General features: G+C 37.2%; 1 protein-coding gene and 1 long non-coding RNA gene across 4 annotated transcripts; both read right to left on the bottom strand.

Annotated features, from left to right (window-relative positions):
• Positions 1–12,287: 12,287 nt before the first annotated feature.
• Positions 12,288–15,096, bottom strand: LOC145428603 (uncharacterized). The gene is made up of 2 exons (XR_013908902.1): positions 14,155–15,096; positions 12,288–14,038 (listed from the first exon to the last, which is right to left on the bottom strand). It is a non-coding gene; the product is annotated as an uncharacterized LOC145428603 (long non-coding RNA).
• Positions 15,097–38,302: 23,206 nt separating this feature from the next.
• LOC113025178 (uncharacterized) lies at positions 38,303–56,598 on the bottom strand. Of its 3 annotated transcripts, XR_013908904.1 has the most exons (6): positions 56,014–56,598; positions 55,039–55,070; positions 53,952–53,978; positions 50,397–51,370; positions 43,092–43,190; positions 42,897–42,931 (listed from the first exon to the last, which is right to left on the bottom strand). XR_013908904.1 is itself a non-coding variant. In XM_080301026.1 (2 exons), the coding sequence occupies exons 1-2, from the start codon at positions 46,998–47,000 to the stop codon at positions 42,821–42,823; spliced, it is 4,020 nt and encodes a 1,339-aa protein (XP_080157152.1). In that variant the 5' UTR covers positions 47,001–47,046; the 3' UTR covers positions 42,671–42,820. The 3 variants fall into 3 exon arrangements, 1 of the variants encoding a protein (XP_080157152.1); XR_013908903.1 differs by lacking the exons at positions 50,397–51,370; positions 53,952–53,978; positions 55,039–55,070; positions 56,014–56,598 and adding exons at positions 38,303–40,736; positions 40,823–40,959 and having other exon boundaries at positions 41,144–47,046; XM_080301026.1 differs by lacking the exons at positions 50,397–51,370; positions 53,952–53,978; positions 55,039–55,070; positions 56,014–56,598 and having other exon boundaries at positions 42,671–42,931; positions 43,092–47,046.
• Between the last annotated feature and the right edge of the window lie 15,491 nt (positions 56,599–72,089).

Consider the following 72,089-nt stretch of genomic DNA (forward strand, 5'->3'; position numbering starts at 1 on the left):
AATCTTGGTACAGTGGCAGGCAGAGCTCGTTAAGCAGGCAGGTGTGAGCCTGGTTGCTATAGTGACCGCACCCAATGGCTCCATACACACGGACACAGACATGCACCTCACTTTTGCTGCTTAAAATGAACAGAAAAATCAGGCCGAAACAAATCGTTCCCAAATGAAAAGTAAAAGTCGTATTGACGAAATTCTTTCACCGTGAGTGACAGCAGCTTCTAGTCTACTGAATTCTCAGTTTTCATGCCTGTGGAGTTTATTATATGGACGTGGTGACAGTGGAAAGACACCATGCTCTTCTGATTTTCAAACGAACCTTCTGAGCCATTTTAACATTAGAGTCTATGGAAGAGTTGGAGGGAGGAGGCTGTGCATTGGTGACTTTCATGAAAGAACCATAACACCTAGTACAATAGTAAACACATTGGATGAAAGAGGACAGCCATGGCTACGTTTTGAGGGTAAAATCATACCTGTAGAGCAAACGCTGCGGACACAGCAGCAGTTTTAAAAAAGATTTTAAGATTATTTTTTTTTGCTCCTCTCACTCTAGCAGTTGAGCTGCCTCACTCTAGCCCCAACATTCCGTCCCATACACACCCATTATAAACTCTGAAACGGGTGAAAAAACATCATGAAACTTAAACTGGAACTGAAGAAAAAGTATAATAGATATTGAAAAGATAAATACAAGTTGAATAGTTGAATGTCTTGTCTTCGTTTTAAAGTTTGAATGGTGGCTCTATGTGAACGTATGTTGAAGTAGTAAGAGTTTAAAAATGAGTAAGTTGAATGAGAATTTGAAGGGTCTCCCCATTGAAATACATGGGAAATTTTTGTTGAATAAAGTTGAATAAAATTAAAAATATAAATGTTAAAAATGAGAAAAATACAAGCAATCATGTCCAAAAGAATAGGAATCTAATGGTGTTTGAATGGTTTTTCTAAGTTGAACGGTTTTGAAGGAGTAGGCTTTCAAAAAACGTACGGAATAGATAATAATAAAATAGAAGAATAAAGATTAGAAGAACAATACTGTGAATGCTTTTCAAGCATTCACACTAATAAAGATTAGAAGAACAATACTGTGAATGCTTTTCAAGCATTCACACTAATAACTAGAAAGTGCATTTTCTGAATAAACTGCAGTGTGAATGCTTGAATCTGAATGAATGCATTGAAATGAAATAATTACTGAATTTAAGTTAAAAATTTTGAATGAGATAAAAAAAAAAAAACCCGAATTTAACCTGAAAACAAAAGTGCTGAACTGCTAAAAGCTGAAGGTTACACAGAAGAAGAAGTTGGAAAAAAGCTGAAAATGTTTTAATTGTAAATTAGAAAAACCTAAGAAATGAGAAAAGAACATTTAGAGTCAGAAAACATCTGAAAGAATATTAAAAGGTCATATTCTTTGAATCACTGAATGACTCAAATGTGATCCCTCCACTTTGATCCACACAGTTTAAAAAGTTTAAATGCCTGAGCTTTGAAAGATACGGTGTTGGAAAGAGAACAATAATGGCGACAATTTGAGGGTAAAATGATGGCTGTGACACTGTGGACACAGCAGCAGTTGAAAGAGAAGTGCTTAAGATGAATCTTGGTACAGTGGCAGGCAGAGCTCGTTAAGCAGGCAGGTGTGAGCCTGGTTGCTATAGTGACTGCACCCAATGGTTCCATACACACGTACACAGACATGCGCCTCACTTTTGCTGCTTAAAATGAACAGAAAAGTCAGGCCGAAACAAATCGCTCCCAAATGAAAAGTATAGGTCGTATTGACGAAATTCTTTCACCGTGAGCGGCAGCAATGTCCACTCTACCTAATTCTCAGTTTTCATGCCTGTGGAGTTTATTATATGGACGTGGTGACAGTGTAAAAACACCATGCTCTTCTGATTTTCAAACCAACCTTCTGAGCCGTTTTAACATTAGAGTCTATGGAAGAGTTGGAGGGAGGAGGCTGTGCATTGGTGACATTTATGAAAGAACCGTAACACCTAGGACAATAGTAAACACATTGGATGAAAGAGGACAGCCATGGCTACGTTTTGAGGGTAAAATCATACCTGTAGAGCAAACGCTGTGGACACAGCAGCAGTTTTAAAAAAGATTTTAAGATTAATTTTTTTGCTCCTCTCACTCTAGCAGTTGAGCTGCCTCACTCTAGCCCCAACATTCCGTCCCATACACACCCATTATAAACTCTGAAACGGGTGAAAAAACATCATGAAACTTAAACTGGAACTGAAGAAAAAGTATAATAGATATTGAAAAGATAAATACAAGTTGAATAGTTGAATGTCTTGTCTTCGTTTTAAAGTTTGAATGGTGGCTCTATGTCAATGTATGTGGAAGTAGATACAGTTTAAAGAGGAGGAAGTTGAATGAGAATTTGAAGGGTCTCCCCATTGAAATACATTATAAATTTTTGTTGAAAAAAGTTGAATAAAATTAAAAATATAAATGTTAAAAATGAGAAAAAATAGAAGCAATGTTGTCCAAAAGAATAGGAATCTAATGGTGTTTGAATGGTTTTTCTAAGTTGAACGGTTTTGAAGGAGTAGGCTTTCAAAAAACGTACGGAATAGATAATAATAATAATAAAATATAACTAGAAAGTGCATTTTCTGAAGAAACTGCAGTGTGAATGCTTGAATCTGAATGTATGCACTGAAATGAATTAATTGCTGAATTTTGAGTTAAAAATATTGAATGAGATTAAAAAAAAAACAAAAAAAAACGAATTTAACCTGAAAACAAAGGTGCTGAACTGCTAAAAGCTGAAGGTTACACAGAAGAAGGAGTTGGAAAAAAACTGAAAATGTTTTAAATGTAAATTAGAAAACCCTAAGAAATGAGAAAAGAACATTTAGAGTCAGAAAACATCTGAATGAATATTAAAAGTTCATATTCTTTGAATCACTGAATGAGTCAAATGTGATCCCTCCACTTTGATCCACACAGTTTAAAAAGTTTAAATGCCTGAGCTTTGAAAGATACGGTGTTGGAAAGAGAATAATAATGGCGACAATTTGAGGGTAAAATGATGGCTGTAACACTGTGGACACAGCAGCAGTTGAAAGAGAAGTGCTTAAGATGAATCTTGGTACAGTGGCAGGCAGAGCTCGTTAAGCAGGCAGGTGTGAGCCTGGTTGCTATAGTGACCGCACCCAATGGCTCCATACACACGCACACAGACATGCACCTCACTTTTGCTGCTTAAAATGAACAGAAAAGTCAGGCCGAAACAAATCGCTCCCAAATGAAAAGTATAGGTCGTATTGACAAAATTCTTTCACCGTGAGCGACAGCAATGTCTAGTCTACCTAATTCTCAGTTTTCATGCCTGTGGAGCTTATTATATGGACGTGGTGACAGTGGAAAGACACCATGCTCTTCTGATTTTCAAACGAACCTTCTGAGCCATTTTAACATTAGAGTCTATGGAAGAGTTGGAGGGAGGAGGCTGTGCATTGTTGACATTTACGAAAGAACCATAACACCTAGGACAATAGTAAACACATTGGATGAAAGAGGACAGCGATGGCTACGTTTTGAGGGTAAAATCATACCTGTAGAGCAAACGCTGCGGACACAGCAGCAGTTTTAAAAAAGATTTTAAGATTAATTTTTTTGCTCCTCTCACTCTAGCAGTTGAGCTGCCTCACTCTAGCCCCAACATTCCGTCCCATACACACCCATTATAAACTCTGAAACGGGTGAAAAAACATCATGAAACTTAAACTGGAACTGAAGAAAAAGTATAATAGATATTGAAAAGATAAATACAAGTTGAATAGTTGAATGTCTTGTCTTCGTTTTAAAGTTTGAATGGTGGCTCTATGTCAATGTATGTGGAAGTAGTAAGAGTTTAAAAATGAGTAAGTTGAATGAGAATTTGAAGGGTCTCCCCATTGAAATACATGGGAAATTTTTGTTGAATAAAGTTGAATAAAATTAAAAATATAAATGTTAAAAATGAGAAAAATAGAAGCAGTCATGTCCAAAATAATAGGAATCTAACGATGTTTGAATGGTTTTTCTAAGTTGAACGGTTTTGAAGGAGTTAGATGCCAAAAAACGTACGGAATATGGAATAATAATAAAGATTTGAAGAACAATACTGTGAATGCTTTTCAAGCATTCACACTAATAATAAAGATTACAACAACAATACTGTGAATGCTTTTCAAGCATTCACACTAATAACTAGAAAGTGCATTTTCTGAAGAAACTGCAGTGTGAATGCTTGAATCTGAATGTATGCACTGAAATGAATTAATTGCTGAATTTTGAGTTAAAAATATTGAATGAGATTAAAAAAAAAAAAAAAACAAAAAACGAATTTAACCTGAAAACAAAGGTGCTGAACTGCTAAAAGCTGAAGGTTACACAGAAGAAGGAGTTGGAAAAAAACTGAAAGTTTTAAATGTAAATTAGAAAACCCTAAGAAATGAGAAAAGAACATTTAGAGTCAGAAAACATCTGAATGAATATTAAAAGGTCATATTCTTTGAATCACTGAATGACTCAAATGTGATCCCTCCACTTTGATCCACACAGTTTAAAAAGTTTAAATGCCTGAGCTTTGAAAGATACGGTGTTGGAAAGAGAACAATAATGGCGACAATTTGAGGGTAAAATGATGGCTGTAACACTGTGGACACAGCAGCAGTTGAAAGAGAAGTGCTTAAGATGAATCTTGGCACAGTGGCAGGCAGAGCTCGTTAAGCAGGCAGGTGTGAGCCTGGTTGCTATAGTGACCGCACCCAATGGCTCCATACACACGTACACAGACATGCGCCTCACTTTTGCTGCTTAAAATGAACAGAAAAGTCAGGCCGAAACAAATCGTTCCCAAATGAAAAGTAAAAGTCGTATTGACAAAATTCTTTCACCGTGAGCGACAGCAGCTTCTAGTCTACTGAATTCTCAGTTTTCATGCCTGTGGAGTTTATTATATGGACGTGGTGACAGTGGAAAGACACCATGCTCTTCTGATTTTCAAACGAACCTTCTGAGCCAATTTAACATTAGAGTCTATGGAAGAGTTGGAGGGAGGAGGCTGTGCATTGGTGACATTTATGAAAGAACCATAACACCTAGGACAATAGTAAACACATTGGATGAAAGAGGACAGCCATGGCTACGTTTTGAGGGTAAAATCATACCTGTAGAGCAAACGCTGTGGACACAGCAGCAGTTTTAAAAAAGATTTTAAGATTAATTTTTTTGCTCCTCTCACTCTAGCAGTTGAGCTGCCTCACTCTAGCCCCAACATTCCGTCCCATACACACCCATTATAAACTCTGAAACGGGTGAAAAAACATCATGAAACTTAAACTGGAACTGAAGAAAAAGTATAATAGATATTGAAAAGATAAATACAAGTTGAATAGTTGAATGTCTTGTCTTCGTTTTAAAGTTTGAATGGTGGCTCTATGTCAATGTATGTGGAAGTAGTAAGAGTTTAAAAATGAGTAAGTTGAATGAGGATTTGAAGGGTCTCCCCATTGAAATACATTATAAATTTTTGTTGAATAAAGTTGAATAAAATTAAAAATATAAATGTTAAAAATATGAAAAATAGAAGCAGTGTTGTCCAAAAGAATAGGAATCTAACGGTGTTTGAATGGTTTTTCTAAGTTGAACGGTTTTGAAGTTATAGGATTACAAAAAACGTACGGAATACAGAATAAAATATAATAACTAGAAAGTGCATTTTCTGAAGAAACTGCAGTGTGAATGCTTGAATCTGAATGTATGGACTGAAATGAATTAATTGCTGAATTTTGAGTTAAAAATATTGAATGAGATTTAAAAAAAACAACAACAAAAAAACGAATTTAACCTGAAAACAAAGGTGCTGAACTGCTAAAAGCTGAAGGTTACACAGAAGAAGAAGTTGGAAAAAAGCTGAAAATGTTTTAAATGTAAATTAGAAAAACCTAAGAAATGAGAAAAGAACATTTAGAGTCAGAAAACATCTGAAAGAATATTAAAAGGTCATATTCTTTGAATCACTGAATGACTAAAATGTGATCCCTCCACTTGGATCCACACAGTTTAAAAAGTTTACATCTCTGAGCTTTGAAAGACAAGATGTTGGAAAGAGAACAACGATGGCGACGTTTTGAGGGTAAAATGATGGCTGTAACACTGTGGAGACAGCAGCAGTTGAAAGAGAAGTGTTTCAGATGAATCTTGGCAGAGTGAGAGAGAGAGCTCGTTAAGCAGGCAGGTGTGAGCCTGGTTGCTATAGTGACCGCACCCAATGGCTCCATACACACGGACACAGACATGCACCTCACTTTTGCTGCTTAAAATGAACAGAAAAGTCAGGCCGAAACAAATCGTTCCCATATGAAAAGTACAAGTCGTATTGACGAAATTCTTTCACCGTGAGCGACAGCAATGTCTAGTCTACTGAATTCTCAGTTTTCATGCCTGTGGAGTTTATTATATGGACGTGGTGACAGTGGAAAGACACCATGCTCTTCTGATTTTCAAACGAACCTTCTGAGACATTTTAACATTGGAGTCTATGGAAGAGTTGGAGGGAGGAGGCTGTGCATTGGTGACATTTATGAAAGAACCATAACACCTAGGACAATAGTAAACACATTGGATGAAAGAGGACAGCCATGGCTACGTTTTGAGGGTAAAATCATACCTGTAGAGCAAACGCTGCGGACACAGCAGCAGTTTTAAAAAAGATTTTAAGATTAATTTTTTTGCTCCTCTCACTCTAGCAGTTGAGCTGCCTCACTCTAGCCCCAACATTCCGTCCCATACACACCCATTATAAACTCTGAAACGGGTGAAAAAACATCATGAAACTTAAACTGGAACTGAAGAAAAAGTATAATAGATATTGAAAAGATAAATACAAGTTGAATAGTTGAATGTCTTGTCTTCGTTTTAAAGTTTGAATGGTGGCTCTATGTCAATGTATGTGGAAGTAGATACAGTTTAAAAATGAGTAAGTTGAATGAGGATTTGAAGGGTCTCCCCATTGAAATACATGGGAAATTTTGGGAAATTTTTGTTGAATAAAGTTGAATAAAATTAAAAATATAAATGTTAAAAATGAGAAAAATAGAAGCAGTCATGTCCAAAAGAAGAGGAATCTAATGGTGTTTGAATGGTTTTTCTAAGTTGAACGGTTTTGAAGGAGTAGGAGTACAAAAAACGTACGGAATACAGAATAAAATAGAATAAAGATTAGAAGAACAATACTGTGAATGCTTTTCAAGCATTCACACTAATAATAAAGATTAGAATAACAATACTGTGAATGCTTTTCAAGCATTCACACTAATAACTAGAAAGTGCATTTTCTGAAGAAACTGCAGTGTGAATGCTTGAATCTGAATGTATGCACTGAAATGAAATAATTACTGAATTTAAGTTAAAAATTTTGAATGAGATTTAAAAAAAAAAACCCCGAATTTAACCTGAAAACAAAAGTGCTGAACTGCTAAAAGCTGAAGGTTACACAGAAGAAGAAGTTGGAAAAAAGCTGAAAATGTTTTAATTGTAAATTAGAAAACCCTAAGAAATGAGAAAAGAACATTTAGAGTCAGAAAACATCTGAATGAATATTAAAAGGTCATATTCTTTGAATCACTGAATGACTCAAATGTGATCCCTCCACTTTGATCCACACAGTTTAAAAAGTTTAAATGCCTGAGCTTTGAAAGATACGGTGTTGGAAAGAGAACAATAATGGCGACAATTTGAGGGTAAAATGATGGCTGTAACACTGTGGACACAGCAGCAGTTGAAAGAGAAGTGTTTAAGATGAATCTTGGTACAGTGGCAGGCAGAGCTCGTTAAGCAGGCAGGTGTGAGCCTGGTTGCTATAGTGACCGCACCCAATGGCTCCATACACACGTACACAGACATGCGCCTCACTTTTGCTGCTTAAAATGAACAGAAAAGTCAGGCCGAAACAAATCGTTCCCAAATGAAAAGTAAAAGTCGTATTGACAAAATTCTTTCACCGTGAGCGACAGCAGCTTCTAGTCTACTGAATTCTCAGTTTTCATGCCTGTGGAGTTTATTATATGGACGTGGTGACAGTGGAAAGACACCATGCTCTTCTGATTTTCAAACGAACCTTCTGAGCCATTTTAACATTAGAGTCTATGGAAGAGTTGGAGGGAGGAGGCTGTGCATTGTTGACATTTATGAAAGAACCATAACACCTAGTACAATAGTAAACACATTGGATGAAAGAGGACAGCCATGGCTACGTTTTGAGGGTAAAATCATACCTGTAGAGCAAACGCTGCGGACACAGCAGCAGTTTTAAAAAAGATTTTAAGATTAATTTTTTTGCTCCTCTCACTCTAGCAGTTGAGCTGTCTCACTCTAGCCCCAACATTCCGTCCCATACACACCCATTATAAACTCTGAAACGGCTGAAAAAACATCATGAAACTTAAACTGGAACTGAAGAAAAAGTATAATAGATATTGAAAAGATAAATACAAGTTGAATAGTTGAATGTCTTGTCTTCGTTTTAAAGTTTGAATGGTGGCTCTATGTCAATGTATGTGGAAGTAGTAAGAGTTTAAAAATGAGTAAGTTGAATGAGGATTTGAAGGGTCTCCCCATTGGAATACATTATAAATTTTTGTTAAATAAAGTTGAATAAAATTAAAAATATAAATGTTAAAAATATGAAAAATAGAAGCAGTGTTGTCCAAAAGAATAGGAATCTAACGGTGTTTGAATGGTTTTTCTAAGTTGAACGGTTTTGAAGTTATAGGATTACAAAAAACGTACGGAATACAGAATAAAATATAACTAGAAAGTGCATTTTCTGAAGAAACTGCAGTGTGAATGCTTGAATCTGAATGTATGCACTGAAATGAATTAATTGCTGAATTTTGAGTTAAAAATATTGAATGAGATAAAAAAAAAAACAAAAAAAAAAACGAATTTAACCTGAAAACAAAGGTGCTGAACTGCTAAAAGCTGAAGGTTACACAGAAGAAGGAGTTGGAAAAAAACTGAAAATGTTTTAAATGTAAATTAGAAAACCCTAAGAAATGAGAAAAGAACATTTAGAGTCAGAAAACATCTGAATGAATATTAAAAGGTCATATTCTTTGAATCACTGAATGACTCAAATGTGATCCCTCCACTTTGATCCACACAGTTTAAAAAGTTTAAATGCCTGAGCTTTGAAAGATACGGTGTTGGAAAGAGAACAATAATGGCGACAATTTGAGGGTAAAATGATGGCTGTAACACTGTGGACACAGCAGCAGTTGAAAGAGAAGTGCTTAAGATGAATCTTGGTACAGTGGCAGGCAGAGCTCGTTAAGCAGGCAGGTGTGAGCCTGGTTGCTATAGTGACTGCACCCAATGGCTCCATACACACGTACACAGACATGCGCCTCACTTTTGCTGCTTAAAATGAACAGAAAAGTCAGGCCGAAACAAATCGCTCCCAAATGAAAAGTAAAAGTCGTATTGACGAAATTCTTTCACCGTGAGCGGCAGCAATGTCTAGTCTACCTAATTCTCAGTTTTCATGCCTGTGGAGTTTAGTATATAGACGTGGTGACAGTGTAAAAACACCATGCTCTTCTGATTTTCAAACCAACCTTCTGAGCCGTTTTAACATTAGAGTCTATGGAAGAGTTGGAGGGAGGAGGCTGTGCATTGGTGACATTTATGAAAGAACCATAACACCTAGTACAATAGTAAACACATTGGATGAAAGAGGACAGCGATGGCTACGTTTTGAGGGTAAAATCATACCTGTAGAGCAAACGCTGTGGACACAGCAGCAGTTTTAAAAAAGATTTTAAGATTAATTTTTTTGCTCCTCTCACTCTAGCAGTTGAGCTGCCTCACTCTAGCCCCAACATTCCGTCCCATACACACCCATTATAAACTCTGAAACGGGTGAAAAAACATCATGAAACTTAAACTGGAACTGAAGAAAAAGTATAATAGATATTGAAAAGATAAATACAAGTTGAATAGTTGAATGTCTTGTCTTCGTTTTAAAGTTTGAATGGTGGCTCTATCTCAATGTATGTGGAAGTAGTAAGAGTTTAAAAATGAGTAAGTTGAATGAGGATTTGAAGGGTCTCCCCATTGAAATACATTATAAATTTTTGTTGAATAAAGTTGAATAAAATTAAAAATATAAATGTTAAAAATATGAAAAATAGAAGCAGTGTTGTCCAAAAGAATAGGAATCTAACGGTGTTTGAATGGTTTTTCTAAGTTGAACGGTTTTGAAGGAGTGAGATGCCAAAAAACGTACGGAATATATAATAATAATAATAATAAAGATTCGAATAACAATACTGTGAATGCTTTTCAAGCATTCACACTAATAATAAAGATTAGAAGAACAATACTGTGAATGCTTTTCAAGCATTCACACTAATAACTAGAAAGTGCATTTTCTGAAGAAACTGCAGTGTGAATGCTTGAATCTGAATGTATGCACTGAAATGAATTAATTACTGAATTTTGAGTTAAAAATATTGAATGAGATAAAAAAAAAAACCCGAATTTAACCTGAAAACAAAAGTGCTGAACTGCTAAAAGCTGAAGGTTACACAGAAGAAGAAGTTGGAAAAAAGCTGAAATGTTTTAATTGTAAATTAGAAAACCCTAAGAAATGAGAAAAGAACATTTAGAGTCAGAAAACATCTGAATGAATATTAAAAGGTCATATTCTTTGAATCACTGAATGACTCAAATGTGATCCCTCCACTTTGATCCACACAGTTTAAAAAGTTTAAATGCCTGAGCTTTGAAAGATACGGTGTTGGAAAGAGAACAATAATGGCGACAATTTGAGGGTAAAATGATGGCTGTAACACTGTGGACACAGCAGCAGTTGAAAGAGAAGTGCTTAAGATGAATCTTGGTACAGTGGCAGGCAGAGCTCGTTAAGCAGGCAGGTGTGAGCCTGGTTGCTATAGTGACCGCACCCAATGGCTCCATACACACGTACACAGACATGCGCCTCACTTTTGCTGCTTAAAATGAACAGAAAAGTCAGGCCGAAACAAATCGTTCCCAAATGAAAAGTAAAAGTCGTATTGACAAAATTCTTTCACCGTGAGTGACAGCAATGTCTAGTCTACCTAATTCTCAGTTTTCATGCCTGTGGAGCTTATTATATGGACGTGGTGACAGTGGAAAGACACCATGCTCTTCTGATTTTCAAACGAACCTTCTGAGCCATTTTAACATTAGAGTCTATGGAAGAGTTGGAGGGAGGAGGCTGTGCATTGGTGACATTTATGAAAGAACCATAACACCTAGGACAATAGTAAACACATTGGATGAAAGAGGACAGCCATGGCTACGTTTTGAGGGTAAAATCATACCTGTAGAGCAAACGCTGCGGACACAGCAGCAGTTTTAAAAAAGATTTTAAGATTAATTTTTTTGCTCCTCTCACTCTAGCAGTTGAGCTGCCTCACTCTAGCCCCAACATTCCGTCCCATACACACCCATTATAAACTCTGAAACGGGTGAAAAAACATCATGAAACTTAAACTGGAACTGAAGAAAAAGTATAATAGATATTGAAAAGATAAATACAAGTTGAATAGTTGAATGTCTTGTCTTCGTTTTAAAGTTTGAATGGTGGCTCTATGTCAATGTATGTGGAAGTAGTAAGAGTTTAAAAATGAGTAAATTGAATGAGAATTTGAAGGATCTCCCCATTGAAATACATGGGAAATTTTTGTTGAATAAAGTTGAATAAAATTAAAAATATAAATGTTAAAAATGAGAAAAATAGAAGCAGTCATGTCCAAAAGAATAGGAATCTAATGGTGTTTGAATGGTTTTTCTAAGTTGAACGGTTTTGAAGGAGTAGGAGTACAAAAAACGTACGGAATAGATAAAATAGAATAATAAAGATTAGAAGAACAATACTGTGAATGCTTTTCAAGCATTCACACTAACTAGAAAGTGCATTTTCTGAAGAAACTGCAGTGTGAATGCTTGAATCTGAATGTATGCACTGAAATGAATTAATTGCTGAATGTTAAGTTAAAAATTCCGAATGAGCTGGAAAATACAGAAATTTTCACCTGAAAACAAAAGTGCAGAACTTTTGAAAGCTGATGTTCACACAGAAGAAGTTGGAAAAAAGCTAAACATGTTTAAAATGTAAATAATAAAAAGATGAGTAATGACAAAAGAAAATTTAGAGTCAGAAAACCTCTGAATGAATATTAAAAGTTCAAATTCTTCTAATTGAAATGAACTTAAAAGATGAACAAAAATTCTGGAGAAAATACAAACTTTAATATACAGCATAATGTTTTTCAGACATATACACATGTGTATATCATGTTTAATAGTATTACATACATCAATTTGTTTTGTATGTCATAGAAAATAACATAAAAATCTTAAGTCATATTTTACAGCTTCTTTCTGAAAAGGACTAGTAGAATAAATAAAAATAACTAAATTAAATAACTAAATAAAAAATAATAAGCAAGATATGAAATACATGAAAATTCAACTTTTAAAACCACAATCCTGAACCTTTAAATTGTGTTGGTTTCTTAGAACATGGCTGAACAGCTGTTTCTATCGTCCTACTTAATCTGTCTACACATCTTTTTATTACTCATTCTTCTTTATGTTTTAATGTAAACAGAGTCCACACAGTGGTAAAAGAGAACTGTATAGAGATTTTTGAGTAAAGTCAAATGAAAGCGTAAGGTGGTGACACAGTTTAACACATGCAAACAGTCAAATAAACACATTAGTCCTTTTTGTGAACATGGATAAATAAGTATCAATACAGCATTGTTCAGCCATGCCACTAAATGCTTTTTTACACATTGTTTTAACCTGGGCTCAGACACAAAGTCCCAAAATTAGTTAGTCCCTGACTTTGAGTTGTGGTTATGACTAATTATTATACACAAGGCTTTATCTATCTGAACTCTAAGGACACAAATATGAAAAAAAAAAACTATACTTACCAGCTGATACCCCACACTACACACTAGGTGTGCCATGTGACCTGAAACTTTGGTACAAAATCATCATAATCATTCTGTTAACACTGTTTTTTAACGCTGTTTGTGTTGCTGTTCAGCAGTTTAAAATGTTTTAGATTGGATTACATGGAATGAATTTGAATTTTCTTGGGGGTTTTTGTATGTGTTTCGTTCTCAGCAGATTTTTTCTTCCATACTGTTGAATTCCAGTTACCACATTTCTGGTCATATGACATCCCGAGTGCCCACTTAAAAAAAATCCCCACAGTTAATTCAACATTAGAACAAAATAAAAATATCCATCCATCCATCCATTCGCTTCCGCTTATCCTTTCCAGGGTCGCGGGGGGCGCTGGAGCCTATCCCAGCTGTCATAGGGCGAAAGGCGGGGTACACCCTGGACAGGTCGCCAGTCTGTCACAGGGCCAACACACAGGGACAGACAACCATTCACACTCACATTCACTCGCACATTCACACCTAGTGACAATTTGGATTAATCAATTAACCTATCCCCACAAATAAAAAAATAAAAATATGTTAAAGAAAAAAAGGTTTGCTCTGTGATGAAATACTAAATAAGCATACATTGTACAGAGCACTAACAATGACAACAATCCTTTAGCCTGTTGATCAGAGAGAGGCAGTCATTATGTCCATTTAAAACCTGTAATCACAGAGCACAATGTTTCTGTGAAACTATGAAGTCCCATATGATCCTCATCATGTCCAGTGACTTCAGAGTGGATCCTCCCTGTCATCCGGCCAGTGTTTGATGTGTGGCAAGCAGCACAGAAGCAGGATAGCTGAGGACTTTAAAAGAAGAGCAGAAAACAGGAATATGTAGTTGTAAATGTAAATATCAGTGATACTTGTCTTGTCAAAGGGAATAAAATAATGAAAATGTTAACTTACACACTCATTTAGGGAGGATCTTGACACTGCACAGAGGAGGCACAGTCAGTCTGACAATGATGGTGATCTCCAGGGATGTTTTCCTGCAGCAACATTCCTGCCAACTGGCCGTATGATCCAGAGTAGTTGGTTTGTAATAAACAGAAAGGTGTATATGTTAGGTAGTGTGCACTCAGAGCTGGTCCTAGGAAACAAACACATCCTGTAATAAACTGAATACCTGTAGTAGTGCTGCTGCAAATATGAAGCCCTTCTATCGTGAGTGGTTTCAAAGAAGGTGTTTTGGAGGCTCAGTCACAGAAACTGTGCAGTCTGTTCAGTCCTGAGTGTCTCGGCCCTGAAGGGGATGGATCACAGAGGGAAACACCTGAGTACAGACATTACAATACACTCTAACACTCCTAAGGTCAAGTGAAAACACAATTTAAACACTTCACAAGGAATGAATACATGTTTTCATGGAAATAATGTCATTAACCCTTTTTGTTGTTAGTAAATCTCACCGACTGCTTGTGGGACAAGCTAGAAGGAAGACTTATCACAGAATCTCTCCTGTGCTCCAGATGTGAAGTCTCACGCTCTGATCGTATGGCGATGAAGATGGTGATGATGAAGTTTCTCTGATCTGTGGCATTACAGTTTCTGGCTGCTATGTGCTTCACATTGTTGGATTTTACATGTGAAGCTTGGAGAAGACACAGGAGGACTGTGTCTCTCTTAAAAAGAAAAAAAAAGAAAAACAAAGGAAACCTAACAGGAAAGGAAACCCCCCCCCCTCGACTCCCACCGTACCCCCCCCCCCCCCCCCTCCCACTCAACTCCCCAACCTCACACCATCAAATGTCTATACAAATGTAGGGTATCAGCTGGTAACAGAAAGCAAGTGTAACATATGCACTACATATGTAACACTGCTGAAACATTTCTGGCCAGAAATGTGCAGTTATCAACCCAGACCCACCCTGATGATTGCACTGGCCAGAAACATGATAAAAGCTCATAAAAATTTATGTTTCATAGAAAAATTTGTCCAAAAATATAATTGTGTACTTTTGAAAAAGTTTAAAGTTTATAACAAACCAAAATAATAATATTTTTGTAAATATTATTTCAAAATAGAGGCACACATAAAGTGGCTTAACTGTCATTATTGCTGTAATTAGGTTTGTTTGTTTGTTTGTTTGTTTGTTTGTTTGTTTGTTTGTTTGTTTGTTTGTTTGTTTGTTTGTTTGTTTTTTTAAAAAGCAACCTTTAGTCATTATTGTTCTCTCAGAAACAATGAAGAAGCTGTTGAACATTTATGTGTTGTGTAGGCAATCCTCTGGTCCACCCTCCCTCCCTCCCAGCCACAGTGAGACTGGGGCAGCCTGGCAGGATGTTGAAGCCTGGCTGCAGAGAGGATATGCCTACACTATTCATTTTAAACTGCTATATTTGATTTTTCTGACATTTATAGGTTACTGTTAGTGAATTTTAGATTTTCTGTGATAAATAAAATTGTCATCTTTTACTGATATCATTACTTAATTCATGTAATTGTATTTTATGTAAACAATTCAACCATTATACTGCAATGCAGAGCGTCAACTTTTAAATATCGCTCTACTTTCTTAAGTCATTCAAAAATATAGATATTACTTACTGTATTCAAAGATCTAGATCATGAATCATCACAGGACAATACACAGTATACTGGGTCATGGTAACTATGGTATGTCTTCATGACTCCAGAATGGAGACATCGATCTGACTGAGAAATGAAAATTAGGTCAAGCAGTGTGTTCTTCTCTGTGGTAGGGGCAGTGATGACCTGTGCGTATCCCCTAGACTCAAACAGCTCCAGGATTAGTTTGTTTGCACTGGATAAAACATTCTCATTAAAATCACCACAAACTATGATGGGATGACAGTCCATGATCTCCAATGAGTCTAATAGGCTTACCAGGTTTTTCAGGAATGGCCTCAGAGTGTAGTCTGGAGGTCTGTATACAACTGCAATCAGAGCACTGACTGGTGCTTCAACCTTTAAAGCCAGAAATTCAAGGTCAGTTACATTATGGATGTACTGTTTTTCATGCACTTGAATGTCACTTTTCACATAAACAGCAACTCCACCACCACTTCTGTTTGCCATCTGGGGAAAGTTTGTGTAGGACAGGTGTCTGTTGCGTTTGAACAAATTGTAATTTTCCAAGTGGAGACTCTCTGCGACAAAAGAGCCCCGCAGGTGTGTTTCTGTTAGGCACAAAACATCTGCTAGACACAATTCATGGTGACTTTTGATGTCATTAATGTGAGCTGGCAGTCCCTCTGTATTATGATGAACAATGGTGAAAACCTCTGACCTGCTCAGTGTTTGCCTCACGTGTAGAAGAGGCATCATGTCATCAAGGTTGGCTTGTCTCATGTTCTCAAGCGCTGCAGTGATTTCTGGGTTGGTGAATATTTTTTTCTCCTCCATATCAAGAAGATACAGTCCACTGAGAGACGTCACTCTACTGACAGCTACGTAGGCCATGCCGGGCTCAAAAATGCTCTTAAGAGAGACAACAGCTGATGTAGTTGTCATACCCTGTACCTTATGTATTGTACATGCAAAGGCCAGCTTCACTGGGAACTGTCTTCGTACCACTCCTTTCTGCTTCAGATTCTCCTCTGCTCTCTCAATGTACACCATATCGTCTGCTGGTGTGCGGTTATTCTTTCCAGATGTCTCATTATCCATTTTAAGTCCAAGCTTGATGATGTGTTGGTCGTTTTCAGAGTGAACTACTCTAAGTAGTATTCCAAAAGCTCCATTAACCAAACCATTTTGTATGTCAATGTTTCTGGTGAGCATGACACGAGCTCCTTCTGCAACTTTCAGTGTGTCTGGTAACTCGTTTTTACCTCCTTTTAATGGTCTGTCTTGAAGTGCCATTCTGCCAGTTCTAGGATCTTTTCTATAATCATCTGCATGGATGTCAATGATATGAGTGTGGAGCAGAGCCAGTGTTGAAGAGTTGTGTGCATCCACTTCTTTATTAGTTGCAAAAATGTGCAATGCATCAGTCGGACAATGGGCTGGTTCAGTTATGGCCTGTAACAACAAATTTCTATCTGCTTCGCAAAGCTCATCCAACTTTCCTTTTACACGAATTCTGTTCAGCATCTCAGCAAAGACAACATCATCTTTCTGACGCATAATCTCAGTCAGAGTGATCATCTGAAAATGCTCCCGCCACAGGTCGATCTCAGACGGGTCGTGCACACAGAGAGGTTTAGACTGTCGCACTGGGGGTAGCTGATAGAAGTCTCCGACAGCAATGACTGACATGCCTCCAAAGGGTCTCCGAGTCCCTTTGATCTGTTTGAGTCTTGCATCTACATATGCAAACAGATGTCTTGACACCATAGACACTTCGTCAATGACGATTATTTCAGCATTCAAAAGTTCTGATCTGACTTCATCCAGCTGATTGCCAAGTCCCTGAATGGGAGGTTTTAAGCTTCTAGGCAGCTTGAGAAGAGAATGCAGTGTTGTTCCAGAAATGTTAAAAGCTGCAGTCCCAGTGAAAGCAGTTAACAGGACGGTGGGTTTTGATATGTCAACGTCGTCTGCATATCTGGGCACTTTGCTCAGTATCTTAGATGCTTCTGAGTAGATGCATTTGATAAGATGTGATTTTCCTGTTCCAGCACCACCATTAATATAAAAGAAAAACTGCTCTGGATTTAGAGCACAGACTCTTTTAATGCACCAGTCTCTAACTGCATAAAATATGCAGGCTTGCTTCTTATTCAGATTTTGAAACATCTGACGTAACAATGTGGGATCAATAGCAGGGGGTTCCCTGATGGCTCTGACTTCTGTTGAAGCATCAGCCTGACGGCTGTAGTCGGGCACATCTTCCTGTTCATTTTCATTGTCTCGCTCTCTTTCTTGTTCGACAAGTGGCAACCTTACGAGATCTGATTCAGGTGCCAGATTACACCATTCGTCAGTCACACCTCTGTTCTGCTCATATTCCTCAACAGCGCTCTCGATCTCCTCACTGTTTTTCTCATATTTTTCTCTGTTTCTTTTGACAATGTGTTGCACGTACTCAAGATGGTCAGTACCTGGTAGCTGTACACAGCCAGCACCATAGAAAGCCTGATAGGTTGGCAACGATGGTGTTTTCAGTTCGTGGTCTGAACGATGAGGAAGGTACAGTTTAAGCAGTCTTCCGTAATATTGCTCTGGATGTTTTTCTTGTGAGCAGCGGTGAAATCTGATGATAGCAGGCTTATTGTTTTTGCGCCTTTGCACAAACCCCATCTCATTGAGAAGGGGCAAAACATCTTTACCTTTTTTCTGTTGGCCATAGACAATCCTGCAAGTAGCAGCAAAGTCTGCCATGCACATCTCCTCATACTCTGGTGTTTCAGGTCTGGCTTTGTATTTGTCATTCAAAGATGTCATCCAAACATTGGAAGACTCAGGTGTTGTGTTGTCCAGAACTGACAGGGGACGACTCATTTTCACAGGATTATCATCAGTTGGAATGAATATTACAGCACGTGAGCATTGCTTCATGTGAAGACCACATGCACGAGCAACACACTCCTGTGCACTGATCTCTCGCTTCTTTGAATATGCCTGCATGACGGCTCTCATTTCATCGCACTCATTTACACTGTCCTTATGGGAGTTCTCAATGACAGTTTTCAGGTACTCAGATAGCCCGCCCTCTTTTTTTGATATATATTTCATTAAATAATTTGCAGCACCAAAAGCATCTAAAACAAAGCTTATGTCGATATTACTGTTCCAGGCTTCAAGCAGATGTGGATTATAGCTGTTTATCCAAGAGTCTTTTGGATCACGCTTTAGTATGATCGTACTCCTCATGTTCATTTTATTCAGGTATCTCTCATATTCTGCATGTGTCAACTTGCATCTTTCCAAGAGCTGCTCTAAACTCATGGAAGCAGTTTCAGGTTCATTCAGCAGCTGGTTCAGTGGTCTGAGCTTGTTCTTTGCCGTTTCTACTTCCAGTGCATCATCCTCACTGGGTCTTGTGATCATTGTCTCATTGCAGGGTGGTTTGGGAAAACCAAAACGGCACCCGGAGCTTAAACTCCTAAAGCACGTCTTTGTGTGGTTCTTACTGTGTTTTTGCACTTCTGTTACTTTTTTGTACAGTTCAGGTTGTTTATGTGGATCAGGCAGCTGAGCTGTGATGTATTTGTTTATAAAATCAAGAACAGTTTGCTCATCATCCTCCTCAAACACAGGAGCACCTTCTACCCACAGGAGGCAGTGTATGTGTGGGCTTCCTCTGTGCTGAAACTCAACTCTGTAAAAGTAGTCAATGACTTTGCCAAGTGGCTCTGCAGGAGATAAGAGTAAATCTCTGAATAATGCTTCAACTCTCTTGTCAAACATGCGCATTGTTGTGACAGGATTGCTTCTCAGGATGTCACACTTTGCTGACCAGTCGAGTCCTTCAAAATTCACTTGTTCACCTTGCTGCCTTGTTATTGCCTCGATCACTTCAGGCCAGCGCATTTCAGCAGCTGAAAATGTGCAAAAGAACGTGGGAGTTCCCAACTGTCTGATCATGGCAAAAAGATCTCTTGTTGTTTTCTCCCAATAGGCTGGGGTTCCTCTCAGAGGCTGCATGAATCTCACTGCATCTTTATTTCGCACCAGTTTCTCCACCTCATGTTTATCTTGTAACATGCCTGAGGTTATTTTTCTACCATCTCTGGTCAGAGGCTTTGCCTTCCTTAACTGTACTGTCATGCTGGATGTAGCCAAGTGTATTTCAGTCACAAACTGTGCAAAGAATAAATAGTTTGTGTCTTTGGCAAAACGATCATCAATGCAGAAAAGTCTTGATTTGAAATACCCACTGGGGGATACTTTGATCAGCCTTCTTTCATCAAGTGTGTTTTGGCCTGTAGGAAACTGCACAGGGAAGGCCATGGCCTCCAGTTTAGGTGTTTTGAAAAAACTTATTGGATTGTTTCTCTCTGCAGGAGCAACAGAGTAGATTCCTTCACTGAAACATAATATCTCCTCAGCCACATCAGGGGGCTGCAAACAGGACTCGAGTGCAAAACCACCATTAGTCAGTCCATCTTCTTGCTCTGAATCATCTCTCATCTGTTCATGTGATTGTTCACCATCACAGGGTAACATGTCAATATCCTGTTCATTTTTATTTTGTGCTTCACTCAGTGCATTTTTCTCACAGCTGTCAATTTCCATTAAATCAGCCTCATCATAATCGTCCTCATTCATGTTTTCATCATCATCATCATCATCATCTTCATCAGGAAGTGTTGGATCACACAGCTCAGCATCATCTCTGATGCTCACATCCTTATACTGTGGGTGAATCTGCTTGAGTTTATGCAGTGCTTGCACAAGTTTAGACCAGCTTACAGTCTGAAACAGCTGATGACCTTTGTAAGACAAGCGTCTCTTCAATTTTACTCTCATGACCTGAGAATTAATTCTCAATCGAGGCAATGCTTCAACAGTTTCCTGTACCTCGGATGGGACACAGACCACATTTCCTCTAATTGCTCTTTGTCTGCCTTTGGGAAGAGGAATAATCTTTGCAAATGGTATGCACTTGGCTATGAGAGGTCTCTCCAGTATGTTGAGATCAGACAGTTCAGGTGGAGTATCAGCAAGATCCAGTTTATTGGCAACAGCAAGCGCTGGCATGGATCCATTTTTAAGATGATCGTGGCAGGTGTGACAAATCCACTCTCTTTTTCTCTCATCGGGAACATTGCACTGCTCATTTCTGCAGTTTTCATCACAAACATGAACAAATCTTCCAGTCAAACATGTTGCAACCACATGTGGGTTTTTGACATACTTTGACCTTGTGCAGGGTCGCACTTGGTTTGGAAATGAAGCCTTGAAGCATACAGTACATGGGCATGATGGTCCAGCTTTGATTTGTGATTTGAACACAGATATGGCCTCGTTGATCACACTGTTGTCACTCTCTTGGGTTTGTCTGTTCACCCATCTGTATTTCCTTTTTATTTTCATTGCACATCTCATGTTGTGCATAATCCTGAATGCAAGATTACTTTGATACCTGTCTCGCATTAGTTGTTTCATTAGTTGTCTGTGTCTTACTCTGAATGCGTTATCACGTGCATAACGCTGAGTCACTCGAGATCTCTGTCTCTCTCTGAATTCAGGGTTTTCTTGATACCTTTTAGTGATATAGTTTTTTTGTTTTTGTCTAAATTCAGCATTGTCACAGTAGCGTCTTTTAATATATTGTTGTTGTTTCTTTCTAAATTCATCGTTCTCACAGTAACGTCTTTTAATATATTGTTGTTGTTTCTTTCTAACTGTAGCATTCTCAGAAAAACGTTTTTTAACATATTGTTTTTGTTTCTTTCTGAATTCATCATTTTCACAGTAACGTCTTCTAATATATTGCTGTTGTTTCTGTCTGAATTCATCATTTTCACAGTAACGTCTTCTAATATACTGTTGTTTTTTCTGTCTGACTTCAGGATTGTTTTTATATGCCTCGCTTGTGCAAGACTTTTTCTTTTCTTTGTACTCTTTGTTTGAAGCATACTTTTGTCGTTCTTTCCTTTTTTGGTTTTCTTTTCTCTGATTTCTGGGTTTCTCTGATGCCATTAATCTTCTTCTCATTTTTTGCCTTTGTTGTTTATTAACTTTTTTCAGTTTTTGTAAAACTATATCAGAAAGATCACAGGAAGCAACATTTGTTATTGCAGCATTTGATTGACATAAAAAAGCATCCCTTGATGGAAGGAAACTTAATTCACTGCATAGTTCTTCAGTTGGTATATTAGGAGGTTCATTCTGATCTTCATATGATGTGAACTGAGTCACGTGGACTTCTTTTTGTTTCACCGGTGGCGTACAAATGGACATTTGACAAAAGATGTTCTCAGTCAGATCAGTCGTTGTGTTTCTCCTTGGAGTAGAGGAGTTTGCTTCATCAACAGTTGTATCAGAGTGAGTAGATGCCACAGCAGTGGCAGCTGTTGGTCTGCAGACTGTGTCTGTGATAGTATCACTCAGGTTGACTGTGCTCATACTGTAGAACTGCACAGGCTTCAGTTCATAGTTACAAGAGGGTGATATCTCCATCATTTCATAAGAATCTTGGTTCCTCTTAATTATGTCACTGAGGAGAGTGAATTTCAGCATCACTGCTGTACCACGATTACGTGACTGTAGTAGTAGAGGAAGACCACTGGGTGTTCTGGAGTGTGGATCAAAGAAACCATATTTGCCTGATGTGGATCGGAACACTGCGATACACAATCCACTCATAATCAATAAGGCATACTGCACATCTGACAACAGGCAGCTCAGTCCTGCTTCTAAGCTGAGAAAGGTATCTACTGCCTCCTCTGGAGGTTCTTCAAATGTCCCATACCGGGAAGGCTGTGTCATGTCGACATCATACATAGACCAGCGAGCATCAACTTTGTCTGGCAGCTCATCGGTTGCCAAATGAATATTTTTAGGAAATCTTTTCTTGGCCTCTTTGTACATCACATCACCTTTATCCAAGACCAGATTAAGGTCAGCTGTAGTCATGTTATCATTCTCATGAAGGAAAGCAAGAAATGTGAGTGAGTTACATGTGCACTGCTTGTTTCTGGAGTCTCCATATTTGGGATGAGCCTGGCTGTGAGATGCACAGATATGTGTAACAGAGGGCTGGTTTTCAAAGTTCACTCTTTCTGCATGAGATGGTCCTGCCACATCACTGTGACGGCCTCTTTTTACAATATCAGCATAACCCACCTGTGGGGCACTTGACACCTCAGGTTGGTCTCTATGGTTTACCTGATGATCATTAAATTCATGCTGCAATCCAATCTTTACAGCATCTGCATAGGATACCTGTTGTACATGTGCAGGAACATGTTGACCTGCCTGTTTGACACCATCAGCATTGGTCTTTGCAGACACAAAGTCTTCTGCAGAGCTCTGAGGAAAATCACACTCAGCTTGTTCACATGTTGGTACTTCATAAAACTCATGGAACTTCTTCCAGCGTTGTTTTGCAGCTTGTGACTTTTTCTGCTTCCTTGGCATTTTTACACAAGTGTTTCTCTTAGTCTTTAGAAAATATGTTTATAAAATAAGAGTGGCACAGAGCAGGAGATGTTTTCTTTGTCTTTATATTTCAGTTTTTATTTCTCAGAAACAGATGTCTTTGTTTGTTTGACAGTTTGTCAGTCAAGAGAATAATATGCACTCTCTTTATTGGCTTGGCACAACTTAGCAGCAAGTGCAAAGTGAAAAACAGCTAGAGAGAAAATTTAGAAGAGAGAACAGACAGAGCAGGAGAAACACGGCTGGGAAATCACAATCAAACCGTGAATTAGAGTTTTCTTTATTTGTTCAGTTTGTTCTCAGGTAGAGGCAATATGCACTCTTTATTGCTTTAATGGCTTGGCGTTTTTCAGCAGCAAGCCAAGAGTGAAAAACAGGTAGAGAGAAAATTTAGCAGAGAGAACAGACAGAGCAGGAGAGACACGGCTTTAAATCAAACCGCAGAGTTTTCTTTGTTTGTTCAGTTTGTTCTCAGGTTGAGGCAAAATATGCACTCTTTATTGTTTTATTGGCTTGTGCATTTTTCAGCAGCAAGCCAAAGAGTGAAAAACAGGTAGAGAGAAAATTTAGCAGAGAGAACAGACAGAGCAGGAGAGACACGGCTTTAAATCAAACCGCAATAAGATTCTTGGTTTGGCAAAATTTCTCACAAACCACAGGGTGAAATACAGATGGAAAGAAGGCAGAGACAACAGGTGGAGTAGGACAGAAGATAGAGGGGTTGGGGGGTTGGGATGTGAGATAGAAGACTGGAGATCTGGTCCTTGTTCTTCTTCTGCACACTGTGAACAAAAAACAAGAAAAAAAATTTTTTAATAAAATTATATCACATGGTAATTGTATGAACTAATTGTGACTACTGAAAAAGGACAAAACAAATATTCAAGCTAAACTGTTGTCGGCTGCCATGTGCAAAAAGTTGCACAATTTGGCACTTTTTAAAAGAATAAATATTTAATTAAATTCAGCAATAATATTTTTAAATACAAATATGACTGAGTGAATTGTTAACTAATCACATGTAATGTGCAAAAATGTACGAAAAAAATATTTTAGCCCAATTGTTAAGCTGAACTTATGTGTCTTTATTATAAAAATGTGTTTAAAAGGTCTAGCACAAAGTTTGAACCCATCACTTTAAAGCTTATATTAGTCAGATTATTTTTTTAAAATTTTGGTGTACTTCTCTAACAGTATGTGCACACCTACCAGGCAAAGCACAGATGTGAGTCAAGTTCCTGAAAGTGTAAGACAAGAAATAACATGTTAGTTGTCTGTACAGTTTTATCAGACTAACAAAAAAACAAAGCCCACACGACATGATACACTGAACTTATAGTCAGCAGGGTAATTATAGAGTAATATAGCACACCAGCTGATACAGCAGCCATTTTATAATTCAAACTAATTAACTGAAGTATTTATTTAAGTACTTATATAAGGCTACTGTTAGACTGTTACTACCCTTAGCATCGCTAAGTGCTAACACTAACTTCAGTTAGTGTTAGCACTGCTGGTAGAACTAGCACTCTTACTGTTAAAACTGAGGCACAATGGCAATAATAAAGCTCATTTGTTACTTTTGTCTCACTGACCGCCAATAAATATCACAGGAATATCACAGGAATATTCTTTTTGTCAGTTAAAAACTGCTAAGGCTAGTGTTGGCACTATAGCTAGCGTTAGCATTGATGCTAGCATTAGCATCGAAGCTAGCATTAGCACTGCTACTAACAGCAAAAGTCATGAAGTACTCTTACTGTTAAAACTGAGGCACAATGGCAATAATAAATCTCATTTGTTACTTTTGTCTCACTGACCGCCAATAAATATCACAGGAATATCACAGGAATATTCTTTTTGTCAGTTAACAACTGCTAAGGCTAGTGTTAGCACTATAGCTAGCATTAGCATTGAAGCTAGCGTTAGCATTGAAGCTAGCGTTAGCATTCCTGCTACTAACAGCAAAAGTCATGAAGTACTCTTACTGTTAAAACTGAGCCACAATGGCAATAATAAATCTCATTTGTTACTTTTGTCTCACTGACCGCCAATAAATATCACAGGAATATCACAAGAATATTCTTTTTGTCAGTTAACAACTGCTAAGGCTAGTGTTAGCACTATAGCTAGCATTAGCATTGAAGCTAGCGTTAGCACTGCTGCTAACAGCAAAAGTCATAAACCTATATAAATGGTAGCAAAGGTTCTTTTTTTGCTTTCTTTATTCTTTGAACTCTGTTGAACTTTAAAAAGACTTGATATGTGAGTTTAAATGTCAAACATGTATTTTTACCATCATAAAATTAAAACAGTGCTGTACTGAGTGTATTGTACTTACCACAGCAGAGAGCAAAGCGGAATGACGGCAGTTGGTGCAGTGATTAGTTAAAGACTGATGAGGCGTTCAGGTGGTGCTTGGAAATTTGAGCATCAGTTTGAACATCAATAATGAGCATATATATTTCTCTGTCATAGAGAGACAGAGAAAAAAATACACAAGACTCACCAGCATACAAATTGGTACTTTTTCTCTTTATGTCACTCATTCGCTTATACTCAGGAAAGAGGGCAACTGGCATTAAATTAGCAAATAAAAAGTATGTCATCTTGAACTGTTTTATGGATTTTATTTTAAGACTACTTTGAGCGTATTCGTGGGGAGATAAACTATACAGACTAAAAACAGAGACATTAAATGAGATTCGATTATTTAAAATGTGGGAAAATACACTACAGACAGGTAGATGCTGTGAGCTTTAATTATCCAGTCAGAAAAGATTATTTTAAAGTCATCAACTGACTAAAACTGCCGAGGTATGAGAAACCTGTGTGGAGAAGACAAGTCCACCAATACACAATCAACTTGAATTTAACAGGGCAATAATTCAGGTCTCTATTCAGTTAGCCTATATTAACTACTGACATACTGTTAATCTGTGGCAAAAGCCTGTCAAACCTGTCTTATTGTACCTATTGAAAAAGTTAATCTTACTACAACTGCTTAGATGTAACACACATTTTTGATTTAATCTTGGCAGAGTGAGAGACAGAGCTCGTTAAGCAGGCAGGTGTGAGCCTGGTTGCTATAGTGACTGCACCCAAGGGCTCCATACACACGTACACAGACATGCACCTCACTTTTGCTGCTTAAAATGAACAGAAAAGTCAGGCCGAAACAAATCGCTCCCAAATGAAAAGTAAAAGTCGTATTGACAAAATTCTTTCACCGTGAGTGACAGCAATGTCTAGTCTACTGAATTCTCAGTTTTCATGCCTGTGGAGTTTATTATATGGACGTGGTGACAGTGGAAAGACACCATGCTCTTCTGATTTTCAAACGAACCTTCTGAGCCATTTTAACATTAGAGTCTATGGAAGAGTTGGAGGGAGGAGGCTGTGCATTGGTGACATTTATGAAAGAACCATAACACCTAGTACAATAGTAAACACATTGGATGAAAGAGGACAGCGATGGCTACGTTTTGAGGGTAAAATCATACCTGTAGAGCAAACGCTGCGGACACAGCAGCAGTTTTAAAAAAGATTTTAAGATTAATTTTTTTGCTCCTCTCACTCTAGCAGTTGAGCTGTCTCACTCTAGCCCCAACATTCCGTCCCATACACACCCATTATAAATTTTGAAACGGGTGAAAAAACATCATGAAACTTAAACTGGAACTGAAGAAAAAGTATAATAGATATTGAAAAGATAAATACAAGTTGAATAGTTGAATGTCTTGTCTTCGTTTTAAAGTTTGAATGGTGGCTCTATGTCAATGTATGTGGAAGTAGTAAGAGTTTAAAAATGAGTAAGTTGAATGAGAATTTGAAGGGTCTCCCCATTGAAATACATGGGAAATTTTTGTTGAATAAAGTTGAATAAAATTAAAAATATAAATGTTAAAAATGAGAAAAATAGAAGCAATGTTGTCCAAAATAATAGGAATCTAACGATGTTTGAATGGTTTTTCTAAGTTGAACGGTTTTGAAGGAGTAGGCTTTCAAAAAACGTACGGAAAAATAATAAAATACTAGAAAGTGCATTTTCTGAAGAAACTGCAGTGTGAATGCTTGAATCTGAATGTATGCACTGAAATGAATTAATTGCTGAATTTTGAGTTAAAAATATTGAATGAAATTAAAAAAAAAACAACCAAATTTAACCTGAAAACAAAAGTGCTGAACTGCTAAAAGCTGAAGGTTACACAGAAGAAGAAGTTGGAAAAAAGCTGAAAATGTTTTAATTGTAAATTAGAAAAACCTAAGAAATGAGAAAAGAACATTTAGAGTCAGAAAACATCTGAAAGAATATTAAAAGGTCATATTCTTTGAATCACTGAATGACTAAAATGTGATCCCTCCACTTGGACCCACACAGTTTAAAAAGTTTACATCTCTGAGCTTTGAAAGACAAGATGTTGGAAAAAGAACAACGATGGCGACGTTTTGAGGGTAAAATGATGGCTTTAACACTGTGGACACAGCAGCAGTTGAAAGAGAAGTGTTTAAGATGAATTTTGGCAGAGTGAGAGAGAGAGCTCGTTAAGCAGGCAGGTGTGAGCCTGGTTGCTATAGTGACCGCACCCAATGGCTCCATACACACGGACACAGACATGCACCTCACTTTTGCTGCTTAAAATGAACAGAAAAGTCAGGCCGAAACAAATCGTTCCCAAATGAAAAGTATAGGTCGTATTGACGAAATTCTTTCACCGTGAGCGGCAGCAATGTCTAGTCTACCTAATTCTCAGTTTTCATGCCTGTGGAGTTTATTATATGGATGTGGTGACAGTGTAAACACACCATGCTCTTCTGATTTTCAAACCAACCTTCTGAGCCGTTTTAACATTAGAGTCTATGGAAGAGTTGGAGGGAGGAGGCTGTGCATTGGTGACATTTACGAAAGAACCATAACACCTAGGACAATAGTAAACACATTGGATGAAAGAGGACAGCGATGGCTACGTTTTGAGGGTAAAATCATACCTGTAGAGCAAACGCTGCGGACACAGCAGCAGTTTTAAAAAAGATTTTAAGATTAATTTTTTTGCTCCTCTCACTCTAGCAGTTGAGCTGCCTCACTCTAGCCCCAACATTCCGTCCCATACACACCCATTATAAACTCTGAAACGGGTGAAAAAACATCATGAAACTTAAACTGGAACTGAAGAAAAAGTATAATAGATATTGAAAAGATAAATACAAGTTGAATAGTTGAATGTCTTGTCTTCGTTTTAAAGTTTGAATGGTGGCTCTATGTCAATGTATGTGGAAGTAGTAAGAGTTTAAAAATGAGTAAGTTGAATGAGGATTTGAAGGGTCTCCCCATTGAAATACATTATAAATTTTTGTTGAATAAAGTTGAATAAAATTAAAAATATAAATGTTAAAAATATGAAAAATAGAAGCAGTGTTGTCCAAAAGAATAGGAATCTAACGGTGTTTGAATGGTTTTTCTAAGTTGAACGGTTTTGAAGTTATAGGCTTACAAAAAACGTACGGAAAAATAAAATATAATAATAATAATAACTAGAAAGTGCATTTTCTGAAGAAACTGCAGTGTGAATGCTTGAATCTGAATGTATGCACTGAAATGAATTAATTGCTGAATTTTGATTTAAAAATATTGAATGAGATTATTAAAAAAAAACAAAAAAAAACCCGAATTTAACCTGAAAACAAAGGTGCTGAACTGCTAAAAGCTGAAGGTTACACAGAAGAAGGAGTTGGAAAAAAACTGAAAATGTTTTAAATGTAAATTAGAAAACCCTAAGAAATGAGAAAAGAACATTTAGAGTCAGAAAACATCTGAATGAATATCAAAAGGTCATATTCTTTGAATCACTGAATGACTCAAACGTGATCCCTCCACTTTGATCCACACAGTTTAAAAAGTTTAAATGCCTGAGCTTTGAAAGACACGGTGTTGGAAAGAGAACAATAATGGCGACAATTTGAGGGTAAAATGATGGCTGTAACACTGTGGACACAGCAGCAGTTGAAAGAGAAGTGCTTAAGATGAATCTTGGTACAGTGGCAGGCAGAGCTCGTTAAGCAGGCAGGTGTGAGCCTGGTTGCTATAGTGACTGCACCCAATGGCTCCATACACACGTACACAGACATGCACCTCACTTTTGCTGCTTAAAATGAACAGAAAAGTCAGGCCCAAACAAATTCTTCCCAAATGAAAAGTACATGTCGTATTGACAAAATTCTTTCACCGTGAGCGACAGCAATGTCTAGTCTACCTAATTCTCAGTTTTCATGTCTGTGGAGTTTATTATATGGACGTGGTGACAGTGGAAAAACACCATGCTCTTCTGATTTTCAAACGAACCTTCTGAGCCATTTTAACATTAGAGTCTATGGAAGAGTTGGAGGGAGGAGGCTGTGCATTGGTGACATTTATGAAAGAACCATAACACCTAGTACAATAGTAAACACATTGGATGAAAGAGGACAGCCATGGCTACGTTTTGAGGGTAAAATCATACCTGTAGAGCAAACGCTGTGGACACAGCAGCAGTTTTAAAAAAGATTTTAAGATTAATTTTTTTGCTCCTCTCACTCTAGCAGTTGAGCTGTCTCACTCTAGCCCCAACATTCCGTCCCATACACACCCATTATAAACTCTGAAACGGGTGAAAAAACATCATGAAAGTTAAACTGGAACTGAAGAAAAAGTATAATAGATATTGAAAAGATAAATACAAGTTGAATAGTTGAATGTCTTGTCTTCGTTTTAAAGTTTGAATGGTGGCTCTATGTCAATGTATGTGGAAGTAGTAAGAGTTTAAAAATGAGTAAGTTGAATGAGGATTTGAAGGGTCTCCCCATTGAAATACATTGTAAATTTTTGTTGAATAAAGTTGAATAAAATTAAAAATATAAATGTTAAAAATATGAAAAATAGAAGCAGTGTTGTCCAAAAGAATAGGAATCTAACGGTGTTTGAATGGTTTTTCTAAGTTGAACGGTTTTGAAGGAGTAGGCTTTGAAAAAACGTACGGAAAAATAAAATATAATAATAATAATAATAATAATAAAGATTCGAATAACAATACTGTGAATGCTTTTCAAGCATTCACACTAACTAGAAAGTGCATTTTCTGAAGAAACTGCAGTGTGAATGCTTGAATCTGAATGTATGCACTGAAATGAATTAATTGCTGAATTTTGAGTTAAAAATATTGAATGAGATAAAAAAAAAACAAAAAAAAAAAACGAATTTAACCTGAAAACAAAGGTGCTGAACTGCTAAAAGCTGAAGGTTACACAGAAGAAGGAGTTGGAAAAAAACTGAAAATGTTTTAAATGTAAATTAGAAAACCCTAAGAAATGAGAAAAGAACATTTAGAGTCAGAAAACATCTGAATGAATATTAAAAGGTCATATTCTTTGAATCACTGAATGACTAAAATGTGATCCCTCCACTTTGATCCACACAGTTTAAAAAGTTTAAATGCCTGAGCTTTGAAAGATACGGTGTTGGAAAGAGAACAATAATGGCGACAATTTGAGGGTAAAATGATGGCTGTAACACTGTGGACACAGCAGCAGTTGAAAGAGAAGTGCTTAAGATGAATCTTGGTACAGTGGCAGGCAGAGCTCGTTAAGCAGGCAGGTGTGAGCCTGGTTGCTATAGTGACCGCACCCAATGGCTCCATACACACGTACACAGACATGCGCCTCACTTTTGCTGCTTAAAATGAACAGAAAAGTCAGGCCCAAACAAATCGTTCCCAAATGAAAAGTATAGGTCGTATTGACAAAATTCTTTCACCGTGAGTGACAGCAATGTCTAGTCTACTGAATTCTCAGTTTTCATGCCTGTGGAGTTTATTATATGGACGTGGTGACAGTGGAAAGACACCATGCTCTTCTGATTTTCAAACGAACCTTCTGAGCCATTTTAACATTAGAGTCTATGGAAGAGTTGGAGGGAGGAGGCTGTGCATTGGTGACATTTACGAAAGAACCATAACACCTAGGACAATAGTAAACACATTGGATGAAAGAGGACAGCGATGGCTACGTTTTGAGGGTAAAATCATACCTGTAGAGCAAACGCTGCGGACACAGCAGCAGTTTTAAAAAAGATTTTAAGATTAATTTTTTTGCTCCTCTCACTCTAGCAGTTGAGCTGCCTCACTCTAGCCCCAACATTCCGTCCCATACACACCCATTATAAACTCTGAAACGGGTGAAAAAACATCATGAAACTTAAACTGGAACTGAAGAAAAAGTATAATAGATATTGAAAAGATAAATACAAGTTGAATAGTTGAATGTCTTGTCTTCGTTTTAAAGTTTGAATGGTGGCTCTATGTCAATGTATGTGGAAGTAGTAAGAGTTTAAAAATGAGTAAGTTGAATGAGAATTTGAAGGGTCTCCCCATTGAAATACATGGGAAATTTTTGTTGAATAAAGTTGAATAAAATTAAAAATATAAATGTTAAAAATGAGAAAAGTAGAAGCAGTCATGTCCAAAAGAATAGGAATCTAATGGTGTTTGAATGGTTTTTCTAAGTTGAACGGTTTTGAAGGAGTAGGAGTACAAAAAACGTACGGAATAGATAAAATATAATAATAATAATAAAGATTCGAATAACAATACTGTGAATGCTTTTCAAGCATTCACACTAATAATAAAGATTCGAATAACAATACTGTGAATGCTTTTCAAGCATTCACACTAATAACTAGAAAGTGCATTTTCTGAAGAAACTGCAGTGTGAATGCTTGAATCTGAATGTATGCACTGAAATGAATTAATTGCTGAATTTTGAGTTAAAAATATTGAATGAGATTAAAAAAAAACAAAAAAAAAACGAATTTAACCTAAAAACAAAGGTGCTGAACTGCTAAAAGCTGAAGGTTACACAGAAGAAGGAGTTGGAAAAAAACTGAAAATGTTTTAATTGTAAATTAGAAAAACCTAAGAAATGAGAAAAGAACATTTAGAGTCAGAAAACATCTGAATGAATATTAAAAGGTCATATTCTTTGAATCACTGAATGACTAAAATGTGATCCCTCCACTTGGACCCACACAGTTTAAAAAGTTTACATCTCTGAGCTTTGAAAGACAAGATGTTGGAAAAAGAACAACGATGGCGACGTTTTGAGGGTAAAATGATGGCTGTAACACTGTGGACACAGCAGCAGTTGAAAGAGAAGTGCTTAAGATGAATCTTGGTACAGTGGCAGGCAGAGCTCGTTAAGCAGGCAGGTGTGAGCCTGGTTGCTATAGTGACCGCACCCAATGGCTCCATACACACGTACACAGACATGTGCCTCACTTTTGCTGCTTAAAATGAACAGAAAAGTCAGGCCGAAACAAATCATTCCCAAATGAAAAGTAAAAGTCGTATTGACAAAATTCTTTCACCGTGAGCGACAGCAGCTTCTAGTCTACTGAATTCTCAGTTTTCATGCCTGTGGAGTTTATTATATGGACGTGGTGACAGTGTAAACACACCATGCTCTTCTGATTTTCAAACGAACCTTCTGAGCCATTTTAACATTAGAGTCTATGGAAGAGTTGGAGGGAGGAGGCTGTGCATTGGTGACATTTACGAAAGAACCATAACACCTAGGACAATAGTAAACACATTGGATGAAAGAGGACAGCGATGGCTACGTTTTGAGGGTAAAATCATACCTGTAGAGCAAACGCTGCGGACACAGCAGCAGTTTTAAAAAAGATTTTAAGATTAATTTTTTTGCTCCTCTCACTCTAGCAGTTGAGCTGCCTCACTCTAGCCCCAACATTCCGTCCCATACACACCCATTATAAACTCTGAAACGGGTGAAAAAACATCATGAAACTTAAACTGGAACTGAAGAAAAAGTATAATAGATATTCAAAAGATAAATACAAGTTGAATAGTTGAATGTCTTGTCTTCGTTTTAAAGTTTGAATGGTGGCTCTATGTCAACGTATGTTGAAGTAGTAAGAGTTTAAAAATGAGTAAGTTGAATGAGAATTTGAAGGGTCTCCCCATTGAAATACATGGGAAATTTTTGTTGAATAAAGTTGAATAAAATTAAAAATATAAATGTTAAAAATGAGAAAAATAGAAGCAATGTTGTCCAAAATAATAGGAATCTAACGATGTTTGAATGGTTTTTCTAAGTTGAACGGTTTTGAAGGAGTAGGCTTTCAAAAAACGTACGGAATACAGAATAAAATATAACTAGAAAAATTTGCATTTCCTGCGAAAATGCAGTGTGGATGCTTAAAGCTGAAGCTGTATGCAAAAAGTAGCTGAAAAAGCTGAAAAGTTGCAGAAATTGTAAAAACTTTGCAGAAGCAAAAGAAGTTTGCTAAAATGGAATAACTTAGCAGAACTGCAATATCTTAGAGGAAACATAATACTTGGCAGAAATACAATAGCATAGCAGAATTTAGCAGAAATATTGTAACTTACCAGAAACATGATAACTTCTCAAAAATACAAGAATTTAGGAGAAATAGTATAAGATAACAGAAAGAATATATTTAGCCAAAAATACTTAAACATTACAGAAACACTATGATTTAGAAAAATAGTACAACAGAGCAGAAATATTGTGATTTACCAGAGACACTGTGATGAACTATGAATATTGTAATTTTAAATTAAGACTATGTTTTAGCACAAATATTATAATTTGGCAGAAATACTATAATTTAGCAGAAATACTATATTAAGCACAAATCCTATAAAAAGCAGAAATGGTATGATTAAGCACAAATACTACATTTAGTAGAAATACTTTGTTTTAGCACAAATCCCATAAAAAGCAGAAATACTGTACTATGATTTAGTAGAAAAACTATAATTAATCAGAAATACTAAATTTAGCAGAAATACTATATTAAGCACAAATACTATGAAAAGCAGAAATAGTATGATTAAGCATAAATACTACATTTAGCAGAAATACTATATTAAGCACAAATCCTATAAAAGCAGAAATAGTATATTAAGCACAAATCTTATAAAATAGCAGAAATAGTATGATTTAGCACAATAGTAATAAGTTAAACAGAAAAATTGGAAAAGCAAAATGGACAGCTGAAAAAATGCTGAACATGCTGAGGGTCCCTCAAATATACTTGTTAAATGACAAAAATCTGCAAAAAAATTTATTACAGCCACACAATCACAAATATGTACACATGAGGAAACACACATGCACAGAGAGACCCACACACAAGATCCAATTCAGTCAACCAGTCTAAATATATTGAATTTAAATCTTAGAATGAGATCATCCCATTAAAAGCCTCTCTCTCTCTCTCTCTCTCTCTCTCTCTCTCTCTCTCTGTCACACACACACACACACACACACACACACACACACACACACACACACACACACAGGGAGAGAGAAGTAAGTTTCTAGGTCAGCCTGGGAGCTGGTGAATTTGAATCCACCAATCAGAGAGGCTGTGCACTTTTCCCCACCAAAACAGGTGCATCTGTTTACACACGCAGCAGCACAGAGAGACACAGGATTTTTGCAGTCTATTTCTCATAGTGACGACTCCCCTCAAACAAATGACCGTAATTTCCTAACTGTAGGGGCTAGAACGGTCATTCTTACACCGTTTTGTTCAGAAGAGATGGGGGAATCTTCAAGTGTTGACAATTTAATATTAAAATATGAATTTTTAGAGATATATGACATGGATGACTTGTTGACTTAGAAGCCACGAATTCCCCAATATGCAAATTTGAATGCCTGAGACCACATATGTGATTGGCTGGCTGGGAAGCCGTGCAGGCCCTGATTTGTGGATTTGAATTCCTCAGCCCTCAGATATGATTGGCTGGCTTAGAAGCCACGAAGGCCCCAATATGCAAATTTGAATGCCTCAGGACACTTATTTGATTGGCTGGGAAACTGTGCAGGCCCTGATTTGAAAATTTGAATGTCTCAGTCCTCACAGAGGATTGGCTGCCTGGGGACCTGGCAGAAATATATAGAAATACTATTATTAAGCATAAATACTACATTTAGTAGAAATACTATGTTTTAGCACAAATATTATAAAAAGAAGAAAAACTATAATTTAGCAGAAATACTATGTTAAGCACAAATCCTATAAAAAGCAGAAATACTATAATTTAGCAGAAATACTATGTTAGGCACAAATCCTATAAAAAGCAGAAATACTATAATTTAGCAGAAATACTATATTAGGCATAAATCCTATGAAAAGCAGAAATAGTATGATTTAGCAGAAATACTGTATTTAGCACAAGTACCGAAAAGTACCAGAAATACTATGATTTAGCAGAATAGTAATAACTTATTGAAACACAAATGCACAGAGGGACACACAAACACAGGCTCTAATCCAGTCAACCAGTCTAACTATGTTCAATTTAAATCCTACAATGACATGCTGTCAAATAAGGGCAGGGTCCTCTCTCTCCCACTAAACACACACACACACACACACACACACACACACACACACACACACACACACACACACACAGGGAGAGAGGACTAAGTTTCTAGGTCAGCCTGGGAGCTGCTGAATTTGAATCCACCAATCAGAGAGGCTGTTTACGTTTTCCCGCCAAAACAGGTGCATCTTTTTACACACGCAGCACAGAGACACAGACCTGCTTCTTTCAGTTTATTTCACATAGTGAGGATTCCCCTCAAACAAATGACCATAATTTCCTAACCATAGGGGCTAGAGCGGTCATTCTTACACCGTTTTGTTCAGAAGAGATGGGGGAATCTTCAAGTGTTGACAATTTATCATTCAAATATGAATTTTTAGAGATATACGACATGGATGACTTGTTGACTTAGAAGCCACGAATTCCCCAATATGCAAATTTGAATACCTGGAGCCCACATACATGATTGGCTGGCTGGGAAGCTGTGCAGGCCCTGATTTGTGGATTTGAATTCCTCAGCCCTCAGATATGATTGGCTGGCTTAGAAGCCATGAAGGCCCCAATATGCAAATTTGAATGCCTCAGGACACATATATGATTGGCTGGGAAGCCGTGCAGGCCCTGATTTGAAAATTTGAATTTCTCAGTCCTCACAGAGGATTGGCTGCCTGGGGACCTGGCAGAAATATATAGAAATACTATGATTAAGCATAAATACTACATTTAGTAGAAATACTATGTTTTAGCACAAATACTATAAAAAGCAGAAATACTATAATTTAGCAGAAATACTATATTAAGCACAAATCCTATAAAAAGCAGAAATAGGATGATTAAGCATAAACACTACAGTTAGTAGAAATACTATGTTTGAGCAAAAATCCTATAAAAAGCAGAAATACTATATTAGGCACAAATCCCATAAAAAGCAGAAATAGTATGATTAAGCATAAATACTACATTTAGTAGAAATACTATGTTTTAGCACAAATAGTATAAAAAGCAGAAATATTGTAATTTAGCAGAAATACTATATTAGGCACAAATCTTATAAAATAGCAGAAATAGTATTATTTAGCACAATAGTAATAAGTTAAACAGAAAAATTGGAAAAGCAAAATGGACAGCTGAAAAAATGCTGAACATGCTGAGGGTCCCTCAAATATACTTGTTAAATGAAAAAAATCAGCAAAAAAATGCACAGGGAGAGAGAAGTAAGTTTCTAGGTCAGCCTGGGAGCTGCTGAATTTGAATCCACCAATCAGAGAGCCTGTGTACTTTTTCCCGCCAAAACATGTGCCTCTTTTTACACACGCAGCACAGAGAGGCACAGGATTATTGCAGCCTATTTCTCATAGTGAGGACTCCCCTCAAACAAATGACCATAATTTCCAAACCGTAGGGGCTAGAGCGGTCATTCTTACACCGTTTTGTTCAGAAGAGATGGGGGAATCTTCCAGTGTTTACAATTTATCATTAAAATATGAATTATTAAAGATATTTGACTTGTAATGCACCATAACTGAGTAGAGCAAAGCAAAAACTGCCTTGACTTGCCCTCAAACAACGCTTTGTGACTTGAAATCTATTTGGAGTATCGATATCATTCTTTCACCGTAAGAGACAGCAGGCTTTGGTGAACAATCATGGAAATTTTCAGGTCTCTGTGGAAATCCAACAAAAAGTTATGACGAGAGAAAAAAGTGGTTCATTTCCACAGTTTGAAATCTGAAGAAATCTGAGCGAAGGACGAATTTCCTACCCTCAAACAAGTCCAACTCATTTCAGAACGGTAATAGGTGAGAAAGAAATTCTTGAATTGTGAGCGTCAGGGGTGTCTGAAGATATTCGGGGACAAGCCTCATGTCTTAACTTTGCTTCGTTAAGGAGATATGACGATTCGAATATGCCTCTCATTACAGAAATCCAGCGGTGATTTTGAACAAGCTCTCCATTCACTTTATATGGAGAGTTTTCTGACCTTGTGTTAGTCTGAGGAGATTTGCGAAAATTCTATAAATCCCACAACAATGATGGTGACATTTTCTGAAAGCCAGCAAAAATACCTACGTTTTGATGTATAATTTGTGGAAGTTGAGTGAAAATTGAGCAAGTAGCAGGAAGTTGTTCGGACATGAAGTGAAAATTGCAAAACCTTCAGTGGCACACTGGAAGCCAAGAGCATAGCAACCATAACAACACATGTATTTTGTGAAAAATCACAATTTTGCAACTCAAAACTTTAAGAGGCATAAAAGTAAAACAGTAAAAGATTTGAAAAAGCTGAATCATACCTGAATAGCCCAATAATTTGTGAATATTTTAAAGTTTGAATGGTTGTTCTAGGTGAAAATATGAGGAAGTAGTTAAGTTTCAAAAACAAGCAAATTTTAGCAGAATTGCTGAAGTTTCCCATTCATTTCAATGGGACAAATTAAAGGAAAAAAGTGGAATATTTTAAAAAGTATAATAGTTAAAAATAGCAAAAATCGTAGCAGGAAAGAGCAAAAATAGCTGAATAGTTTAAAATTTGAACGGTGAAAATCGGCTGAAAATTGTGGAAGTAGTTTAACGGCGAAAAGTGTACGGAAGCAACTAGAATAATAACTAGAAAAATTTGCATTTCCTGCGAAAATGCAGTGTGGATGCTTAAAGCTGAAGCTGTATGCAAAAAGTAGCTGAAAAAGCTGAAAAGTTGCAGAAATTGTAAAAACTTTGCAGAAGCAAAGGAACTTTGCTAAAATGGAATAACTTAGCAGAACTGCAATCACTTAGAGGAAACTGTAAAGCTGAAGCTGTCTGCTGAAAATAGTTGAAAATAGCTGAAGAAGCTGAAGAAATCAAAGTCAGTGTTTAAAAAGTTGTTGAAATTTTAATAACTTTGCAGAAGAACATCAAGTTAGCAAAAATGTAATAACTTAGCAGAAATGCAATAACTTAGAAGAAACATAACAATTCAGCAGAAATGTTGTAGTTTACCAGAAGCTACAACTTAGCAGAAATGTAATAATTTATTAAAAAATTAATAACTTGGCAGAAATATTACAACTTACCAGAACTGCTATAATTTTGCAGAAATGTAATTATTAGGAAAAAAAATGTATACAGATAACAGCTGAAAACGATGACGTAACCTCAAAGTTACTTGTTTAACTGTGAAAAATGACCAGAAACATTAGAAAAGAAAGAAAACCAATTCAATTCAATTTATATAGCAACAAATCACAACAAAAGTCGCCTTAAGGCGCTTCATAGATACAGAGAAAAACCCAACAATCATATGACATATGACCCCCTATGAGCAAGCACTTTGGCGACAGTGGGAAGGAAAAACTCCCTTTTAACAGGAAGAAACCTCCAGCAGAACCAGGCTCAGGGAGGGGCGGCCATCTGCTGCGACCGGTTGGGGTGAGAGAAGGAAGACAGGAATACCAGCCAGCAGATAAACTGATGTGAAACAAAACCAAGGTAAAATTGCAGAATTTACACAGTTGGTGAAAGGTAAAAATGGCAACAAAAAACCCCCAAACAAACAAACAAAAAAAGCAAACAAACAACATTTAGTTAATAAGTGCACAAGATGATTCGATGATAAATATGGACAAAATACTGTCAAAATGAAGTCCACATTGTGATATATTTCAGGTGTGGAGAGTCACAGAGCTAAACAATCGATGTGCATATTTAAAGAATCAAATAAAGAACATTGTCGTGGAATAAATTACAGTGAATAATAATCACTGCCCTGCGTTAGAGAGTGACTTATGATGATGTATTAATTGGCTTAACTTTACCTCTAACAGCTTTTCACATAGTGCTGTGACCAGGGTGAAATCCATCATAAAGTAACTGTAAACAGTAGAACCATTAGCATGAATGTTATGGTTCTACTCTGATCAAAACTCAAGTCAGCTGTGTGACCTGATATAAAATGATAAAGAGGAACACATATAAATTACCTTTATGAACTTTTCAAAATGACTTTATATGTCTGACCCATTATCTATATATATTAGAGCAGATGTGGAAAACCACTGTTAGACCTACTCTATACTAACACAAACACAGTCAAAAATTCATTGCTAGTGTGACATGTGGTCCTTTTTGCCTTTGACCAATGATATGCTGGTTACTTGGACCAGTTTAGTATTTGCTGTCACAGAGGAATGTTAACCATAAATCCAAAAGACAAAACTGAAAAAATATGTTAATTGCAAACATGTTTTTGCTTAGTAAGAGGATTGAAATTACATGGAAACTGTCACCTTAAAGCCTCATTGTAAATATCATCACAAACAGATGTTTTCCACACGGTTAACAAAGCTCCACCACATCCAATCACTGCATATAAATCTAAAAGAAAACAACAACAAATAAAATGTAATTAACACAAGTGAAGTCTAAGGAGCTTGGAAAGAAAAGCGTCTGGACTTCTTTGAGTTCCTTGAAGACGTTTCACCTCTCATCCGAGAAGCTTCTTCAGTTCTAAGGGTCAATGGTGGAGAGTCCCAGATTTAAACCCAGTGGGAGTTTCCCCCCAAAGAGGGACAAAGAACCCCCTGATGATCCTCTACCTAATCACATGAGCCAAGGTGTGAAAGTGGGTGTGGGTCCCAATCAGCCAGGGTTTCGGGTGAGCTCATTGTGAAACCTGGCCCCACCCTATCATGTGATTTCCCGAGGTCAGGAAATCACCCACGCCCACTCCCAGGATGTGAGTGGACGTTACGGTGTCTGGGGAGGGAACTCAAAACTGGATTATAGATGGCAGACAGTTGGTGTCGTAAACCACCGCCTCTGTTTAAAGATGGTCGCTCACAGTGGACGTAAATGGCTTCTTTCACTCCTCCATCTGTCCAAAATGTGAACATTGGCATCCTCAAAGACTGACCTTTGTCCTTTAGATGCAGATGAACTGCTGAGTCTTGTCCTGTGGAGGTGGCTCTTCTATGTTGTGCCATGTGCTTGTGAAGTGGCTGTTTGGTCTCTCCGATGTAGAAGTCTGGGCATTCCTCGCTGCACTGTACAGCGTACACCACATTGTTAAGTTTGTGTTTAGGAGTTTTGTCTTTCAGGTGAACCAGTTTCTGTCTGAGTGTGTTACTGGGTCTGAAGTACACTGGGATGTCGTATTTGGAGAAAACTCTCCTGAGTTTTTCTGATACACCGGCTACATAGGGGATGACAATGTTGTTGTGTCTGTCTTTCTTATCCTCCCTCGCTGGTGTCTGATGTTCTTTTCTGTGAAGCTGGAATGCAGGCACACTGGACGAGCTTATTCTAAAAAATACAGAAAAAGGAACATTTTAGTTGTGTTAAGGCCTAAAAACTACAAATAAGTTATACAATGAACAATATTGAAATACCTTATAGGTGCTGCAGGCCATATAACCAGAATCCAGAGCAATCTCACACTCACATGATGGTGAGGAAAGACATGAGCTCTGCAATGAGGTTTGAAGGCCTCAGTTGGGACACTGAAGAACTCAGAAGACAGCAATACCTGCACAGAGAGACAGAGTAGAAAAAGCATAGATTTGTAATCCATAATGTGAATTAAAACTCAAAAAGTGTCAACAAGTATAATCATTTGAGTGTGGAATTATTTATGCAATAAACAGGATTTAAATTAATTAATTGAATTAAAAACACTGACATTTTTTTTTATCAAAGATAAAGAATCATACCGCTCTCTGCTCTGAGGATCACTGAGCATCTCTGACAGGAAATACAGTTTCCTCAGTATGAGTCATCATTGATGGTCTCAGAGGTGTGTAGTGTGGCAGCATGATGATGGTCTCCAGATCAGGCAGGAGGTCAGGTGATGGGTGTGTCATCTTCTCCATTGAAGACACACTGGTATGGCAGTTCATAACACAGCAGTCTCCTTGTGGCATGTAGTTATCTGTGCAGTCCAGCACTGATGGATCAGGTTTGGCTCAGCAGTTCATGAAGATGGTGTCTGAAAAAATATATCTAACAAAACACGTGCTTATAACACCACCCACCCAGCTCAGCCCCCAAGTGTCTATATAATGCTGGTATGGGGTGTCGGTTACTAAGTCTAATTAGTGCATCAGAAAGCGGGGGCTACACCTAAAGCCCACACTTTTTGATGTCTTTGTTTATTAGCAGCTTTTTCCAGCTGCTCAGAGAATTCTGACTTGGCCTTTATCCACCCAAACCCCAACCCACCCGGATAAAGGCCAAGTCAAACTCACACACCATACCAGCATTACATAGACACTTGGGGGCTGATCTGGGTGGGTGGTGTTAAACTGTAGTCGGGAACTTTCAGAAAACTATCCATTTACTTCTAAATCAGTTTTTATACATATTCTGTAAGCTGTACTAATGTTTTTCTCTACATAATGTATCATTATAGACATCTCTGGTAGCCTAAAGATAGTTTATAACTTTTGACATTTTTTACCTGTAAAACATGATAAGCAAAAACTCATTCATCACAAAAACTTTTGATTCTACAAAAGCTACTATAATCAAGAAAATATAATTGTCTGTATTTATTCATGTGACCCATAATAAATACCTGCATTTATGTGGGATTTATTTATTTACTATTTCATATTTTCAAGCCCTTGGAGGGGAAGATCTCGTTTGTTGAGCTACATACGTCACAGTAAAAAGATTTAGTCATTTAAAACATGAGAATAAAAGAAATGATGTTGGTTTAATAAATGTTGCAGCACATTTCAGATCAGAGGTGCATGATAGCAGATGTTCTCTGCTCTGCATGAAGTTCAGCAATGATTTGGTGAAATGATTAATAACATTGCAATAAGAAAGGGTCTTCTTACAGACAGAGTAGGGAAGACAATTTTTTCAATGAAAAATATTTTTCATGCTCTACAATCAGTAAACTCTGTAACAAACATGATCTGTAATTGTTTCAAAACTCACCAGACGACTTCATGATTGGCTCGAGGACAGGACACAAAACACAGGGTTGTGGTAACTGTAATATGATCTCAGAACACCTGAATATAGACATTTCTGTGGCTGAGAAATAAAAATGAGGTCAAGCAGGGTGTTCTTGTCTGTAGTGCCAGAAGTGATCAGCTGTGAATACCCTCTCGACTGAAACTGCTCCAGAATCTGTTTTCTTCCACTCTGCAACTGGTTCTCATTAAAATCTCCACACACAATTATTGGGTGACAGTCCATTATTTCAAGTGAATCTAAAAGACTTACCAGGTTTTGCATGAATGGTGTCAAACTGTAGTCAGGGGGTCTGTACACAACAGCAATGAGTGCAGGGAATGGAGCCTGAACCTTCAACACTAAAAACTCAAGATCAGTGACATTATGCAGATACTGTTTTACCTGAACCTGAAAATGATTCCTCAAATACACAACAACTCCCCCACCACTTCTGCTGGCCATGTGAGGAAAGTTTGTGTAGGACACATGTCTGTTGCGTTTGAACATGGTGTAGCCATCCAAATGAAGACTGTCTGCAACAAAGGAGCCTTGAAGGTGAGACTCAGTGAGACACAAAACATCTGCTAAACACATTTCATGATGACTCTTGATGTCACTGATGTGAGATGGCAAACCCTCCGTATTGTGATGGATCAGTGTAAGAGTGTCAAGTCTGCTGGCTGTTTCTCTGACCTGAAGAAGAGGCATCATTTCCTCAACACTGGCTTGTCTCATGGTTTGGAGCGCTGCAGTTACCTCGGGATTGGCATAAATCTTTTTCTCATCCAAGTCCTGCAAATAGAGTCCACTGAGAGATGTCACCCTGCTGAGAGCAACGTAAGCCATACCTGGTTCAAAAATGTTCTTCATTGAAACTACAGCTGTCTGTGTTGTAAGACCCTGAGTTTTGTGAATTGTGCAAGCGAATGCTAGCTTTACAGGAAACTGTCTGCGTACTGCTCCTTTAAACTTCAGACTCTCCTCTGCTCTCTCAATGTAAACCAGATCATCAGATGCTGCATTAGCACTGCGGTTGTGTCTCATAGGCTGCCGGTTGTCCATCCTGAGCCCCAGTTTAATTATGTGTCCATCATTTTCAGATCTCACCACCTTTACCAGTATACCAAAAGCACCGTTGACCAAACCGTTTAGTGTGTCCAAGTTTCTGGTCAGCATGACTCGAGCTCCTTCAGCAACATTCAGAGTGTCAGGTAAATCATTTCTCCCACCTGTAAATGGTTTGTCTCTTCGTTCCATTCTGCCTGTACATTTATCCTTCTGGAAATCGTCTGCATTGATGATTATGATGTTTGAATGAAGCTTCTTCAGGGTATCTGTGTTGTGGGATTCCACATTCTTGTTGGTGGCATAAATGTGTAAGACCTCAGTTGGACATTCTTCTGGTGCAGTCACAGCCTGTGACAACAAATCTCTGTCGCACTGAGAAAGCTCATCTGTCTTTTCTTTGACTCTAATCCTGTTCAGCATCTCTGCAAAGGCCACATCATCTTTCTGACGCATGATCTCGGTTAGAGTGATCATGTGAAAATGTTCCTGCCATAGGTCAATCTGTTCTGGATCGTAAACACAGAGAGGTTTAGACTGTCGCACTGGTGGCAGCTGGTAAAAATCTCCAACAGCTAAAACTGACATTCCACCAAAAGGTCTCTGAGTGCCTTTGATTTGTTTCAGTCTTGCATCCACATAAGCAAAAAGGGGTTTTGAAACCATTGAAATCTCATCAATAACAATAATTTCAGCATTCATCAGCTCAGATCTGACTTCATCCAGTTGGTTACCAAGTCCTTGAATGGGTGGTTTCAGACTCCTGGGTAGTTTCAGTAGAGAATGTAATGTAGAGCCATTGATAGAAAAAGCTGCTGTACCGGTAAATGAAGTCAGTAAAACAGTTGGATTTGATATGTCAGCTTCTTCTGCATTAGCAGGCAGTCTGCTCAGGATCTTTGATGCTTCAGAGTGAATACACTTAATCAGATGTGACTTTCCAGTTCCTGCACCACCATTGATATAGAAGAAAAATGGATCTGGGTTCAAACCACAAACTCGCTGAATACACCAGTCTCTTATGGCATAGAACACGCAGGCCTGCTTCTGGTTCAGATTCTGATACATTACACGTACCACGGCTGGATCTACTGCAGGTTGTTCTCTGATGGCTCTGATCTCTGTTACAGCATCAGACTGACGACTGTAGTCGGGGACATTCTCCTGTTCGTTCTCATCATCAGAATGTCTCTCAGGAAGATTCTCATCACATTGCAGCCTCACAACTTCAGATTCAGGAGCAAGATTACACCATTCATCAATCACAACATCCCTATTTTGTTCAAACTCTTCCAGTGCACTCTCAATATCCTCAGAGTTCTTCTCATACTTGTCTTTATTTCTTTTCACAACCCTTTTCACAGACTCACTGTGGTCTGAACATGGAAGTCGTACAAAACCTGAGTTGTAGAAGGACTGATAGGTTTGGAACCCTTGTGGTTTCAGTTCCTGCTCTGATCTGTGTGGAAGGTAAAGTCTCAACAGTCGACCATAATATTGCTCAGGATCTTTTTCCTGTGAACAGTGGTAATATCTGATTATAGCTGGTTTATCATTCTTTCGCCTTTGTACAAATCCAAGCTGGTTTAGAAGAGGAAGCACATCTTTTCCTTCATTTGGACCACTCACCAACCTGCACAAGGCAGCAAAATCAGCCAGTGACATTTCCTCATATTCTGGGGTCTCAGGTCTGCATTTGTATTTATCACTCAAACTTGTCATCCAAATATTACAACTGTCGTGTGTTGTGCTTTCCAGGAAGCTCATGGGCCGACTCATTTTTACTGGGTTATCATCTGTTGGTACAAATACAACACTGCGGGAACATTTTTTCATTTTTAGGCCACAGACTCGAGTCACACACTCCTGTGCGCTGATTTCTCTCTTTTTTGAGTAAGCCTGCATCACAGCTCTCATTTCATCACACTCATTGACGGTGTTCTTATCAGAGTTGTCAATAACTGTCTTCAGGTATTCAGAGAGGCCAGATTCTTTCTTTGTTATATATTTACAGAGGTATTCTATACATGAATAGGCATTCAAAATGAATGAGACATCTAAATTAGAGTTCCAGGCTTCAAGCAGGTCTGGGTTGTAATTGTTGATCCAACACTCATTTGGGTCACGTTTCAGAATCAGAGCTGTTTTCTTGTTTATGTCTTGGAGGCATTGTTCATACTCATTCATTGTCAAGTTGCATCGTGACAGAATCTGCTCTATGGTGAGGGAAGCAGCTTCAGGTTCCTTCAGCAGGTTCAACAAAGGTCTGAGTTTGGCTTTTGCAGCTTCAGTGTCTGAATCCTCATCCTGTCTCACAATCATTGTTCTTGTGGCTGGTGGTTTGGGAAACCCAAATCTACAACCAGAGTTCACACTCTTAAAGCATGTCTTTGTGTGGTTTTTGCTGTGCTTTTGTAGCTCAGTGACTTTTTTGTGCAGTTCAGGTTGTTTTTCTGGATCAGGGAGTTGAGCTGAGATGTATCTGTCAACAAAGTCACAGACAGTTTGGTCGTCATCCACATCTGCTTCTACCTTTTCTCGAATCCACAGCAACATGTGTATATGTGGACTACCTCTGTGCTGGAACTCAACTCTGTAAAAGTAATCAATGATCTCACCAAGGGGCTGTGCAGGAGAAAAAAGCAAATCTCTGAACAAAGCCTCAACACGTTTATCAAACATTCGCATGGTGGTTACTGGATTTGATCTTAGAATTTCACACTTTTCTGACCAGTCCAGGGCTTCAAAATCAACCTCTTCACCTTGCTGTCTCTTTATTGCTTGAATCACTTCAGGCCATCTCATCTCAGCAGCAGAGAAAGTGACAAAGAACTGAGGTGTTCCTATTTGGCGAACCATGCTGAATAGATCTCTGGTAGTTTTCTGCCAGTAAGCTGGAGTTCCTCTGAGTGGCTGCATAAATCTGATTGCATCTTTATTTCTTACCAGCTTCTCTACTTCTGTCTTACTTTGTAACATTCCTGATGTGATTTTGCGTCCATCTTTGGTCATAGTTTTACCTTTCCTTAGCTGTATTGTCATGCTGGAATTAGCCAAGTGTATTTCAGTGACAAACTGTGAGAAAAACAGGTAATTTGTGTCTTTAGCAAATCTTGCATCAATGTTGAAAAGCCTTGACTTGAAGTAAGCACTTGGTGTGAGTTTAAGACGTCTCTTTTCATCCAGTGTATTCTGACCAGTAGGAAACTGCACAGGAAATGCCATGGCTTCCAAATGAGGAGTTCTGAAGAAGCTAACAGGATTGTTTCTTTCTGCAGGAGCCACACAATATGTGTTATCAGTGAAACAGAGAATCTCTTCTGAAATGTCTACAGGCTGCAGACAACTTTCTAGAGCAAAACCTCCATTGTTCAAATCACTTTCTGGTTCATCTGGATTTTGTTCCTCTGGTTGTTCATCACAGGATTGCATATTAATATCTTGGTCACTTTGAGACTCACTTTCACACAAAAGGGCATCTTTTTCATAGTTGTCAATTTCCATTAAATCTGCTTCATTATAATCATCACTTGCCATGCTGGCTTCATCACTGCTGTCATCATCAGGTAACGTTGGATCACAAAGCAATGCATCATCTCTGATAATAATATCTGTGTACTGTGGATGAATTTGTTTCAGTTTACGCAGAGCTTGAATGAGTTTAGACCAGGTGACAGTCTGGAACAGCTGATGGCCTTTGTAGCACAGTCGTCTTTTCAGCTTTATCCTCATGATCTGTGATTGGCTTCTGATCCTCGGTAAAGAGTCAACTGTTTGTTGGACCTCAGATGGTACACACACCACATTACCACGTATGAGTCTCTGTCTCCCCTTTGGAAGAGGAATAATCTTAGCAAATGGTATGCATTTGGCAATCAGATGTCTCTCCAGAATGTTGAGATCACAAAGTTCAGCTGGAATATCCTGCAGTTCTAAACCATTAACAGCAGCAAGCCTGGGCATGCATCCACTTTTGAGGGAACTGTGACATGTGTGACAGATATACTCTTTTTTTCTCTCAACAGGAAAGCTGCAGTGATCATGACATGCTTCATCACACACATGAACAAATTTACCAGTTAGGCACTGATGAGCTACAGTCTGGTGTTTTGAGTAATTTTCTCTTTTGCAGATTTTCACCTGATTAGGAAAAGAAGCTTTTAGACAAACAGTACAAACATAAGATGGTGCTGACTTAATGTTTGATCTGAAACGAGATATGGCCTCATTCATTAAAGTGTTCTCTGGATGACACTGTAAACTCTCAGCTGGTCGATGCATCTGGCGATATTTCCGTTTTATATTCATTGCACATCTGATATTATGCATCTGTCTGAAAGAAAAACCGTTCCAATATTTTACTCTCATTCGTTCTCTCATATTGTCCTTGTGTTGTTGCTGAAATTGTTTTTCTTCTCCATACCGCTTTGTCATATAAGATCGTTTTTTCTGTTTAAAATCTTCGCTTTTTTTATATAGGTTATATACATATGACCTCATGTAAGCTTTATGTTTCTCTCTGAATCCAGCACAAGTTCTATATATTCTTCTTATACGCTCTTTCTGCTTTTCTCTGAATATGGGAGACTCTCTATATGTTCTTGTTACACGTTCCTTCTGCTTTTCTCTGAATATGGGAGACTCTTTATATGTTCTTGTTACACGTTCCTTCTGCTTTTCTCTGAATATGGGAGACTCTCTATATGTTCTTGTTACACGTTCCTTCTGCTTTTCTCTGAATATGGGAGACTCTATATGTTCTTGTTACACGTTCCTTCTGCTTTTCTCTGAATATGGGAGACTCTCTATATGTTCTTGTTACACGTTCCTTCTGCTTTTCTCTGAATATGGGAGACTCTCTATATGTTCTTGTTACACGTTCCTTCTGCTTTTCTCTGAATATGGGAGACTCTCTATATGTTCTTGTTACACGTTCCTTCTGCTTTTCTCTGAATAGGGGATTGTCTTTATATGTCCTTATGACACATTCTCTTTTTCTCTCTCTAATTTTAGCACTTTCCCTATACATCTTTCTAAAATGTTCTCTCTGTTTCTCCTTATAGGTAGCATTTAATTTATACAATTCATTTTTGTACATGCTCTTTTTCTGTCTGTGATCAGGATCATTACACTTCTTAGTTGAGTTTTTTTTCTTTGTCTTGAAGCTTTCATCAAACCTGTACATCTGCCTTTCTTTCGTCTTCTGATTTTCCTTTCTCTGTGGTAGCTTTTGTTGGGTCAATAATCTTCTCCTCATTTTTTGCCTTTCATGTTTACTATATTTCAGCAGTTTATCTGAGAGTTCCTCTGTTATCTTAGTTGAACTGGAGGCACTGTTTGAATCATTCTGAGGAACAGAATCTGATGTTACCTGAGTGTCTCTTACAGAAGATGCAGAGGTTTCTATTTCTAAATAATCAGAAGGATGATGGTTTTTTCTGGGAGCAGCTGGCTCATTTGAATAATCCACTCTGGATGACATCACTACAGTAGCTAAAGTGTCGGCCACAGTGTTCTGTGTCTGCTCAGTGGACTTTGGAGTTTCAAATTCAGGTTCATTTAAAGCTGGTGCTGGAACAGTTGTAGCTGTTTGTCTGTTTTCATCAGCATCTCTTTGGTCAGCAGCGTTTTCACTGTGAAACTCGATGGGCTGTAGCTCATAAGTGCAGCTTGGTGCGATGCTGAACATTCTGTACAAACGTTTGATCCTGTCAATCATGTCATTAAGACGTGTGAACTTCAACATAACTGCAGTTCCACCACTTGCACTTAGCGACAATGGCATACCAGTAGACTTACGTGGGTGAGGGTCAAAATATGCATATTCACCTGAAGTCAGCCTGCTAACAGCGATGACTGTTCCTCCCATGACTAGCAAAGCGTAGCGAACGTCTGAAGCCAAACACTGTAGTCCCTGTTCAAGGCTCGGAAAGTGATCTGTACCATCAAATGTGCCGTAATGAGCAAACTGAGACATGTCGACTTGATACTCGTGTCTGCGGCTGGTAACAACTGAAGGAAGTTCATCGCAGGCTAGAAACACACTGTTCACAAACCTCAGTCTGGCATCTGAATAGACTGCATGGCCTTTGTCCAACACACGGTTTAGATCTGCTCTGGTAATAAATTCATCCTCGTGTAAGAATGACAGGAAAACCAAACTGTTAGCCATGCATTGCTGATTCCGGTACTTTCCATACCTAGGAGCGGCCTGGCTTCGGGAAGCACAGACGCTACTCACTCGTGGACTTTCACTGTTTGTAACCTGTACATGAGACTGTCCTGGAGCTTGTCCATCATGCTGTGTTTGTACAGTTAGCTGGGGTTTAGTCTGGATTACCTGCATAACTTCAGGCTCTGGGACAGACACTGAGGGAACACTTCTTTTTACCACATCTGCATAAGACACTGTGGCTGTCTCTCCATCATGCTGTGTTTGTACAGTTAGCTGGGGTTTAGTCTGGATTACCTGCATAACTCCAGGCTCTGGGACAGACACTGAGGGAACACTTCTTTTTACCACATCTGCATAAGACACTGTGGCTGTCTGAACACTGCTCTGCACTTCTGTGCTGGGAAAAGCTGAAACACAAACCTTTACCTGTTCACTGCTCTGAGAAACATTCACCTGTTCTTTCTGCTTTTGCCATCTAAGCTTCAAGGACTGCGACCTTTGACTTTTTCTTGGCATTTTGCTGAAGTACAATCTGGAGCTTATATGTGGTTATACACAAATATAAACAAAACTGAACCTTGAAACACAGAAAAACTTATAACTCCTTAAGTTACTGTTAAATCTGAGAAATGTACTATTATACTATAAAATGTTTTTATGAATATATGAATAGATGTTAAAAAGCTGATTTGTACTCCAAACTCAAAATAAAGGAAATTCAAAGTTCTCTGGAAACAATTTGGTCCGTTTTATTGTACCTCTTTTAGAAACGGGGTTTCTTCAGCTGGATGTTCTGGAGCAGTCAGGAAACAGGAAGTCTGGGTCCTCAGGCACTTCTCGATGACAATACTGACTGAATACTTACACTGAGTGACAAAATGGGTTAGTCCTTAAATAATAATACTATAAACTTGCAGTCAAATGTTATAGCCAATGAAACAGACTAACAGACTGGATCTGATTTATTATTTATCTGAATGTATGTATTACAAAATAACCAGATTATCTTATTACAAATAAACTTATAAAAAGGTGATATTTTATACAATTGATCAAAGTAAGCCAAACTAGCAGTCCAAACTAAAGTCTAATGCAAAATTAAAATGACAAATGTAGGGCTGTGTAAGTAGTTTCTACTATAAGTTCTACTGTACTGTAATTCTACTACTGTATATTCAACTTGTAATTTAAAGCAAAATGACTGAATGTGAGAGAGCTTAATGACAGGAAAGAAAGAGCAGTGAGAGCAGAGATCTCTCAGAATTCTGTAACAGATAGATCAAGTTCTGGTAACTTGGATTTCTGAAAATTGGATTCTGAAAGGATTCTCAAAACTTGGATTCTCAAATTAGATAGAGCAGTAGAGATAGAGGGATACAAGATGGAATGGCTTTCAAATTAGATAGAGCGGTAGGGATAGAGGGATACAAGATAGAATGGCTTTCAAATTAGATAGAGCGGTAGGGATAGAGGGATACAAGATAGAATGGCTTTCAAATTAGATAGAGCAGTAGGGATAGAGGGATACAAGATAGAATGGCTTTCAAATTAGATAGAGCAGTAGGGATAGAGGGATACAAGATAGAATGGCTTTCAAATTAGATAGAGCAGTAGGGATAGAGGGATACAAGATAGAATGGCTTTCAAATTAGATAGAGTTGGGAGAGTGATAGGATAGACAGAATTGCTTATAATGATAGAGAGAGAGAGAGGATCTTCTGCAGCAGGTCACCTGTAAGACACAAAAGGCATGGAATTAGTCATATTTCCAACATGCTTGGATTTACCATATTCTTCAGACTATATGGCACACCTAAAATCCTGTCATTATCTCAAAAACATACAATGTGCCTAGCGTATCGATTCTGGTTATGCTTACTGACCTCAAACGGGATTTCTGTGGTACACAGCGCTCAAAATTCTGTCAAATATTTTAGTAAGACTTCGTAAGCTACAAAGCTGCGCTGCTTGATGTATTGTCAGAGCATTATGGCTACCATAGTCAGGACCCTCGCAGAGTAATTCGTACGGTGCTTCAACATAACATTATGGTGTGTGTACAAGGACCTGGCACGTGCTAAGAGACATGCTTAAGAAGCAGATTTCAAACTGATCAACCCATGAAGAGTTTGATGGATTTGTGGATGAGGAATGAACTGAAAAAGTGAGTGTATTGTTCTGTATTTTATGTGTTACAACTGAACAGTGTTGAGAGTTGTTTGTGAATGACTTGAATAAAGTTTGACTTATCTGACTGTTTGTTTGGCTTAATCTGCCTTAAAAACAGGCTTGTTTATTGACATTATGCCTTATAATCTCAAAAATACAATACATGTAGGGCTTTAAATACTAAAGACTTCTACAGTAAATTATTGGACTGAACAGAATGACAATGTTTAACAAATGATGGTGGAACTGTTATAAGGACATTTTTACATTCTATTAAAACAATAAACTAAGTCTATAAACTCAAACTAAGACGTGCTGCTACAGTAACTTACTGTAAATATTAAATGGTCCAACAAAACCAACACACTGAGGTTACAGCACAGTTTCAGGTCACTCTGTATGAATTTTGGCAAAATGAGAAATTTGGAGACAGCTAGTTTCTACACAGCAGTTTCTACATATTTCAGTCACATTTGGGGCATGTTTGATGCACAGCAATAAGCACTACACTAAATCTATAATAAACTTATCATAGCTGATATAAAGGCCTAATTAGCAAAATTTAGTATGATGATCATTTCTTTGTAGATCATTTCATGATAAAAAGAACAGAAGTGAGTGCTGTATCTGAGCTGTTGCATGTAAGATCTTTGCTGGACATTCACACATTTCTTAAACAAACAAACAAACATGACTTTCAGACAGTTCATCTTTTGTAAATTAGGCCAGGATTATTTTCAAAAAACAGCCTTGATAAAAATATCAGGCCACTATAAAATGTCTTATGTTTATGTTTTCATCCCACCTATACTTTGCAAGTCATTATGACAAATTACAAAAAGCAGTTTTTAGGCAGTGATTTAAGGGAAGAAGCTTTTGAAATCCACAATGCCCTACCACCAGTGGTCTCAAACTCTGGTCCTTAAGGCCTGGTGTCCAGAAACTTTTCTATGTGTCCCTGTTGCAACACACCTGAATAACATTAGTAGGTCATTAGCAAAACTCTACAGAACCTGACTGCATGCTGAGGTGGTAATTCAGGAATTTGATTCATGTTATAGCAGCTCATGAGTGAATGAACATGATGCAATGAAAGTACTTTTAGAAGTACATTTTTCCAAACACTTAAATTACTTACATTTGAGTAGTCTTAGGGGATGCCACTTCAGCACACAGTCAAATTCTATACTCTCACTAATGACCTACAAATGTTATTCAGGTGTTTTGTAACAGGGACACGTGGAAAAGCTTCAGGACACCGGCACTTGAAGAGTGGAGTTTGAGACCCCTGTCCTATGTGAATATTTAATTGTCCCTAAACTGCTAGTCGTGAGCTGCTCTAATGTGAAACAAACACATATAGTTCTGTAAAGGTTTACAAAGAGACTACTAAGGATCTGGAGACCTCAGAAAACAGAAACCCTCCCAGATGTTGTAGCTGAACATGCAAAAACAAGTTGCCTAATAATATCTCGATGATAACCAAGAGCTGTGCTGACTAACTGCACTAAACTGAATCATCTATAGTGAGAGAAAAACACCAGCATTAAAGTCAAACATGGTGCTGTTACTGTGATGTCCCAGAGTTCCTTTACTACTTCAGGACCTACATCAACTCATCAGGTCCTGGGCTTAAGTTTAATCACACTTAGGATCTGAAGCACACAAGCAAGTCCAATTGAATGAATGAAACAAAACACATGGTGTAAACTAATCAGTCTGGACTTTAATGAAATTAAGATTCTTGGCATGACTTGAAAACCCTATATTGGGCCTTAATTAAGACTTTTTTCTTTTCTTTTTTTGCCTGTCCTGTTTGGATCTAATTATGACAATTCTGAAATTATAGTGGACCAAAATCAACCAGTGATGTAAACCAGTCATTACCAGTTACTGTAAATGCTTGATGGTAATTGTTGCTATCAGGGCATCCACAGCTGGGTATTAGAGACCAACATGTTTTTACATTAGACCAGGTTGTTCTGGTTCAAAAATGAAATCATCACTTTAAAACTGCTTTTTGTATTTATCCAGGTCATCCTTGTTAGATGATTTGAAACATGTGAAAAAAGCATAAACAAAATAAATCTGCAAGGAAGAAAGACCTTTCTCAGCACTGTACCGCAGACAAAACCTTTACTTACCAGACTTGCGACGATCAGATCAGTATCCTAGAGAAAGGAAACAACACATCAGATCACTGTTTAATGACTTACACTGTTGAACCTCTTCGCACACAATCCAATTTACTGTGACATGAAATAACTAGTAAAATCCTCAATTTCTTCAAGCCTTTATGAACTCACTGTAGTCTAAAGAGGACAAACTTCAGTTACAGAGTCTCACATGGTGATAACATGTGTAATAAAGGCATGCATACTACAGAAGTGCAAAAAAGAGGCACCAATATTTGTTGGTACAGATTATGGCTTTTTAGCTCCATCATTTTCTATCACAAGACAGTGCTTAATAAAGTGTGAAAAAACCACAACTGTTAGAATCAACGGAAAACCTCATTAGGTTTTAGTTCTGATCTGAATATGTAAATCCTAAAATACATGTAAATTCTGACATGTTATAGTAACAACAGTGGCACACCATTTTTGCAATTACAAAAATTATAATAAAGAGTCCTTCCATTGTACCTGTTGGCAGGAATCTTTTTGTATTTTTCAATATTTCCCTTTTATATAAAATTTTAAACACATTGTATCAAGCAAATTATTAAGAAACTGATTTAAACTTATTGTATATAAATTACACACAGGCTTTAACATACACAACATTGCCTACTCACAACTCTGGTCCTCTGAGTTTTTTATTATTGCTTAAATGTTTAACCTACCACTTCTGTTCACTCAGGCAAAAATACTTCTATAGTGGTCTGACTTTAATGTAATACATAAGCAGAATATGAGTGAAGATATAAATCAACAACTGTGGTGCTCTGCTACGTAAATCCACAAACAAACGGAGAACACAAACAACTGTATAAAAACAGTTGTTTGTGTTCAAACATAAAAATCAGACACAAATGGCCTGTTAAACTTCAGGGACAGTCAGAGGTCATGTGTGGGGCCTTTGCTGCTACAAGGTATAAATTCTGACCATTTGATTTTGCCCATAAATAAATGGTAATGTCACAAAAACCAAACTACGTTAGGTAAGTTGCTAAACATGTTACACAGTGACAATGTCATATTACTGCAGTTACAATTGCTGCTTACTTACCAGCAAACGCAAAACCAAAGTTCTGTTTCACTCTGTAACAAAAGAACAAAAATACAGAATCAGACAACTAAAATCAGCATCAGAGTCAATACTGCATCACAATCTGTAGTGAAAAAAAAATCTGTTAAATTCTTTGTTTACAACAGCTTTACTATAAACACCCCATCTTCTCTTTCTGCACCTTATTAAAGATTTCTGTCTTTATTAAGGTGATGTGTCGTTTTATCGATCTGCAATAAGCCACAGAAATTCCTCATTAACGTAAAGCTCTAATACTTTGGTGCTATTACATAACACATCAGATACCACAAGCAAGGATTTGCTCGCACTGCACACTTGATCAAATGATAACATCACAGTTTCAAAGCATGCAACAATCACAAATAATACTTGATACTATAAATGCTTGATGGTAGTTCTTCGTATCAGGGCTTCCACAGCTGGGTATTAGAGACCAGCATGTTCTCACATTAGAACAGATAGCTCTGGTTTGGTTTTCTCTGCTTCATACGTGAAATCATCACTTTAAAATGCTTTTTTGTATTTATTCATATCATCCCTGTTAGATGATTTGAAACATGTGACAAAAAAGCATGAACAAAATAAATCTGCAAGGAAGAAAGACTTTTCCCAGCACTGTACCTCAGACAAAATGAACTCACTTTAGTCTAAAGAGGGCAACATTTAATTGCAGAGTCTCAAATGGCCTTAACATGTGTAATAAAAACAATAATTACTACAGAAATGCTTTGATAAGCCTTTAAAATTAAAATTAGACATAAATGGCCTATTTTTAGGGACACTCAGAGATCTAGTGGGGGGGGGGGGCTTTACTTCTTATAAATCCTAAATGTGTTTTTGCCCATGAGCAAATGGCAAGATATCACAGAAAGCCAAACTATTGTATATAAATTGCTAAACATGTTACACAATCCCAATTTCATATTGCTTCAGTTACAATCACTGTTTACTTACCAGCGAAGGCAAAACCAAGCTTCTAGTTCACTCTGTGTAACAAAAGACAAAGAGCAAAAATACAGGATCAGAAAACTCAAATCAGCATCAATACTGCATCACTCTCTGTTGTCAAAAAGATTCACTAAACTTCTTTGTTTACTACAGCTGGAATACAAACAACAACTCTCCTCTGTTTTCTTTGGTCTACCTCTCATTTAAGATTGCAATAACACTCATACATGAAAAACTGCACGGTGTATATTTTTAAGGCTTTAATATTTGAGGTGGTCTGCATTCAAATTCTACTTCCTAAAATATTACCAACTGCACATAGTATCATTAAATATGCTGTTATTTTAAAATAAATATCTATATACCATATTAATAATAATAATATACTGACATATTTTATTAATGTGAAGGTGGGCTGTTGTTTATTTCATTAATTTTCCACAAAGTGAGAATTTAAACTGTGCTGCAGATTTAGGTTGGCACAAACAAGCCTTGTTAAACAGTTCTTAAAAATTAAAGTCTACAAATTAGGAGTTCTTATTATTCTTGGGCTATGTCCACATGTACACAGGTACTTTTGAAAATGGACATTTTTCTATCCGTTTGCACCTTTCGTCCACACTTAAACGGCGTTTTCGGTCACTGAAAAACTAAAAACGCTTGCCAGGATATTTTTGAAAACTCCGTTTTTGCATTTATGTGTGGACAGGGACACGGAGAAAACGCAGCGCCTTTTTTGCCGTCACACTGTGCGCCACGTTATTGTTTCAGTGAAATGCATTTCTACAATACGGTTACTGTTAATTGTTCTCTCTGCAGTGTTTAAATGCTTACATATACACACACAGTTACTGTCCCCCCACACATATGACCCTGTTCTGCTTTTATGCCCCATCTTTGTTTGCCATTTCCCACCGAGGCTTCTAGACTTCTGATTGGCCAACATTTCTACACGGTTAGGAATATGTCGCCACCTGCTGCTTTGGTATGTTCCTAGCAGAGTTTTCCTTCATTTCTGCATTCATGTGTGGACGGGATTGTTTTTTAAAATGAAAACGTAAAGTCTCAGTTTTCAAAAATACCCGTGTATGTGGGGACATAGCCTATGTTTAATCCTCAGTTTCTCCCCCCCTCCTTTCTCTTAATTAATCCACAAGACCTGCACACACGCGACTCTTTTTCTCCCGTGTTCGGTCAGAGGCGGTAAAATGGCTCCTTTGATCTTGCCGACAGCTGACACTGAATCTAAGATGGCGGTTCGTTAAAAACTTTACAGCATAAAGAATGAGGCTGTTTTAACCAACTGATTTGTGAAGAGAACTAACTGCACCTTATGTAACAGACTGACAAACACGAACACACCAAATGTAATTAATAAAACAACACAATAACCGTGGTTTACCGTCAAATCTTCATTTCACACTGGGCTCATAAGAAGGCTAGTTGTTAGCTTTAGCTTTTCACTTTCACTTTTCACTAAAAAGCAACCATTGTGTTACTTTAACATGAGTTATACCTCGGCTGGCTTTATAAATCACTAACAAGAACTTGTTACATCGCGCAAACAGAGTATAGACATTTAGAAGAGGTCCCCAGAAATACTATATTAAGCAGAAATCCTATAAAAAGCAGAAATAGTAAATTAAGCACAAATCTTATGAAATAGCAGAAATAGTATGATTTAGCACAATAGTAATAACTTAAACAGACAAAATGGAAAAGCAAAATGGACAGCTGAAAAAATGCTGAACATGCTGAGGGTCCGTCAAATATACTTGTTAAATGAAAAAAATCAGCAAAAAAAAATATAATAGCCACACAATCACAAATATGTACACATAAGGAAACACACATGCACAGAGAGACACACACACAAGATCCAATTCAGTCGGCCAGTCTAAATATATTGAATTTGAATCTTAGAATGAGATCATCCCATTAAAGAAGCTTTCTCTCTCTCTCTCTCTCTCTCTCTCTCTCTGTCACACACACACACACACACACACACACACACACACACACACACACACACACACACACACACACACACACACACACAGGGAGAGAGAAGCAAGTTTTCAGTCAAGCAGCCTGTGAGCTGCTGAATTTGAATCCACCAATCAGAGAGGCTGTGCACTTTTTCCCAGCAAAACAGGTGCACGCAGCACAGAGAGAGACACAGGATTTTTGCAGTCTATTTCTCATAGTGAGGACTCCCCTCAAACAAATGACCATAGTTTCCTAACCGTAGGGGCTAGAGCGTTCATTCTTACACCGTTTTGTTCAGAAAAGATGGGGGAATCTTCAAGTGTTGACAATTTATCATTAAAATAGGAATTATTGAAGATATTTGACTTGTAATAGACCATAACTGAATAGAGGTGAAGCAAAAACTGCTTTGACTTGTCCTCAGCTGGCTGGGAAGCCATGGAGGCCTCAATATGCAATTTGTATGTCTCTGATATGTAAATTTGAATATTACAGTTCTCACAGAGGATTGACTCCCTGGGGACCTGCCACAAATATATAGAAATACTATGATTACCCAGAAATACTACATTTAGAAGAAATACTATGTTTTAGCACAAATACTCTGGTTTTGCACAAATATTATAACATAGCAGAAATACAATTCTATAGCAGAAATGCTATATTTAGAAAGAAAAATATAATATAGTAGAAATAGTATGATTTAGCAGAAATACTACAATATGGCATAATAAAAATGATTTAGAACAAATACTATGATTGAGCAGAAGTACTAAGATGTAGTAAAAGTACTTTGATTTAACAGAAATACAATTATGGAGGAGTAATACTTTAAAATGGGAGAAATATTGATACACACACAAATACATACACAGAGCCTAAAGGGAAGAGTATTTGTGTCATGGAGTGTTAACAAGAATGTGAGGTCCATATTAGAAAAGCTGGTAAAATCATAAAAGTTTGCAGAATTGTAATAAATGATGAATATGAATTACTGGTCTGTGACAGTGTATTAATTTGTAGTGAAAAAAACATGTTGACCAAGGTGGAATCGAACCCACGATCTTTGGCTTGCAGACCCGTGTCATTACCAACTGCGCCACTGGGAAAGAGAGGAGCCACTTTGAAAAACAGGCTCATAAGGAGTCAGAATTAGATCGCGGTGAGAGACGAAATACGCCGTTTTTTGGAGTTACAAAACGTTGTGTAACTCAAAAAATAGGTGGACTAGAAGCATAATTATTGCACTGGGTGAATCAGCGGACTTTGGTGTACTTTGACTGCTATTTACATTGCTCTATGTACATCCGTCACTGAGATATGACGAGAGAGGAAACGGAAGACCTCAGATATGATTGGCTGGCTGGGAGGCCGTGCAGGCCGTGATCTGTATATTTGAATGTCTGAGTCCTCACAGAGGATTGGCTGCCTGGGGATCTGGCAGAAATATATAGAAATAGTATGATTAAGCATAAATACTACATTTAGCAGAAATACTATATTAAGCACAAATCCTATAAAAAGCAGAAATAGTATATTAAGCACAAATCCTATAAAAAGCAGAAATACTATATTAAGCACAAATCCTATAAAAAGCAGAAATAGTATATTAAGCACAAATCCTATAAAAAGCAGAAATACTATATTAAGCACAAATCTTATAAAATAGCAGAAATAGTCTGATTTAGCACAATAGTAATAACTTAAACAGAAAAATTGGAAAAGCAAAATGGACAGCTGAAAAAATGCTGAACGTGCTGAAGGTCCCTCAACTATACTTGTTAAATGAAAAAAATCAGCAAAAAAATCTATAACAGCCACACAATCACAAATATCTACACATAAGGAAACACACATGCACAGAGAGACACACACACAAGATCAAATTCAGTCACCCAGTCTAAATATATTGAATTTGAATCTTACAATGAGATCATCCCATTAAAAGGCTTTCTCTCTCTCTCTCTCTCTCTCTCTCCCTGTCACACACAGACACACACACACACACACACACACACACACACACACACACACACACACACACACACACACACACAGGGAGAGAGAAGTAAGTTTCTAGGTCAGCCTGGGAGCTGCTGAATTTGAATCCACCAATCAGAGAGGCTGTGCACTTTTCCCCACCAAAACAGGTGCTTCTGTTTACACACGCAGCAAAGAGAGAGACACTGGATTATTGCAGTCTATTTCTCATAGTGACGACTCCCCTCAAACAAATGACCATAATTTCCAAACCGTAGGGGCTAGAACGGTCATTCTTACACCGTTTTGTTCAGAAGAGATGGGGGAATCTTCAAGTGTTGACAATTTATCATTAAAATATGAATTTTTAGAGATATATGACATGGATGACTTGTTGACTTAGAAGCCACGAATTCCCCAATATGCAAATTTGAATGCCTGAGGCCACATATATGATTGGCTGGCTGGGAAGCTGTGCAGGCCCTGATTTGTGGATTTGAATTCCTCAGCCCTCAGATATGATTGGCTGGCTTAGAAGCCATGAAGGCCCCAATATGCAAATTTGAATGCCTCAGGACACTTATATGATTGGCTGGGAAACCGTGCAGGCCCTGATTTGAAAATTTGAATGTCTAAGTCCTCACAGAGGATTGGCTGCCTGGGGACCTGGCAGAAATATATAGAAATAGTATGATTAAGCATAAATACTACATTTAGTAGAAATACTATGTTTTAGCACAAATACTATAAAAAGCAGAAATACTATAATTTAGCAGAAATACCATATTAAGCACAAATCATATAAAAAGCAGAAATACTATATTAAGCACAAATTCTATAAAAAGCAGAAATACTATAATTTAGCAGAAATACTATGTTAGGCACAAATACTATAAAAAGCAGAAATACTATAATTTAGCAGAAATACTATGTTAGGCACAAATCCTATAAAAAGCAGAAATACTATAATTTAGAACAAATAGTATAAAAAGCAGAAATACTATAATTTAGCAGAAATACTATGTTAGGCACAAATACTATAAAAAGCAGAAATACTATAATTTAGCAGAAATACTATGTTAGGCACAAATCCTATAAAAAGCAGAAATACTATAATTTAGCAGAAATACTATATTAGGCATAAATCCTATAAAAAGCAGAAATACTATAATTTAGCAGAAATACTATATTAAGCACAAATCCTATGAAAAGCAGAAATACTATAATTTAGAACAAATAGTATAAAAAGCAGAAATACTATAATTTAGCAGAAATACTATGTTAGGCACAAATCCTATAAAAAGCAGAAATACTATAATTTAGCAGAAATACTATATTAGGCATAAATCCTATGAAAAGCAGTAATAGTATGATTTAGCAGAAATACTGTATTTAGCACAAGTACCGAAAAGTACCAGAAATACTATGATTTAGCAGAATAGTAATAACTTATTGAAACACAAATGCACAGAGGGACACACAAACACAGGCTCTAATCCAGTCAACCAGTCTAACTATGTTCAATTTAAATCCTACAATGACATGCTGTCAAATAAGGGCAGGGTCCTCTCTCTCCCACTAAACACACACACACACACACACACACACACACACACACACACACACACACACACACACACACACACACACACACACAGGGAGAGAGGACTAAGTTTCTAGGTCAGCCTGGGAGCTGCTGAATTTGAATCCACCAATCAGAGAGGCTGTTTACGTTTTCCCGCCAAAACAGGTGCATCTTTTTACACACGCAGCACAGAGACATAGACCTGCTTCTTTCAGTTTATTTCACATAGTGAGGATTCCCCTCAAACAAATGACCATAATTTCCTAACCATAGGGGCTAGAGCGGTCATTCTTACACCGTTTTGTTCAGAAGAGATGGGGGAATCTTCAAGTGTTGACAATTTATCATTAAAATATGAATTTTTAGAGATATATGACATGGATGACTTGTTGACTTAGAAGCCACGAATTCCCCAATATGCAAATTTGAATACCTGGAGCCCACATACATGATTGGCTGGCTGGGAAGCTGTGCAGGCCCTGATTTGTGGATTTGAATTCCTCAGCCCTCAGATATGATTGGCTGGCTTAGAAGCCATGAAGGCCCCAATATGCAAATTTGAATGCCTCAGGACACATATATGATTGGCTGGGAAGCCGTGCAGGCCCTGATTTGAAAATTTGAATTTCTCAGTCCTCACAGAGGATTGGCTGCCTGGGGACCTGGCAGAAATATATAGAAATACTATGATTAAGCATAAATACTACATTTAGTAGAAATACTATGTTTTAGCACAAATACTATAAAAAGCAGAAATACTATAATTTAGCAGAAATACTATATTAAGCACAAATCCTATAAAAAGCAGAAATAGGATGATTAAGCATAAATACTACATTTAGTAGAAATACTATGTTTTAGCACAAATAGTATAAAAAGCAGAAATATTGTAATTTAGCAGAAATACTATATTAGGCACAAATCTTATAAAATAGCAGAAATAGTATTATTTAGCACAATAGTAATAAGTTAAACAGAAAAATTGGAAAAGCAAAATGGACAGCTGAAAAAATGCTGAACATGCTGAGGGTCCCTCAAATATACTTGTTAAATGAAAAAAATCAGCAAAAAAATGCACAGGGAGAGAGAAGTAAGTTTCTAGGTCAGCCTGGGAGCTGCTGAATTTGAATCCACCAATCAGAGAGCCTGTGTACTTTTTCCCGCCAAAACATGTGCCTCTTTTTACACACGCAGCACAGAGAGGCACAGGATTATTGCAGCCTATTTCTCATAGTGAGGACTCCCCTCAAACAAATGACCATAATTTCCAAACCGTAGGGGCTAGAGCGGTCATTCTTACACCGTTTTGTTCAGAAGAAATGGGGGAATCTTCCAGTGTTTACAATTTATCATTAAAATATGAATTATTAAAGATATTTGACTTGTAATGCACCATAAGTGAGTAGAGCGAAGCAAAAACTGCCTTGACTTGCCCTCAAACAACGCTTTGTGACTTGAAATCTATTTGGAGTATTGATATCATTCTTTCACCGTAAGAGACAGCAGGCTTTGGTGAACAATCATGGAAATTTTCAGGTCTCTGTGGAAATCCAACAAAAAGTTATGACGAGAGAAAAAAGTGGTTCATTTCCACAGTTTGAAATCTGAAGAAATCTGAGCGAAGGACGAATTTCCTACCCTCAAACAAGTCCAACTCATTTCAGAACGGTAATAGGTGAGAAAGAAATTCTTGAATTGTGAGCGTCAGGGGTGTCTGAAGATATTCGGGGACAAGCCTCATGTCTTAAAGTCGCTTCGTTAAGGAGATATGACGATTCGAATATGCCTCTCATTACAGAAATCCAGCGGTGATTTTGAACAAGCTCTCCATTCACTTTATATGGAGAGTTTTCTGACCTTGTGTTAGTCTGAGGAGATTTGCAAAAATTCTATAAATCCCACAACAATGATGGTGACATTTTCTGAAAGCCAGCAAAAATACCTACGTTTTGATGTATAATTTGTGGAAGTTGAGTGAAAATTGAGCAAGTAGCAGGAAGTTGTTCAGACATGAAGTGAAAATTGCAAAACCTTCAGTGGCACACTGGAAGCCAAGAGCATAGCAACCATAACAACACATGTATTTTGTGAAAAATCACAATTTTGCAACTCAAAACTTTAAGAGGCATAAAAGTAAAACAGTAAAAGATTTGAAAAAGCTGAATCATACCTGAATAGCCCAATAATTTGTGAACATTTTAAAGTTTGAATGGTTGTTCTAGGTGAAAATATGAGGAAGTAGTTAAGTTTCAAAAACAAGCAAATTTTAGCAGAATTGCTGAAGTTTCCCATTCATTTCAATGGGACAAATTAAAGGAAAAAAGTGGAATATTTTAAAAAGTATAATAGTTAAAAATAGCAAAAATCATAGCAGGAATTAGCAAAAATAGCTGAATAGTTTAAAATTTGAACGGTGAAAATCGGCTGAAAATTGTGGAAGTAGTTTAACGGCGAAAAGTGTACGGAAGCAACTAGAATAATAACTAGAAAAATTTGCATTTCCTGCGAAAATGCAGTGTGGATGCTTAAAGCTGAAGCTGTATGCAAAAAGTAGCTGAAAAAGCTGAAAAGTTGCAGAAATTGTAAAAACTTTGCAGAAGCAAAAGAAGTTTGCTAAAATGGAATAACTTAGCAGAACTGCAATATCTTAGAGGAAACATAATACTTGGCAGAAATACAATAGCATAGCAGAATTTAGCAGAAATATTGTAACTTACCAGAAACATGATAACTTCTCAAAAATACAAGAATTTAGGAGAAATAGTATAAGATAACAGAAAGAATATATTTAGCCAAAAATACTTAAACATTACAGAAACACTATGATTTAGAAAAATAGTACAACACAATAGTAATAAGTTAAACAGAAAAATTGGAAAAGCAAAATGGACAGCTGAAAAAATGCTGAACATGCTGAGGGTCCCTCAAATATACTTGTTAAATGACAAAAATCTGCTAAAAAATTTATTACAGCCACACAATCACAAATATGTACACATGAGGAAACACACATACACAGAGAGACCCACACACAAGATCCAATTCAGTCAACCAGTCTGAATATATTGAATTTAAATCTTAGAATGAGATCATCCCATTAAAAGCCTTTCTCTCTCTCTCTCTCTCTGTCACACACAGACACACACACACACACAGACACACAGGGAGAGAGAAGTAAGTTTCTAGGTCAGCCTGGGAGCTGGTGAATTTGAATCCACCAATCAGAGAGCCTGTGCACTTTTCCCCACCAAAACAGGTGCATCCTTTTTACACACGCAGCACAGAGAGACACAGGATCATTGCAGTCTATTTCTCATAATGATGACTCCCCTCAAACAAATGACCGTAATTTCCTAACCGTAGGAGCTAGAACGGTCATTGTTACACCGTTTTGTTCAGAAGAGATGGGGGAATCTTCAAGTGTTGACAATTTATCATTAAAATATGAATTTTTAGAGATATATGACATGGATGACTTGTTGACTTAGAAGCCACGAATTCCCCAATATGCAAATTTGAATACCTGGAGCCCACATACATGATTGGCTGGCTGGGAAGCTGTGCAGGCCCTGATTTGTGGATTTGAATTCCTCAGCCCTCAGATATGATTGGCTGGCTTAGAAGCCATGAAGTCCCCAATATGCAAATTTGAATGCCTCAGGACACATATATGATTGGCTGGGAAACCGTGCAGGACCTGATTTGAAAATTTGAATGTCTAAGTCCTCACAGAGGATTGGCTGCCTGGAGACCTGGCAGAAATATATAGAAATACTATGATTAAGCATAAATACTACATTTAGTAGAAATACTATGTTTTAGCACAAATACTATAAAAAGCAGAAATACTATATTAAGCACAAATCCTATAAAAAGCAGAAATACTATATTAAGCACAAATTCTATAAAAAGCAGAAATACTATATTAAGCACAAATTCTATAAAAAGCAGAAATACTATATTAAGCACAAATCCTATTAAAAGCAGAAATACTATATTAAGCACAAATCTTATGAAATAGCAGAAACAGTATGATTTAGCACAATAGTAATAAGTTAAACAGAAAAATTGGAAAAGCAAAATGGACAGCTGAAAAAATGCTGAACATGCTGAGGGTCCCTCAAATATACTTGTTAAATGAAAAAATCAGCAAAAAAATGCACAGGGAGAGAGAAGTAAGTTTCTAGGTCAGCCTGGGAGCTGCTGAATTTGAATCCACCAATCAGAGAGCCTGTGTACTTTTTCCCGCCAAAACAGGTGCATCTTTTTACACACGCAGCAGAGAGAGGCACAGGATTATTGCAGCCTATTTCTCATAGTGAGGACTCCCCTCAAACAAATGACCATAATTTCCTAACCGTAGGGGCTAGAGCGGTCATTCTTACACTGTTTTGTTCAGAAGAGATGGGGGAATCTTCCAGTGTTAACAATTTATCATTAAAATGTGAATTTTTAGAGATATATGACATGGATGACTTGTTGACTTAGAAGCCATGAATTCCCCAATATGCAAATTTGAATGCCTGAGGCCACATATATGATTGGCTGGCTGGGAAGCCGTGCAGGCCCTGATTTGTGGATTTGAATTCCTCAGCCCTCAGATATGATTGGCTGGCTTAGAAGCCATGAAGGCCCCAATATGCAAATTTGAATGCCTCAGGACACATATATGATTGGCTGGGAAACCGTGCAGGCCCTGATTTGAAAATTTGAATGTCTAAGTCCTCACAGAGGATTGGCTGCCTGGGGACATGGCAGAAATATATAGAAATACTATGATTAAGCATAAATACTACATTTAGTAGAAATACTATGTTTTAGCACAAATACTATAAAAAGCAGAAATACTATAATTTAGCAGAAATACTATATTATTAAGCACAAATCCTATAAAAAGCAGAAATAGTATGATTAAGCATAAATACTACATTTAGTAGAAATACTATGTTTTAGCACAAATACTATAAAAAGCAGAAATACTATAATTTAGCAGAAATACCATATTAAGCACAAATCATATAAAAAGCAGAAATACTATATTAAGCACAAATTCTATAAAAAGCAGAAATACTATATTAAGCACAAATCCTATTAAAATCAGAAATACTATATTAAGCACAAATCTTATGAAATAGCAGAAACAGTATGATTTAGCACAATAGTAATAAGTTAAACAGAAAAATTGGAAAAGCAAAATGGACAGCTGAAAAAATGCTGAACATGCTGAGGGTCCCTCAAATATACTTGTTAAATGAAAAAATCAGCATGAAAATGCACAGGGAGAGAGAAGTAAGTTTCTAGGTCAGCCTGGGAGCTGCTGAATTTTAATCCACCAATCAGAGAGCCTGTGTACTTTTTCCCGCCAAAACAGGTGCATCCTTTTTACACACGCAGCACAGAGAGAGGCACAGGATTATTGCAGCCTATTTCTCATAGTGAGGACTCCCCTCAAACAAATGACCATAATTTCCTAACCGTAGGGGCTAGAGCGGTCATTCTTACGCCGTGTTGTTCAGAAGAGATGGGGGAATCTTCCAGTGTTAACAATTTATCATTAAAATGTGAATTTTTAGAGATATACGACATGGATGACTTGTTGACTTAGAAGCCACGAATTCCCCCAATATGCAAATTTGAATGCCTGAGGCCACATATATGATTGGCTGGCTGGGAAGCCGTGCAGGCCCTGATTTGTTGATTTGAATTCCTCAGCCCTCAGATATGATTGGCTGGCTTAGAAGCCATGAAGGCCCCAATATGCAAATTTGAATGCCTCAGGACACATATATGATTGGCTGGGAAACCGTGCAGGCCCTGATTTGAAAATTTGAATGTCTAAGTCCTCACAGAGGATTGGCTGCCTGGGGACCTGGCAGAAATATATAGAAATACTATGATTAAGCATAAATACTACATTTAGTAGAAATACTATGTTTTAGCACAAATACTATAAAAAGCAGAAATACTATAATTTAGCAGAAATACTATATTAAGCACAAATCCTATAAAAAGCAGAAATACTATATTAAGCACAAATTCTATAAAAAGCAGAAATACTATATTAAGCACAAATTCTATAAAAAGCAGAAATACTATATTAAGCACAAATCCTATTAAAAGCAGAAATACTATATTAAGCACAAATCTTGTAAAATAGCAGAAACAGTATGATTTAGCACAATAGTAATAAGTTAAACAGAAAAATTGGAAAAGCAAAATGGACAGCTGAAAAAATGCTGAACATGCTGAGGGTCCCTCAAATATACTTGTTAAATGAAAAAATCAGCAAAAAAATGCACAGGGAGAGAGAAGTAAGTTTCTAGGTCAGCCTGGGAGCTGCTGAATTTGAATCCACCAATCAGAGAGCCTGTGTACTTTTTCCCGCCAAAACATGTGCCTCTTTTTACACACGCAGCACAGAGAGGCACAGGATTATTGCAGCCTATTTCTCATAGTGAGGACTCCCCTCAAACAAATGACCATAATTTCCAAACCGTAGGGGCTAGAGCGGTCATTCTTACACCGTTTTGTTCAGAAGAGATGGGGGAATCTTCCAGTGTTTACAATTTATCATTAAAATATGAATTATTAAAGATATTTGACTTGTAATGCAGCATAACTGAGTAGAGCGAAGCAAAAACTGCCTTGACTTGCCCTCAAACAACGGTTTGTAACTTGAAATCTGTTTGGAGTATCGATATCATTCTTTCACCGTAAGAGACAGCAGGCTTTGGTGAACAATCATGGAAATTTTCAGGTCGCTGTGGAAATCCAACAAAAAGTTATGACGAGAGAAAAAAGTGGTTCATTTCCACAGTTTGAAATCTGAAGAAATCTGAGCGAAGGACGAATTTCCTACCCTCAAACAAGTCCAACTCATTTCAGAACGGTAATAGGTGAGAAAGAAATTCTTGAATTGTGAGCGTCAGGAGTGTCTGAAGATATACCGGGACAAGCCTCATGTCTTAACTTTGCTTCGTTAAGGAGATATGACGATTCGAATATGCCTCTCATTACAGAAATGCAGCGGTGATTTTGAACAAGCTCTCCATTGACTTTATATGGACAGTTTTCTGACCTTGTGTTAGTCTGAGGAGATTTGCGAAAGTTCTATGAATACCACAACAATGATAGTGACATTTTCTGAAAGCCAGCAAAAATGCCTACGTTTTGATGTATAATTTGTGGAAGTTGAGTGAAAATTGAGCAAGTAGCAGGAAGTTGTTCGGACATGAAGAGAAGACTGCAAAAGCTTCAGTGACACACTGGAAGCCAAGAGCATAGCAACCATAACAACGCATGTATTTTGTGAAAAATCACAATTTTGCAACTCAAAACTTTAAGAGGCATAAAAGTAAAACAGTAAAAGATTTGAAAAAGCTGAATCATACCTGAATAGCCCAATAATTTGTGAACATTTTAAAGTTTGAATGGTTGTTCTAGGTGAAAGTATGAGGAAGTAGTTAAGTTTCAAAAACAAGCAAAATTTAGCAGAATTTTGGAAGATTTCCATTCATTTCAATGGGACAAATTAAAGGAAAAAAGTGGAATATTTTAAAAAGTATAATAGTTAAAAATAGCAAAAATCATAGCAGAAATTAGCAAAAATAGTTGAATAGTTTAAAATTTGAACGGTGAAAATCGGCTGAAAATTGTGGAAGTAGTTTAACGGCGAAAAGTGTACGGAAACACCCAGAATAATAATAATAACTAGAAAAATTTGCATTTCCTGCGAAAATGCAGTGTGGATGCTTAAAGCTGAAGCTGTATGCAAAAAGTAGCTGAAAAAGCTGAAAAGTTGCAGAAATTGTAAAAACTTTGCAGAAGCAAAAGAAGTTTGCTAAAATGGAATAACTTAGCAGAACTGCAATATCTTAGAGGAAACATAATACTTGGCAGAAATACAATAGCATAGCAGAATTTAGCAGAAATATTGTAACTTACCAGAAACATGATAACTTCTCAAAAATACAAGAATTTAGGAGAAATAGTATAAGATAACAGAAAGAATATATTTAGCCAAAAATACTTAAACATTACAGAAACACTATGATTTAGAAAAATAGTACAACAGAGCAGAAATATTGTGATTTACCAGAGACACTGTGATGAACTATGAATATTGTAATTTTAAATTGAGACTATGTTTTAGCACAAATATTATAATTTGGCAGAAATACTATAATTTAGCAGAAATACTATATTAAGCACAAATCCTATAAAAAGCAGAAATGGTATGATTAAGCACAAATACTACATTTAGTAGAAATACTTTGTTTTAGCACAAATCCCATAAAAAGCAGAAATACTGTACTATGATTTAGTAGAAAAACTATAATTAATCAGAAATACTAAATTAAGCACAAATCCTATAAAAGCAGAAATAGTATATTAAGCACAAATCTTATAAAATAGCAGAAACAGTATGATTTAGCACAATAGTAATAACTTAAACAGAAAAACTGGAAAAGCAAAATGGACAGCTGAAAAAATGCTGAACATGCTGAGGGTCCCTCAAATATACTTGTTAAATGAAAAAAATTAGCAAAAAAATCTATAACAGCCACACAATCACAAATATGTACACATAAGGAAACACACATGCACAGAGAGACACACTACCAAGATCAAATTCAGTCACCCAGTCTAAATATATTAAATTAGAATCTTAGAATGAGATCATCCCATTAAAAGGCTTTCTCTCTCTCTCTCTCTCTCTCTCTCTCTCTCTCTCTGTCACACACAGACACACACACAGACACACAGGGAGAGAGAAGTAAGTTTCTAGGTCAGCCTGGGAGCTGCTGAATTTGAATCCACCAATCAGAGTGCCTGTTTACGTTTTCCCGCCAAAAGAGGTGCACCTTTTTACACACGCAGGCACAGAGAGGCACAGGATTATTGCAGCCTACTTTTCATAGTGACGACTCCCCTCAAACAAATGACCATAATTTCCAAACCGTAGGGGCTAGAGCGGCCATTCTTACACCGTTTTGTTCAGAAGAGATGGGGGAATCTTCCAGTGTTTACAATTTATCATTAAAATATGAATTATTAAAGATATTTGACTTGTAATGCAGCATAACTGAGTAGAGCGAAGCAAAAACTGCCTTGACTTGCCCTCAAACAACGGTTTGTAACTTGAAATCTGTTTGGAGTATCGATATCATTCTTTCACCGTAAGAGACAGCAGGCTTTGGTGAACAATCATGGAAATTTTTAGGTCGCTGTGGAAATCCAACAAAAAGTTATGACGAGAGAAAAAAGTGGTTCATTTCCAGACTTTGAAATCTGAAGAAATCTGAGCGAAGGACGAATTTCCTACCCTCAAACAAGTCCAACTCATTTCAGAACGGTAATAGGTGAGAAAGAAATTCTTGAATTGTGAGCGTCAGGGGTGTCTGAAGATATACCGGGACAAGCCTCATGTCTTAACTTTGCTTCGTTAAGGAGATATGACGATTCGAATATGCCTCTCATTACAGAAATGCAGCGGTGATTTTGAACAAGCTCTCCATTGACTTTATATGGACAGTTTTCTGACCTTGTGTTAGTCTGAGGAGATTTGCGAAAGTTCTATGAATACCATAACAATGATAGTGACATTTTCTGAAAGCCAGCAAAAATGCCTACGTTTTGATGTATAATTTGTGGAAGTTGAGTGAAAATTGAGCAAGTAGCAGGAAGTTGTTCGGACATGAAGAGAAGACTGCAAAAGCTTCAGTGACACACTGGAAGCCAAGAGCATAGCAACCATAACAACGCATGTATTTTGTGAAAAATCACAATTTTGCAACTCAAAACTTTAAGAGGCATAAAAGTAAAACAGTAAAAGATTTGAAAAAGCTGAATCATACCTGAATAGCCCAATAATTTGTGAACATTTTAAAGTTTGAATGGTTGTTCTAGGTGAAAGTATGAGGAAGTAGTTAAGTTTCAAAAACAAGCAAAATTTAGCAGAATTTTGGAAGATTTCCATTCATTTCAATGGGACAAATTAAAGGAAAAAAGTGGAATATTTTAAAAAGTATAATAGTTAAAAATAGCAAAAATCATAGCAGAAATTAGCAAAAATAGTTGAATAGTTTAAAATTTGAACGGTGAAAATCGGCTGAAAATTGTGGAAGTAGTTTAACGGCGAAAAGTGTACGGAAACACCCAGAATAATAATAATAACTAGAAAAATTTGCATTTCCTGCGAAAATGCAGTGTGGATGCTTAAAGCTGAAGCTGTATGCAAAAAGTAGCTGAAAAAGCTGAAAAGTTGCAGAAATTGTAAAAACTTTGCAGAAGCAAAAGAAGTTTGCTAAAATGGAATAACTTAGCAGAACTGCAATATCTTAGAGGAAACATAATACTTGGCAGAAATACAATAGCATAGCAGAATTTAGCAGAAATATTGTAACTTACCAGAAACATGATAACTTCTCAAAAATACAAGAATTTAGGAGAAATAGTATAAGATAACAGAAAGAATATATTTAGCCAAAAATACTTAAACATTACAGAAACACTATGATTTAGAAAA

Source organism: Astatotilapia calliptera, chromosome 4, assembly GCF_964374335.1.
Source record: "Astatotilapia calliptera chromosome 4, fAstCal68.1, whole genome shotgun sequence".
NCBI classification, from domain to species: Eukaryota; Metazoa; Chordata; class Actinopteri; order Cichliformes; family Cichlidae; genus Astatotilapia; species Astatotilapia calliptera.

Excerpts from the sequence above, each read along its gene's own strand:
- LOC113025178 (XM_080301026.1), bottom strand. The coding sequence starts at position 47,000 with ATGGCAAGTGATGATTATAATGAAGCAGATTTAATGGAAATTGACAAC. Across the intron at positions 42,932-43,091 it reads AAATGATGCCTCTTCTTCAG|ACAGTCTTCATTTGGATGGC; the intron begins GTCAGAGAAACA and ends CCTTTGTTGCAG.